Below are 70,988 nucleotides of genomic sequence, written 5' to 3'. Positions count from 1 at the left end.
GGTGAGGCTGGAAACAGACCCTAATACATGAAGATACTACACGAGACATCACACATAACACACAGACTCCCTAATTCCTAACAGAAGATACACGCTGACCTTAACATAAGAGGGGATCGCGAATACACTCCTAACTCGAACATCACACATAGAATTACACATTACACCTTAGAATTACTACACGCTCGGGTTTATGGGTGAACTCACCATACCCGGAACACCACATAGGAGCACACAGCCCTGCATGCTACGACATCATTGTGGATGGTCACAAGATAAAATTGCCCTTTCTGTTTGCAACATAGGACTTTGATTTCGCTAACTTTCATTTACTGCACATTATTGTGAAAAGTGATCGTTATAGTCTGTCGTCGCCCCCACCGGGTCAGCGCACAGCAGGCAGCTGGGGCTGAGAGCTGACCATTCTCTGACCAGAAACTCTAGCATCGAGGAGGAGGCGTCATGAACAAGAGCTAGCGAGACAAAATCCTGTGGCAGCTGGACTTCCAAGCTGCCGCAACCTATGCATCAAAATGACGCTTAGAACCTGTAGTTTTTAGCTGCATGTGTTCATTTCCTCAACCTTAAAAAACCCAATCGTAATATTGAAAAAAAATGACATTAAACCGTGTACTTCAGTCAATACTCATGTGTTGTAACATGGTGTATACATCAGCCGTAGATTTCACGGAAGTTTGACTAAGCGTCCACTAACACCCTATCAAGTAGGTCTGAACTTCTTAATCTGACATTCTGAGTCTCTCTCTTGTCTCTCGTTCAAGGCTTGTGCTTTTATATTTCACAGAGTTTAGTCTGACGGCCTTCTTGTGAGTCCAGTCCCGTGTGCTATGGATTGTGCTTGGCTGTCTGCTGTCAGCTTTCTCCTGTGATGAAAAAGTACAATATCTCTGTAAGGGTGCCACAATACCCTTTTTTTTCTTTTTTACTCTATTTTTTGAGAGCATTTCTTTCTTTCATTTCACATCCTGACCGCCATTCCCTGCTCAGCTAGTTGTGTGGCGAAGGCTTGAATCTGGGAGGGGGGTCTTGAGAAGCACAGCAGCTGAGGAGCCCACAGTGCTGTCCTAGTGAGGAAAGCTGACAGGGAAGGGGGCAAGAGGCAAACAGCAGTGGGGGTCTGGGGGGGGGGGGTGACCCACGATCATCTGACTGGCGATGGAGGGGGGGGGGGGTACTTTACTCTGAGAAGTGCCTCTAGTGTCAGCTCATCCACAATCCTGCCAGACCCACTTGGAGTTTCCTTACAAAGAATGGAGGCAACAGGGAGAGAGAAGTGAAGAGACAGAGCAGTGAGCCAAAGGGGACTTGGGGCCAGCAGTTGACAATACAAAAACTCGGAGGAACAAACTGAGTACGTTTGAGATTCCCATGAGGGAGTCGCAGGGGTTGTGAACGTGGCATTGTGCATTATTTGCGGGGCGTTATCAGGTCCCCCACCCCCCCGCCCCTCCCGTCTGCAGCCCCTAGTGGCCTATCCATCACCCCGCACTGCAGGAGGAAGCAGGCAGCTATCAGTGAGAATCAAAGCAGCAGGCTGGCTGGCAGGGGCCCCACAGAAGTTCTCTAAATTTCCCTTTGATTCCTCCAAGCAGTCATCATTCAGAGATTCACTCGAAGTAGGCCAGAAGCCTCCCATTGTTGAGCGCTGTGCGTCGCGCGGAAGGTAGTTCATGCTCGGACTCAACGGATGTCTGTCTGTGAAGGCAACCACTTGAGTATTCAAGAGGGCTCCTTTGAAAAATGTGTATCTGATCAAACATTGAACCCATGCATTAAAGAGTTTTCAGTGAATTTGTCTGAAGTAAGCAACAAAATCCATACACCATAATCCGACTGAACAACATGCACGGCAAAAGTCTAAAAACATAATTGGTAACCTTACTACACATAGACTTATTTATTATCTAATTAAAAGGTATCCAAAATCCGAATATATTTAAAACTAGTTTGAATACCTCAAGATCAACATCCTTGTTCCCAAGACAATAGAAACCGATAGAAACCAGCAGCCGTGATTCAGTTTAATTGAAATACTGTATACACGTAAAATATCTGCTGTGGGCACAGAGTGCACATCAATTTTGTCAATGCGGAAATGTGAACCTCACCGACTTCAAAGAGAATTTTAGACAGATTTAAAAACATATCTGGAGATTACCACAGATTTGTAAAAAATCATATTCAGATGAAAAACGGCAGATAGAAGTGATAGCTGCATGAAAAGCAGAAATGACGGTCTTGAAAAAAAAAAGAATGAAAAAATATAAACGAGTTTCAGCACTCCCACCTTCTCAGATCAGGCTGACAGCGACGTGGGGCATCAAAGGCACCTGGAGGCTGGGGTCGGAGGTGATAACGACCCTGCCATCCAAAAACTCCATTTTAATTACAAAAATTCATAAGCTGCTTAGCCAGTGTCAGGGAGTTTTCGGGGCATCTTCACGCCTGTTTGAAGTGATAAGATTATTTACCCATTTGTTTAACTTCACTTATTTTCGGGTTTATGACTCAAACTCTGCCGTAGCACACACAGTGAAACTTCCCTTTAAAAAAACCTAATGAAGAACGGGCGAAATGAAGAATTTAATGGAGCCAGTAAACAGTCCCACAGGAAAGCTGCAGGGCGAAAAAAAACTGAACACTTCTTTCCTTGGAAATTAATTTTTTGTCCTTTGGGCCTGCGAAGAAGAGGAGGAAAAAGAATGTTTTAGCATGCAGCCCCATGATAGATTCCTCTGCCCCTCCGCCACTGTAATCTGTGGCTTATCCACCTGCTGGTTCCTTTCCCCATTCTCCTGTGTGAACTAATAAAGCTAACAAGCCGTGATCTAGTGGCCAGGGGCGGATGGGAATGGCGGGACGGTGGAGACTGAGGAGGCAGAGGCCGCAGACGGCATCAGAATCTCAACACGGCAAAGGCTTCTGTCTGCTTCAGAAGAGGAAGGCGGAGAGAGAGAGAGAGAGAGAGAGAGAAAAAAGAACTGGCCTCTCTTTGACCTCAGTAGTTATGTGTAGAAAACACAGTGCATTATGTCCTCAAATTACCCCGGAAGTCACCTTGTGTGAAAGACAGAGAAAGAGAAAGCGAGCTGGAAAGAGAGAGAGAAAAGAAGAAGAATATGTGTGTTTGAGAGAAAAAGAGAGAGCGGGAGAGGGAGGGAGGGAGGGAGAGAAAGAGTAGAAGTAGGAGATGGGGGTTAAAGGAAAACGGATGAGGAAAAACAGGCACCTAGGGCTTGCTCAAGTGCTCCAAACTTTCAAACCAAAAGTCATCATCAGTGAGTAGGCACAGCACAGGAAGAGAGGGGAAAAGTTCATCCTCCCTGCTTGAGCTGTAATTCCACTCGGGCACTGTGGTGGCCACCCATAAATCCTGACCTGACATACAGTATACTCTCCTCCCTTTCAAATCACAAAAAAGCTCTTAGAGATGAACAGAACAAACAAAATTCCAGGACTTTACATTCACTTAGTAACCCCTGCAGCGTCATGGTCATTTCTGTTTAGTTTCAAACGTGAGGTGATCTCTGATTACATCTGATGTCATTACCCGCCCACACACACACACACACACACACACACACACCCACACACACACACAAACACACACACACACACACACACACACTGCCTGGACTCTGCTGCACCATCAGGTTAATGTATGTGCCCCTTCCTGTTTGGGCCAAAATGGATTTGCACTGCATTAGCTGATGAGGCACGTAAATTACATTATGCCTCTCAATGTGATCTAAATGTCAGTCATCTCAGCCGGATGAGTTCCCCCGAAGCCTGCTGAGGTCTTCAGAAATGACACACCTCACTCAGTCTGTTTACGTACGGAAGAGGAGACCCCCAGGTTTGAATCACCCTCTGACAATTACCAAACACTGATTACCCATAGAGGTTGCTAAATTCGGTTAAACAGGAGCTATTTTTCCCCTCATAAAAATGGGCTTTAAGGCAGAACTGTGGGCTCACCACCGAGACATTTTCTGTCTCTCAGTGTGGAGGTCATGCTTGCCTCGGCATTGGTGACGCGGGAGACTTTTAAAGATAGACGTACGTCCTCGACTGTCTCTTTTCAACTCCTGTCCTTGTGGAAGCTAATAAAAACAGGGGAGAAGCCGATCCATTTCAGCACCACAGTGCACACCAACTGCCCCCAAACAAACTTTTCAGTCGTTTTTGTTTTTGTTTTCTTTTTATTCTATCTTTTTTTCTCCTGCTCTCTCCTGTCTATGAGCTACAGTGTGTAATGCTTCTGATCTATTCGCTTGTCTCCCTTCCTGTAACAACATTACAGTTTGTGTTTGCCTCTGTTTTCGTCTCTGACAAGACCTGACAAATTGCCACGTGGTTCTTTTGTTGTCTCTATTTCTGGCCCCTCGTCCCCTCTCAGAAAAAGAAGCACAAATTGGGGAGGAGGGGTGATTTGGCAGTCGCAGTCTACCGTCATGACCACAGGAACTATTTATAACATTGACGCACAAACTGAGTCTCGCAGTCGGCGCCTTTCTAAAGGCACCTCATCCCTTCTGTGGCGTATGTCACCTAACAAAGACACTAATGCAATCAACGTGCACACACGTCAAACAAGAAAATCTGCCTTCTCAAAAAAAGCTAGATTTTCTTTTTGTTGCTCTTTTTTGCTAGGTGCTTCACAGGCTCCAGGGGCTATCTGTGGAACCTACTTCAAAACAACTGGTTTTTCTGTTGCCAGTCCCGGTGGGCAGGGCCTCAGTGAACCTGAGATGAAACTGCTGTCACACATTAAATAATTGGATGACAGTCTCAAACAGGGAGAAGTGTTTCAATTGTGGAATTCCTCCGGATGGGTAACGATAATAAGGTCTCCTCCTGCATCCATAACACTGCCAGAAAAAGAGTGACTTTGTCCAGGGTTTCATTACAGACACACACAAAACATAAGCACACAAGTTTCACACATACACACACACACAAACGCACACGCACATAAGCACACAAGCACCACACATACACACACAAACACACATGCACATGAGCACACAAGCGCCACACGTACACACACAAAAACACACGCACATAGGCACACAAGCGCCACACATCCACACGCAAACACACACACACACATAAGCACACAAGCACCACAGATACACACACAAACACACATACATGGCCAGAATAAGAACAAGCTTGAGCAATTCAATGCACACCCAATAATATGATCCATAAAACAGCATTGTTAAAGTAATGATTCTTCAGATCATTCTTTAAAAGTCCTGGCTATTATAAAATAACACAGAGCACGTTGTTCTCTCCATTGAACTCTCATGCCCAAAAAGAGTCCCCAAGTCCTTTTCTCTCAGTAGTGTACTCCTGGAAGGAGAGCACACCTGAATTTCACATGAAGCAGGTCACAGGACGCCTCAGCCCTCAGCTCTCCCCTCTGCCTCTCTCTATTAATTACTATCCCACGATAGTGCTCCTTCTCAGCAAAACCAAAGCAGCCATTTGGGGAAGCCATGCTAGAATCTGTGCTATACTCTCTCTCTTCTCTCTAGTTCTCTTTCTCCCTCTATTTCTCTCACTGTCTCACCTCTTCTTGTCTCTTCTCTCTCTCTCTCTCTCTGTGCCCAACCTTTCATCATCGCCTTTCATCTGCACCTCGCACTTAAGAATCTCACTTCCAAAAAATTACGGCCTCAACCACACAGACACACTCATTCCATCCCGGGTTCTGTGGAGGATAATTTCGGCGCTGTCACCAAATCAGAGCACAGCCAAATCACCACCTTTTCCCCGCGCAGAGAGAGACACTCTCTGCTTCAGACCTAATCATCGTGCTCCATATTCAAATCCAAAAAAAGGAAGGAATAAAGTGCTAAGAAAGAGCTCTTACAAGTTAAAATTGATTTATAATATCAGTCTGATATCCGACAGTGATTCATTATTTGCTATTTGACGCAATATACCGCACAGAAAATATTCATTCAGGCTTTTGAAATCAATCAGTTGCCATGACATTTCTGTTTTGTCCCTCAGTGTGAAAGACACTATAACCACACACAGCTTCAGGAAGTTTCTTGAGCAAAAACTGATCTGTCTTTAAGTTAATAATAATATTATGAGATCAACAGATCAAAATAGCCCATTTTCACCATTAAAGAAAATGCATGATACGCTCTTGACCAATAGCCAAAGATAATTTGTTCGACTGTTTATCATTTACTGAAGAAAAATGTGTACTACGGACACGGTGGGGTCCTGTAGTAATTGTCTATAGATAAGATGAGGTCTTCTTTCCTCTTTAACTTGTCTAGCAATTCCACTTTAATGGCATTCAGTCATTCATGGTGAGCATTCTAGGACTTCACAGTGACCAAAGCCTTTGTTCCCACTTTTATTCCAGTCTAACTGAAGTAAACAGGTCTAATTCCAATTTTGAGTTTCTTACTTCCTTATGCATAAACATAACAGAAACAAAAATATGCTGGTTAACTGCTTACATTCCCCTAATCACGTTCTCAGGCAAAACATCTATCCATTATGTTGGGCCAAAACAACTGCAACCAAGGTAACCTCACATTTGGAGGCATGGATATAGACTGAAAAACAAGCTCGTCTTTGTCTGCATTGTGCTCCTTAGGTTTTTAAGGACACTTTGTTAGTGTTTTACATAATTGCAACGTTACATTCATACACAAAATCAACAATACCATTTGAAGGGGCTTTAACACTGTAACACCAAACCGTAACACCAACCCGAGGTCTCTGCTCATCTCCTTGTTGTAAACAGTGATGAGTGAGGCAGACTCTGATCTCTCCTTGACATGATTCCCACCACTGGCTTCCTCCACCGGTCCCAGATGCTGGTGCTAAATGATAGGGCCAAACAGTGGCTCGTACTTGGCACAGTATTTACCTCTCCAGTAAGTGTCCCCAGGGTCCAAATGAATGGGTATCCAGGGGCCACCATGATCACTGTAGCATGGCTGAGATTGGGAGAAGTGCCAGTTTCTTTCCCAGCTCTCTTAACTTTTATTTGTCAGTGGATATCAGTATAACAGGGCCGAAGCAGCCACAGCAGTATTTATGGATGGGTGATTTGATTTACAGTTCTTAACAAAATGTTCAGGCCCTGTGTTTTTTTCTTTTTTTTTTCTTCAGGCCTCAGCCAGTCAGTGAAAGTGAGGCAGATAAACTAATTTCACAGTGTAAATGTGAGAAGTTTAGGCTGCACCAGCCCAAACAAAAAGGAGTCCAATAATATTTGCCTCAGCTCGATATTTTACTCTACCTCCACAGTTACTCAATGATATACTGTATTCCAGAGGGCAGTCAGTGTTCCAGTGATATCAGCTCAACTCAACTGGCACCAACTTCAGACTAATTACGGCATCATTGTTCTCTTAATAGAAGCTGAGACTGTGCTCAGCAATAACAGCAGTGAAAGTTGAAAAACTAACTGTTCAAAAGCGAATCCTCTTCAGTGATCCTATCCTCTACTCTCTGCTGATGTGGTGATTTTTTGGGGGGGGATATCCATCCTGTTATACTTCAGTTTTTATCTGCCTTTAGGGCAGACTTTGTCTCTGTGTTATAATTAGCATTGCGGCACACTCTGCCAGCCGGCCAGAGAGGCTGTGGAGAGAGAGATTCCAGTCAATACATCTCATTTGTGCTCGTTATGTGAAAAGTGTTGATCCAGTGACGGTTCTGTCCCCGGTGATCGGCCTTTAATAGTTTCCCATGCAAACAGCAGATCTGAAACATCTGCGCAAAGTTTCCCTGAGCTCCGGGCCGCAGCCAACACAGAACCGGAGCAAAAATGTTGCAGAACGTTTTTCTTTAATTATTATTATTTAATTGGGTTATCAAGCTTGGCAGATAATGTCTACCTCATTAAACAGACCCAGACCAACTGAGCAGACACTAGAGAGGTTCACTATGACCTTTTACCTTCACCTTTGATGAATTAAAAACAGGTCAGTGGAGAAGCTCTGAAGTGCATGTAAACTTGTTTCAGTGACCTTTGACCTTGACCTTTGATGAATAAAAAGAGGTCAGTGGAGAAGCTCTGAAGTGCATGTAAACTAGTCTCAGTGCACTTAGAAGATGATTAGAACTCATACGAGACTAGCTTTCACTCATTTCTTCTCTTTTCCTTTCCACTCTTTTCCGCTCATAACCAAGTCTTATAACTGAAGTCTATTCATAGGGCTGAAGATTGGTGTTCTGTGGTATTATTTATTTATCCTGTGTAGGAAGGATGGATTGGAGGTTCAGACATCATTATTATTATTAGCACCTCATATATTTGTGTGAGGATTAGGATGGCTAAGAAAACAACAGAATATTTGTCTCCTCTCTGTATCACAGCCCAAAGCCCAGTGATGATGTCTGATACAGTGTCACACTGTTACTGGACTAAAGACTAAGACTAAAGACTAAATAGGACACAACTGTACATACCACTTTGCATAAATGTGCAGAAGTATTTGAAAAAAATGAGAAATTGCTGGCATGATGTGCACAAATGGCTAGATGAAATGGAGTTTGACAGTTTTGAGAATTTTAATTCTGATCTGAGAAATGTACCAAAGCGACTGAGAAAAACTGTAGGTTCCCTTATTAAAGCATAAGTACCAAATAATCGTACGCATCTCTCATGTAAGTGTGCACTGTTAGACATTACTACTGATAACCCTACATCTGACCCTAAGCCAAATCACACAGAAACATTTACTACTATGGAGTATATTGTGCTTCGGATATAGTACCTCAAGACGTAATATGAAGTGGGTCCAAGTAAATCGCATAGGGTTGGTGCAACATTTCAGAAGCCAGTTGTATTTCTGTGGAACAAAAAAACCTACACATGCAGTGCCCTGACCTTTCATACTGCCTGTTAGATGCAGGTTGAATGGCACTGGTGACCTTGGACAGGCGGTGAGAGGCTACGTCTCCCCATGTGGTTCTACTGTGGCAGAAACCCTCATTCCACCCCACCCACGGCAACTTTTGTAGAGCACCGCAGAGAATCTCAAGAGCCACTGCATTGTCACCGCAACTCTTCATCCCCTGCCACTGAAAACATGTGAAGTTATTATTTAAAATAAATGGCTATAAACAAGAACTGGGGCTGAGGCAAGAAGGGAGGTTTGAGGTTCAATTCAATTTTATTTATAAAGCGCCAAAACAATAAAATTGTCTCAAGTCGCTTTACAGAGCCCAGGTGCCTGAACTCTGGGGTGTGGTGGGGTGGGCATTTATGTGAAGACAGCACAATGGCAGCTTCGCCTCCCTTCCCTCTGAAGGTTACGGAGCAACAAGATTAAAGGAACGTCAGTCAGTAACCTTAAGTGCCTGGCAGTGAGAGCACTTCTCTCCTCCGCTAGAGAGGAGCCAGAGATTGCAGGTACAAAAGAAGAGGTGGGGAGGGAGGAGTGAGGAGCAGGGCAGAATGAGAAGAGGTGGTGTGGTGGGGTGATGCAGGGGGGTGGAGGGGGGAGGGTGGCGGATTGGGTAAAATAGTAACGTATGATGACAAATGACTGACGGATGAGAGGGAGAAAAATAGAAGGAAGAGAAAGAAAGCGTGAGGGGGTTGAGAGAGAAGGAGAGCGAGAGATATTGAGTGAGTGAGCGAAGGAGAGAGGGAGAAAGAAAGTGAGAAAAAAAAAGAGAGAGATGGCGGTTGTGTGGAGCCTGACACCTCCACAGAAAACAGCTCGGCAGGCTGTCAATCAGTCAGCAGGGCTTGATTGATTTTCTCCTGTTCTCAATCAGGGTTTCAAGTAGCTTCCCACTTTACTCTCCCAGCATGCCCGCCTGCCAAGCTTGGCCCCCCCCCCCCCCCCCCCCCCCCCCGTCCCGCCCTCCCCCGCCGCCTCTCCACGCTAACGCTCCTGGCAGCCAGGCAGGCACTTCGCTCGGCTCCCCTCTGCTCGGCTCCCTTCCGCTCGGCTCCACCACACCAGCGGCAGGTAGCCAGCTTTGATGAATTACTAAACTCTTTAACTTACAGGACGCGGCGGTCGTATCATGATGACGAGAGTGATGTAAAATGCAGAAAGACAGATATGCGAGATCAAGAAAATGAACATGTGAAGTCAAGGTGTGATTATTGTCCCGATTGGCTGGTAACTCATATAAACATAGCTTGTGTAGTGACTACTGCTGGATGACCTGATCAAATGCAGTGATTTTCACATACCGTACTGTACTCTTTCTCCAACTCTATGAGCACACAGACTGTGGCTTAATGGGTGAAGGGGCCACAGATGCGGCTCGGAAAGGTAAAGGTCTGGACCTGTGCAGGAGGTTGGGAAGAGAGGCAGAGTGAGAGGTGGCGAGGAAATGAACATCAGTAACCCCTGAACTCAGTAACCTTTTCATGCGCATCGTAAAGGTTAACAAGTGCCACATGCGCAGTTCAAAAGCAATCCCACCAGTCTTATTTTGGGAGACCTCTGTGGGGTTATGCGTGGACTGTCACAGCATGTGTTTTTGCTCTTTTTCTCTCTCACACACTTACATATCACACACGCACACTACACAGACACAGACACACAGACAGAGACACACACACACACACACACACACACACACTCACACAAAGAAAATGATTCAAGTCCATTCCCATTGCACTTCTCCAACAGTAAAAAAGGTTTCCTTTTCTTTCACTTGACACATGAAGAAAACCGTCTGTATCTCACACATGCAGAGAAGGTGGTAGTTCACGCTGTCCTCCAAAAAAAGAGAGAAAATGAAGGCAAATTATTCTGAGACGGCTTCAGAGAGATCCTCTCAGACGTGCAGACAGGCAGGCAGCAGGACGCGGCAGAAAAGACCTTCCAAAAACCTAGACGGGCGTCAGACCATCAGCTCTCTCTCTCTCTCTCTCTCTCTCCTATCAGGAGCAGAAATAGCCTGGACTACTCAGGGAGAGGTCGTCGCTCCACCCATCCGTGTAACTGACAAAAGGGAGAACCCAGACAGCGTGGTGAAGGAGTGCTCTTAGAGCTGCTCTCGAGGCCCATTGATCTCTTTGCAGATGACGGATGGAGACAGAAAAATATTTAATCTTCCACCAAAGCAGCAGACCCCTCGCCCACAAATGCAAGATGAGATCCAGGACAATCCAAACGCACAGGGAACAAATTAATCTCTCCCAGAGAGAAAACATGAAAAGGCCAGTTGGAAGGATTATGTATAGGCCTCCCTTAGTTTATTTGAGGAGAGAAAAGAGAAGATAACCTTGGCACAACTAAATCATTTTTTAACCATTTAGTCATTACATAAACAATACAATCCAATATGCATCCTTTAGCGGATGATGCATTCAACCAAACCAAACCAAACGTTAAAAAAGCAGCTTTTCAGGAGACAGGACAGGGGAGGTGGGAGAGAGAAAGCACAAGAGAAAGAGAGATGGCAAGAGGGCACCAACAGGAACGCAGGCACACATCCAAAACACAGTCATAAATAACAAAGCCTGATTCTGAGGGAGAGGAGAGAAATAGAGAGGGAGGGAGGGAAAGAGAGAAAGAGAGGGAGGGAGAGGGAGAGGGAGAGGGAGAGAGAGGGTGAGAGTGTCACGATTCTACCTGGGATCTTCACATCCTGGTTCATGTTTTCCCTGTGCCCTTTTCCCTGTCGTCCACTCCATGTTTTGTCGTGACCTTGCACTTCCTGCTTTCAGCGTCACACGTCAGCCTCAGTATTTAAACCCCTGTCTTGAGGTTCATTTGTCGCTGAATTATCCTGCCATGAACATCAAAGTCAGGTCTCCAGTCCTCTTGCATTGTGTGTCTGCTCTGGTTTTTGACTCTGCCTGTTTTGCTGCCTCAACCATGCCTGACTGTTTTGGGTCTCGAGTTTTGGAAAATGTTCACTCTGGATTACTGGGTTACTCAGCCTGCCTGGTCTGTGAGTTTTGCCTTGCAAATGTCCCCTGACATGTCTGCTTTTCATTGGGAGTCTGCTTTTGTATCACCGCTTGGACTGCTCTCTGTGAAACAAACTTTAGACTGTTTTTGACAAATGAGTCTTGTATCGGTCCTATCCCTATTCAATTCAAATCCTATTCATAGCTCCGGTCTACTGTGTGCCTCTTGGTCTTAGTCCTACCTGTGACCTCAGCGGCCATAACCAAGAGGGTGAGGAGGGGAGCAAGAGCTGGTGCGGGGGGCACAGGAATGCCCTCATGCATCCATAAATAATTATGCCTGACACTGAGTGTGTGGGGGGGGAGAGAGAAAGGGAGTAAGAGTTGCTGAGCCACCTCCTCCTAAGGATGGCATCCTACCTGCAACCTCCACCCACCAATCAATCCTCGGGGAAATGCTGAGAACAGGAATCAATCATTCCTCCTCTCTCACTCTCCATCACAGGCACCTCATCCACGGGGGCCTCGAAGACGTCGCTCTCAGGAACATCACGCAGACACAACAGCACACAAAAGCATGGAGATTACATCTGTAATTAAGGCTCCGATGTCCCCGCGATAGCAGATTACAGTAGGTGTGTCTCCTCGTGCAGAAGGGCAAAGTGGGTTTCGCTCGTTTAGGTTTGGGGGAAAGATTGGAGAGGGGAAATGAAAATACAGCCTTTTAATTTCCTGCATGCAACAACAAGAAACACACACACACACACACACACACACACACACACACACACACACACACACACACACACACACACACACACACACACACACACACACACACACACACACACACACACACACACACACACACACACACACACAACCTGGATGCCTGGGAAGGTTCCTCCTTGGGTGATATGAATCATGCCATACCACCACACATAAACACTTGACTGCAAAATGACTTTTTCTATTCTCTCCTCCAAGTTTCTATTACCCCACTCCATCCAAAAATCCTCTGTCCATTCTGTCTGCCATGAACAGCTGTGATTGCCCAACAACCGAGAGAGATTCTTGCTCCCCGCTCTCTTTGTCTGGGCATAGTCTGTTGTGGTCTCTGGTGGACCATGCAGTGAATAGCGTATTCATTAGATGTGGGGCCTCAAGGTAAAACAAAGTGCCAACCAATGCGTCTTTCATTGGATGTGGGCCATGCAATAATTGTGTGGTGTGCTCTCCCTCACATTCTCTATGTGTGTGTGTGTGTGGTGTGTGCTTTCCCTCACATTATCTATGTGTGTGGGAGTGTGTGTGTCTCTCTCTCACACACTCTCTATGTGTGTGTGTGTGTGTGTGTGTGTGTGTGTGTGTGCTCTCCCTCACATTCTGTGTGTGTGTGTGTGTGTGTGTGTGTGTGTCTCTCTGTTGTGTCACGCGCACACAAAGACAAACACAAACCCAAACAAACCGTTCTGTGGTAAGTCACAGGGGTGCATCTCAGGGGACCCTTATTAAAGGAGCAGCGGGCGAGGCATGGCATCCATCTTGTTTGTGTTCTAAAACATTCACTCAGAAAGAGGGGTGGGGGGGATCAGAGAGTACAAAAATGTGTTGATTGCTCGGGGGCTGAGCAGACTGTCTCTAGGGTGACCCCTCCCCTGATTTTTTGTGACAAGCAGAGCCCTTATGAGACACACAGCACACCAACGCATGGCACAGCCTCAGACCCTGCCCAAATGCCAGCAGTAGAGGTTGCACGGGTGCATACTTTTACAAATAGAGGACTCGTTTCCTGATAAGCGTTATTGTTACCAACCTTCTACAGTAGCCCAGGATGGAAGGGTCTGTCATCTAAGTGGGTTCTTATTGTGTTTACATGAAGCAGCTTTTCTTTCTTTTTTGGGTGAATCGAGTGTAATCTGATCATCATTAGTAAGCCAATTATCAATTAAAAAACGAATCAATTAAAAAAATGAAATTAGTCATATTTTCTTGCATCTATTTTTTCCCAAACTTCATTTGTTTAGCTGCGTTTAGTGGCCTAGTGTATTACATGACTCGATGTTAGAGCCATCCTTGAGAAATACGTCTACAGCTCACTATTGTTGCACATTTATTTTATCACAATGACAGTTGGGAAAGAACATTTGCCATTATCTGTTTTATCAAAGAACTTCCAAACAATTGATTGACCTTTTCTGCTGTTGCCATCCCTCTTCTTGTTTACCAAGGGCTCTAACTGGAAACCGAGTATAATGAGAACTCGATATTAATGTAGAAACTAGAGAATTGATGTAACAGCTCGAGTACTTGAATGCTCGAGTACTCTGTGCAACCCCTAGCCAACAGTAGAGTACGCCTCTCGGCAGCTAGGCATGCACGCACACACGCACACACGCACACGCACACACACACACACACACACACACACACACACACACTGCTTCAGATGCAGACTTAGGCTTTCTCAGCTTGATCCTCGTGCTTAGTCTGGGAACCCGCAGGCTTAAATCCACCTCAAGCACAGGGTGTTGAACAGCGACGGGCCTCCAGCTCCTGATTTGAATGTAAACAAGGTTGTGAGGTATTTCACAACGGCTCTACACTTCCAGCTTGCTATGACTCGACTTAAAAGGGGCCAGGGCATTCAGCTAAAGCCAGACTTCATTAAATGTCAAGCTCAATCATTTCAGTTCAGGGCACTTTTTACTAGACAAATATGGCACATCATCACGCCAAAGGGCTCTGCGGTCACAGTGCCAGAAGGTAGTGATGGTTGTATTATAATATGGAGTATAATTGGATTTTCTACATCTGTCAGACCACCGACTCCCTGATCTCGTATTCTATTATTTAACCTGTGTTCAACATGGGAATATAAAAAAGGTGTAAACTGAACAGGTTCACATGTCTTTTCCAGCGAACCACATCCCCCCCCCCCCAGCCTCCACCACTGACGGAGACGTGGCATCTCAAGTTTGAGGGCCTCTGACGTGCTCTGACAGTTCCTGTCATGCATATGCATGTGGCTGCTCTGCGAGCGCCGTGTTGCACACGTCCAGCAGAAACACACACGCCCATCTGTCATGGACGCTCCGTGTCAACACTCGGGCCTAAAAGATTAAAGGGCGGCCGAAGTGAGACCAAGAGAGGCCACACCAGATTGGACCGTTTTCCGGCGGATCTGGCCCGCACAGCAGGTCGGGTCTCTACACCCCCATGACCCCACTCTCCATCCCTCCCCTCCCCTCCGTGAAGCAGGCTGATCCAGCCGTAAATCCTGTCTCATCCAGAGCAAGGAGTGCTGCCAAGGTGGCTGGCTGGACGAGGCGCTGCCTCTCTGGGCTTTGGCAAGGTAACTGCAGGCCCTGAGGGGGGATGAGAAGGAATTTACATAAACAGTGTTTTAGAGATGCTCGGCCCCGTCCCCTCCCTCCGCCCTCTCTCTCTCTCTCTCTCTCTCTCTCTCTCTCTCCCTCTCTCTCATTCTCCCCTCCCCATGATCTCGCTCTCTTCCCCTCTCTCCATCTCTGCAGTATGATGCTTTATTATCATACTCTTTTATTGCCGGATCATTCCGCAGCCCTGTAAATCAGTGCAACCTTAGGGCCGGACAGAGGGATGTAAATGCGATGGGAAGGCAGCAGAAATGATCAAATAACTGCGCGCTCCCGCTAACGGCTGTTCTGTGCCTCCTTAACAAGTCCTGGGGACACGTGCATAAATCCACCACCGTCCGCAGCCCCCCCCCCCCCCCCAACCTCCCACCTTTCCTCCCAATCCTGCCTCCGGCTGGAATTCATCAAGGACTGAGACTAAAGGGTCATTAGTGGAATAATGCATTTTTTGAGAGAAAGAGAGAAAAATGAAGGTAAAATAAATGTTCAGCCATTCAAGCATTGTGTTGTTTACTGCTAATGTTGCCGAGGGCTCTCAACCTTGAATACACCAGTCTCGGCTGTCTCTGAGCCGGTGTTCATAGATACATAGGTATTTACAGGGCTTTAAAGTCACACATCCACAAGTGTCACTCCTATCCATTATTAGACAATGTTCCTGACTGTCCAAACCGTACCCCCGAAGCTCAGCTGGTAGAGCAAGATGCTAAGTTTCTAAGGTTTAGTATTTGGCAGATGTTACAACCAAAGCCACTTAATAATAACACGAAAGTCATGGAGTCAGGAAGCACGCATACAAACAAATTCAAATCAAAATGATATGTCTTTTGATAAAATGCTAAATGACTAAATATGAATTGAAAATAACAACCGCAGTCCACTGTGAAATGAAACACAAAGGGACTTTTTTTTTTTTTAGACTTCCGGCACAACTCAACCCAGCAGCAGTCACTCTGCACCTGTGGTTCCATGTGATATTTCTTTTATATTCGTTCCTTTTTTCCTTTCCGTCCCCTGCACTGATGAGGTAACCAGAGAAAAAGGATTATAGGGAACAACATCTCTAAGGCTGACTGCTCGAAAATCGCAGCAATTTTTCCCTGAAAAGAGTGACGGGTTCTTTGTAACTCTCCATATAAAGTAAGTTGCCATTCTGGGCACATTTCCAGATAAATCCACTCTCACTGCAGGCCTCCGCAGATAAGGTGGGCATAACACTCAAAGTGATAGACCATCTCAGTGAATGATACAAAAAAAAAATATATATATTTGTGTACTGCAAAGTACAGCTGGACATTACAGACAATCCTATATCACACAACATATGTGCAAAACTGCAGGCGGAAAACTGCAAAGATAGTACAGCAAGAAAACAACATGGCTTAAGTGTATAGTCACTTAAAGTAAACACAAACACAAACAAATAAACACACACACACACCAGAGCCACAACAGTGTTCAAACGTTGCAGCTAATCATACAAAACCGGACACAGCCACAGAACAGCCTTTTCTTTCCAACCCAGCGTGTTGTCACACGCTATCTGTGCAAATATATAAAGCAGTCTACACAGGGCCAAAGCTCCTGTAGATTACAAGGGCACTAAAGCACTGCTTCAGGGAGAGTGGCTCAGCAGACAAATCAAGTATGTATGAACACTGCACTGTTTTTGTTATTGACAATTGTGAAGCACATATTTATTTGACATCTCTGCAACACAAAAAACCCTATAGTTAGGAGTGTCCTCCACTCTTCTCCATGCAATCCCTACTCCATTGTCAAGCCACACAGGCTCTCAGTCCTATGCTTGCAGCATACATTCTTCCTCTCTGTATTTCATGCAGTCCCTGTGTAATCCCTGAGCTTTTGTGGTGCGAATGTTTGTATGTTTGTATGTGTGTATGTGTGTGTGTGTGTGTGTTTCTGTGTATTCAGCGACGCTTGAGAACATGCTGGGAGGAGAGGATCTTTTGTCCACTCTCTCTTCCACACAGGAGACATGGGGGACCCGCAGACAGATAACAGCAGCAAAGCAACAGTGCCCCCTTCAGGCAGAGAACACACCTACAGCAGTAATGCACTGAGGTCACAGAGACCGAGTGGGTTTTGCAGTAAGCAACATGTGGATACATTGTGTACTGTACAGTTTGCATTGATTATTTGAATACACCCTTGGCTTGTTCCCTCTTTTCAGTCATGTTTAAACACCAAAAAACTAAATCCATGATAACCGTCTGGGAGACAACGCTCTAAATTATACATGTTACCTCAAACCATCTGACGGAATAATTGAGAACAGCCTCTGGACTTTAAGAGAGCATGTAGGAGAGCGGTGTGGGAACGCTCCAACGCATAGTACATGAGGGATGAGGGGGTGAACCCTGACGGAGAAAACTACAGGTGAAACTCCTCAAGTGTGCTCTACACTGCCCTTTCCACTGCCACATTAAAAAGGTGCCATCCTCAATACTAGTCAAAGATTATTTGATCTGAACAGCCAATCAAATACACCCCTCCCTTGAGTGCCAAGCGACAACATTAGTTGGCTGAAATAGTGTATGGTTCCATCTGAGCCACTTTTTTGAGCACACAGACGCAGACGCAGACGCAGGCGCAGGACACAGGACACAGGACACAGGACAGAGAGCGGACCATGAGGAGAAATTCACTGAGTTTGACTAAATGTATACTGGGTCATACCCAAGGACTGCAGCCCTCGTCAGCTGGTATGGCAGGCGGCGGCAGCACCACCGTGATTCTGCAGTGTGCTCTGCACCAGACTGCAAAAGAGGCCCCGCTGCGTGGCCTGGCTGCCTGGCTGGCTCACCTGCCAACGGGGCTAACTGTTAGCGCCCCACAAACAAACACAACAGCACCTGGCGGTGTGTGTGTGTGTGTGTGTGTGTGTGTGTGTGTGGGAGGGGCGGGGTTGCCCTCCTTATCTTCTCCACCTCATCGTGCTCTCCAGGAGCTGCAGAGTCGTGGTCTAACCCCAATACAGCTGAGAGGCAGTTACCCTGGGAACCCCACCTGGGACAAAGAGACACCTACAGAGGGGGGGTAACCCCTTACACCCCCACAGCCGTACACACACACACACACACACACACACACACACACACACACACACACACACACACACACACACACACACACACACACACACAAATAGACATACACAACTGCTGGGAGCAGTTGAGAGTTGAGACAAGACATTTACAACTGCTCATACGTTGACATACATACATACATACATAACACATACTCTGAGAGCAGATATCCCTACAAAGACTTCTACATCAAACAAAGCACTCAACAAAGGCGTTCCTGCCCTTACTTGCCAATTCTAACCAAGAGCCAAATCTGCTGAGACCACTGGTTTTTAAACATTCTCACTATGAAAAGTCGACTCTTTCTAGTGGGTTTAAGATCTTTGTTTTCAGGGTAGGGGACTAGATCAACCACACGGCCAAGATGATTCTTTAGAATGTGGGAAAGTTTTACACTACAAAGACAAAAGGGGGTTTGAAAAAGGTAAGAAAAGTCCACCTAAGTACTTTGACTGCCACATCGCCCGCCATTTCCTTGGCTCTGCCTTCCCTGAAAAGCTCTGACAAGTCTGTCTGTTGGTGCTGAAAAGATCTCATCCCTTTTTCTGCCTGCTCTTTGCTGCCCACCACCAATTAAATGGGGGGGTGACAGGAGAGGACTTCAGATGGAGGAGCCACTTAGAGTCTGCCATCTTGCCCTCGCCTCAGGAAACCTCTCTGACCAGAAAACTCAAATGATTTGAAACATACCTTTATGCACACACACACACACACACACACACACACACACACACACACACACTAGTACATGCGTTCTCCCTTGAAAAACACTCACACACACACACACACACACACACACACACACTAGTACATGCGTTCTCCCTTGAAAAACACTCACACACATGCATGACACACAGATTCTTTGATAAGAAACACAAACAGGTACCAGGCTGATTCCCACCTGAGCATGGCAGATGCTCCTTTCTAACTGGGGCAGAGAACGGGCCTCACATACACACACACCAACACATAATCATACACACACATACACCACACACACACTTGTAAAGGCTCAAGGGAAACATTTAAAATGTCAAATCCTTCAAAACAACTGACAAAAACGGCAGAATTTTAAGCACAGATGAAGCACGCAGAGAGAGAGCCCGCTGTAATAATTTGCCCTATTTTAGTGAGCCTCGTTTGTTCTCGCCGAATAAAGCACCGGCAAAAAAGCCGGTTGTAACGACACGAAATGAATGACTTCCCAGAGTGTTTGCGCGGCAGGGATGTGGGTTCTGAAGGACCATGCTCAGCCTCCCGCTGTCGTGGACCGGGGGACGGAATGGCAACGGCTGTTCGACCTCTGCACTCTTCTGATTCGCCACTGGTCTTCACCCTCCCCGGCGCCGGAAACGCTCCGATTACAAAGGGAGCGTGCAGCGAGCCGGGTCATTAGTGCCAGTCGGCGAGGATCACCAACTGACTGCCCGCTCCATCTCGGAGTGTGATCTGAGAGTGTAAAAGCACACAGCGAAAATATGCCAGTGGGGCCTCTGCCACTTAAGGGCTGGCCGAGCTTTGGAAATGATTAATAGAAAAACCATCAGGAGAGACAAAGAGACAAAGCCAAAGTGCAGATTTCTCAGTAGAAACATTATGTTTAATCAACACTCGACGTGCACTTGAGTTTGCCGGTTTTTCTCATTGATTTGTGTATCAAGTACCTCCACACTACATCATGGACACGAACGCTCGCGCTCACATACATGCACACACACACATACACAAATACAACCCACACACCCATACAACAAACACACCCACATACACAAACAGGCGCACACACACACACACACAAATCAGTTGGCTGTGGGGTTTTGGCGAAGTGCTGGGTACTTGTGGGTAAGCACCACATGGTCGTAATCAAAGTCCTCATCCAGGTGAAAAGGCTGTACTTCTTCCCAGCCCACCTGCAGGAGAGAGAAAATCTGTTAAAGAGTGTACATGTAAATACATGAGTACACACATACTAGAGCTTTCACCAGTGTAAACTATTTTAGACCAAAGCTCCCTACTGCTGCTATGACCGACACTATTATACAAAATGACACGTTCAGTTAAGTATTTGCGCTCCTTTGGAATCAAACCCGTTGACTATGGTGTTGACCTGGTACGTGTCCATACCTGCTGGTTAGACGTCACTGTGTGTGCTGTGTGCATTTCCGTATCATTGCTGGCAGAGCGTGTCGTGTGTTCTCCCGATGGCAAGTTGGTGGAGTGAGTTGTGTTTCCTGCGGAGGACATCTCCAGCTGCGTGGAGTGGCTGACGGAGGACGTGCATGCAGGCAGGCCCGCCTCCTCCACCTCCCCTGGGAGCAGACCGGACACTGGAGGAGAGAAGAGATCTGAGTGATTGAATCCCCAAACACTGGGCCTCACAGAAAGAGGGAGAAAACACCACCATTCCATTACAAAGACGATCTTCCAATGTCTGAATCTCTTAAACTTAAATGTTTTAAATTTACATGTACATTTATTCACTCAGAAGATGCTTCTATCCAAAGCGACTTTGGGTATAGATATACATTTTCATGATATAGCTTATGAGCGCTTCCTGGGTCTCAAAGCCATGATCTTGGTGTGGTCAGCACCTTCCTCTAGCAGTTGAGCCATCATCATCTTTCATGTTAGCCTCAAGATTTGCTTTAGACATATGTAGACTTAAAAACCTGCAACTGTATCTTCTCCATTCTGCATCTTTATACTGATTAGGCCTCACAGTTTTGTTTGTTTCAAGACTCATTATATACAGGCAACCTCGTAAAAAACTGAGACAGTCAGTACAGGCCGGATGAGAGTGATCTGTGTGAAAATGAACACGGTGATGAACATTAGCACTAAGAATCACCCTCTCTGTCAAACTAACTTAGGAAAACATCGACAAAAGCAACTGGAACTATGACAGTGTGTGTCAGGCCACAAGTGTGTCGGGTTGGGGGGGGGGGTTCCTGGGAGGTGCCGTCTTTCTTCACACCATTAGGAGGTGGCTAGAGGCTCCTCAGCATGACAGGGCTCCTCACTCACACACACACACACACACACACACACACATGACAGACAGCAGAGAAACTAAGAGGCCTTCTGAGAAGTGGGGCGACCTCTGAACGAGCACCTCGGAGTAAATGACATGAAATGAATGTGGTTGGAACACTCTTGTAAAACTGCCCCCCCATCCCTCCACAGAACCTATCCACCTCTCTGCTTACTGGCTCACTACTACCCCCCAAACCCCATCCCCCCACACTCAGCAAGAAGCCTTGGCAGTGAAGAGGGGCGATGCTGATCTTAATTAAACAGCTAATTACTCTGGCAGTGAAAGTCATACTCTGGGTTCTTTGGAGATGCCCAGCGTCTAGGGAAGGGGGGGGTAGGGTGGGTGTGGATGGAAGGGAGAGCGATAGATAGAAAGAGAGAGGGGGGGAAAGATAGAGAGACCGAGAGAGAGAAAGAGAGAGAGAGCGATATGCTGATCCATGATGAGCGTGCCCTCTCGGCAGATCCCAAAAATCCCACCCTGGAGATGGCAGCGCGTGTCTCGTCTCTCTCTACAGCAAGGTCATTAGCTCTGGGCATGGGAAGAGCAGGCCGGGCCGGCCGGGCACCACGCCGCATGCTAATGACTGCCGAGGTCACCCCCGCGGGTTCCCTTAGCGCCTGCGATACGCCTGTCCTAATCACGGCGCATTAGGCTCGGGCAAGCACACGAGGAGCGCCGAGCAGCCGCACGTGACCCCCAGTGACCTCCCCGCAACACCCCCACCGCCCCTCACACACACACACACACACACAGACACAAACTACACACGCACACAACCCCCTACACACACATACGCACATCAAACTCCCTATCCAAAGGTGTGCAGAGAACACACCTGTCAACGATGCTGTGAACAAGGCCATCTAGAGGGGAAGCAAAGGATGGATGGATAGATGGAAGATGGAGGGATGGATAGACATAGAGAAAGAGAGATGGATAGACGGATTGTTTTCTCCTCAGCTCCTGTGCCTTGCCTCTCTCCTGACACCTCAGCTGAAGAATAATTAGGCATGCTAATGGAGGTGAAGTTCAGGGGCCCCAGTCTGCGTTTGTCAGCAGCTTTGACTGGCACCCGAGACGCAACATCAAAGGGGTTGGGCTTTTTTTCACACCGGTTGGCACAAATCAGCCGTTAAAAACCACCACAAGCTCACACACGCACACACATACAGACAGACAGAAACACACACACACACACACACACTGACACCTGCCTCACCCTCTCTCCTTCACCTGTGCTCACTGGCCTGCGGGCGCACACACACGCGCGCACACACACACACACACACACACACACACACACACACACACACACACACACACAGTGTCAACACACATACACGCACAACTCTTCCCCCTTCCACATAAAAAAAAATGAAAAAAACTGTCTAAAAGTTGCTCTACAGAAACCATATGTATAATGGGTGGACTGATGACTGGTCGTTAAGCTGGTTAACCCCCATCGCCCCTAAAAGTGAGTTCCTTATTGCACACAACAGCAGCCAGTGCCAAAGTCTCTGATGAGGGGGCAGCCGCAGCAGCAATTTGCATTCATCGAATCTGCTTAATGAATGGTAATATATTTAAATCAAGTGGAATGACAGTCCTAATTACAGAAATGGCAGGCACATGATATTCACTAAACCCTATTAAATGTAAGGTGAACTCCTTAAATGCCTTACATACGCCCGTGAAGAGAATATTTATTAAAACTTTGCTTTATCTGGGCATTTAAATATTTTACGGTGGGCCGTTTCGGGCGGCCTGCTTTGCAGATTAATTTTCCACAGAAGCTGGTTCTTCTCTGCCTCGGAAATAAACGAGGAGAAATTTGTTTAAGCTCTGTAAAGTTGTATTCTTTTGAATCACTTGAAATGAATGCTCTGTAAACGGCCGTATTTGGCATAAAGGAAGAGTAATGATGAGCACAATTTGGAGAAAAAAGAGAATGAGAGAGAGAAAGAGAGAGAGAGAGAGAGAAAGAGAGAGGGCAGTACCTTGTAAGTCATCTCTGACGTGCTCTTCTCTCAAGGCTGCTTTGTCCAAGCTGTTACTCAGCTGCAGGGAGAGAGAAGAAAGAAAAAATTCTGTATTTTGCACATACTTTTTACTTCTTCCATATGGGAGCAGGTTTATGGAGTGGATAGATATATTCACACAACTCAATCACTGAAACAGAAACACCACCCTACCTCCACGGAGGACTGTGGAGAACGACAATCTGCCTGACCAGTGTGTCCCAAAGCCAAAACATCAGCCTCTAAACCACAGCGCCTCCACAACACTGAGAAACCTAAAAATTAGAACCCTGCCCGTGTTTGACTAATCTGATTGATTGTCCGCTGTTTTTGTTCAGGGCTGGATCCTTAATGCACGGGAGGGCTATCTGCCTGCAAATCTGGTCTATTACCTTATATCTGCCTTGCAGGGACAGTAGATGTTATTAAGATTGAGCGCAGCCAGAGATGAAACATTCACGTGGAGGCTCTTATAGCCAATACGCAGACTACTCTAAATTGAGTTTTTTTTTCTCTCTTTCTTTCTTTCCCTGCTGCTGTCCCCTTGGACTGAAAGGTAAATATGAGACGCTATCTGACAACATCAGCTCCGCTGCACTGTTAGCAGATGTACAGTATCGACAGCCGCCAGGCTTGCTAATCAGAATCGCACGGAAATCGATACTTGGCCGAGCGTGGGGCCTGCTGACGCTCACGAACATGCAAACTCTACGCACACTTAAAACCTGCAGCTCAGATGTAGCTTTAAAACAAATCACTCTCACGAACATCTTAGAACACAAAGATGGGAGGCAAGCTGATAGTGTGAATAAAAGACCGCGGAGAGGAGGAGAGGTGAAAGAGGGAACGGCTGCCCAGCCTGTTCCTCTGCTCTCACTGAAGGAGGGATGGAAGGATTCAGCACTGTTTCTGTACCTCCATCATCCCTAGAAAGTACAATTCTCTGTGCCTCCAGGCATGAAGCACAGAAGAGGTACAGGCATATACATAATAAATACAAGCAGTGCCCACTTCTGACACACACACACCCACCCACACACACACTATACAGAACACGTAGAGTTGAAAGCCAGGTATTTCAGCACGCCTACGGTATATACTGTAATTACCAGACTATTAACCACAGTTAATACATTGATTTAGCAACATTTCTGCACCCCTGCGTTTAATACTCGGGTGGGTCCTACACACGGGAATTTTCTTTTTATTCGCCAGGTAAAGCGTGAAAGGGAGAGAGAGAGCCCATTCAAATACAAAAATCATTAATCTATCAGGTAAAAACAAAATCGCATAGATGATTTTCATTCACACTCAGTCTTCCATAATGATGAAGTAACGGGTGCCGTGTATTCCCACCAGACTGTATTTAACAAGATGCTATGGAGAGCAAAGAGGTGTGAGAGAACCTCCACGAGAAGTGTAAGGGTTATGAACTATCCTAGCTAGCCCTGGCTTAGGGAACCATCAGCTGACCGATAAAAGGCAGTCTTGGGTTCACAACCTCTTGTGGGTGATGTTAAATGGTTTCACATAGACATTAAACAATCCTGAGAGATATAATGAAATAAAGTGCCAAAGGGATCAATTAACGATTCGACTTAATGGTTTAGCATCAATTCCCAAACGCCATAACACTAAATACGCTCAAGAAATGGTTTTCACTGTGAGTGGGAATGGGTTATTTATTTGTGTGTGTGTGTGTGTGTGTGTGTGTGCATGCGGGGAGGGGGTGTAGGTGTAGTATTTTAGCTTGAAATGCCCATCCCTACTTAATACAACTTCTAAATCGCACCACGACTACATGGCATGAGGTAATGTTAAATATACTGCGGTTAATACACAGGAGTTCATATACAGTACGGTTAATAGTCGGGAGAATACGGTACATTCAGGTGTGAAGGCCTTTTTTTCACCCACTGCATTTTCATCTGATGAGCCATACTCTGCAGTACAACAAAAGAAGCTAAGACAAACCATCTGGACGACTAGGGATTGAGCTGGCATATAAGGCTGACTGATGGACTCTGACTGTGGCTCTAAGTATCAGTCAAGTCTACTGAGGCCCTCGGGGTATGAAGGAGGACGATCTAAAAGCCAGTGACCTGAAGGAAGAAGATCTAAAAGCCAGTGACCTCAAGGAGGTGAGGGGGATCCTGCGGCCCTCTCAGATGGGTGACCCCGTCCTCTCCTCGGTTGTCTCTCATGTCCTCTGGGGTGACTGTTATGAGAGTGTGTCTTGGCCCCTCAGACCGCAGGGTTTCTGTAAGACCACCACAATCAGGATGAGTAGCCAGAATAACAGAGGCTAACATTTACAATTACATGTATTTATTTTTCTATTCTATTCTATTTATATGTGTATTTATAGTTGTTCATTTAGCATATGCTAATATCCACAGTTACTAACAACACAGGTGAGGACCTGAGCCCTTTGGTGGTGTTGGCACTATACGGCACTAGGTGAGAACCAGGATGCTGATTGGTGTGCTCTGCAAGAAACTGACCTGGGTTCAGCTGTGTGAAGGAGGCCAGGAACTGAGTGTAAGTCTGTTCAGATGAGCTGCAGATGAGATCCAGAGCAGCGGACACCACCTGCTCGTGCTGATCACCGCCTGTAGGGGGCGCTGAACCTTGCATCCTCTCTGCTAAAGCTGTGACCTAGGAATACAGCGGAGCGGAGAGAGGGGTAGAAACTGGGAAAGATTGATGACACTGATAACTAGCGGGGCCAGAACACCTGACCAGAGATGGACTGAAAGAGAGAGGGAGAGATAGAGTGATAAAGGGGGGGTGGGGGGGGGGGTGGAGTAGAAAGTGAGACAGTGGCCGTCAGTTAAGTTGAAAAATGACTGATGATTAAAAGCAGACAGGACCCCTTTCATAAAACTCTACCACATCATAGCTACATTAGATTTGAGTTAGGGGTGAAGTTATGGTTCTAAGAGTCCAGCGCAATTATGGTGACTGCACACAACATATGGCAGCTCTGACATTAAGGAGCGGCGAACAAGCATGTGTGTAAGGGGGGGGAGGATGGGGGCCTCGTCAGCACATCGGCGCCGTCAAGGGGCCCCATCCGTCACATGGCTCCTCAGGGGCGTTATCAGGCGGCGCTGCTGCTGCTGCATCGAGCGGGACAGAAACAGGTGCTGGGGCCGACTCTAATTACGCGCCTCTATCAATTATGCCGCTCGCCAGGCCCCGCATGGCCTCAGGCCTGCTGCCTGGCACTGTACCTTCCACTCAGCTCCTACACACTGCTACTACCACCACACACACACACCTTCTATTCAGCTCCTACACACCACACACCTTCCATTCAGCCCCTGAGACATGGAGAGAAACAGGCAGACATACACACACACATCTCCCTCCACGTTGTATTGCACCAGCATCGGGTGGAGGGGGGCGGGGGTGGGGGTGGGGTGGGGTGGGTGGGGTGGAGGGGACACTTTCCACCCGGGCTTAGCTTTGCTCCTATGTCGCCACTAGGGATGAGGCCAGCTTTTTTTTCTCGGGCAAACACAGCCGAGAACAGAATATTTAAAGCATCATAAAAACAGCCCTGCAGTGCCACCACACCCCCTCTCCTTCCACAGGTGCAGGCAGGCTGCTGCTGCTGCTGCTGGTGTTTTTCAGAGCGCTGGTGCTGATGCTCCACCCGTGCTGGTGCTGCTCGAGCCTTTGTTTCACTCCGACTCCCTCTCGCTCAGCAGCCCGTTCAAACACAGCATTATGCTAATTAGCTCCAAACAGCTGCTCCTCACTGTCAGCCTCTGTCTGTGTGCACGACAGTATGCGTATTAGTGTGTGTGTGAGTGTGTGTGTGTGAGAGAGTGTGTGTGTGTGTATGTGTGAGAGAGAGAGAGAGAGAGAGAGAGAGAGTCTGGTGTCTGTGTTTTGTGTTGCAAGATGTGTTTTTTCCGTCTCTCCATCTGCCTCTCCAGGGACACAGGGCACAAATGGTTAATAGAAAAAACAAGCAGTATGTGAGATCTGATAACCTGCCGACTCTACCCTCTCCAACTGTGATGCACGTGTGCAGTGTTTCCCCCTCAGACAAGTACCTGCACTCTAATTCTCTCCAACACACTACTGAATAGTGTCCTGAGAGGTAGCCGTGGGATGAGAATAATCATCATCATTATTATCAGCAGCAGCAGCAGCATCATCATCATCATCATAATCACCACCACCATCAAAAAAGAAAAACCTCTAATATGGTTAATAAAAATTGAAGTCTGAATGGAGGCAACAGCAACTGAGGGCCCGTCTCCATCTGGTAGCAACTGAATCTCTAGAGGCGGTTTATGAGGGAAGACGAAAATTATATTGAGAATTCACAATGTGTCCAATCACCGACCTTTGCAGCCTAAGATACGACCTTTGTGATACATTACAAAGATGGACAACAGGGGTATGGGCATTCAATGGAGTCAGAGTGGGGAGAGAATGAACACAGACCAGGGCATCGTGCTGCCTGTACTTCCGAGGTGTGCGTCATGGGAAAGGGTCACAGAGAGAATCAATGACCAGCACAGCCACTGCAGAGAGGAATCATGGGAGAGGCATCCAGCTGGCTAACCACACACAGGTAGAACGGGCACTAAACGTCTGAAAACTCTTCATCTCCATAACAATAGCAATATTATACCAATAGCAGTTGGTCACATCCCTCAAGATCAGTGTACACAGGGCCTCAGTCTGGCCTCAAGACAAGAGATCCATACAGCCACATTACACACAGACCACAGAAATTACACAGCAAAGAGCCTAATAAAATACCGATTCCAAAAGTGACTGTAAGTAGCCTAATGGTAACCAATGACGTGCAGGCCTAATCTGTGCGTGTATATGCCTGTTGTAATACGTTTTACAAAGTAGCCTATTGTCTCTCAGCCAATTATGGTCATCATGGTTATTTCTATAGCTGATGGTTGGCTATTATTAGTAGTAGTAGTATCATTATTAAATGAGTATGTGAACTGGAAAAAGTAGTACAGGGAGTCATTAAACGTTTAAGAAATCTGGCTAGTGCTATACTGAAGAGATTATCTGCTAATACTTTATATTAACATAGTGCACTCGACTGAGAGGCAAAACAAGTCGCAGTTCAGCCACTAAGAATAAGAGGTAAGCTCATCTTAGCTCTTTGCCTCAAGTAGACCTAATTGTCTTTTCCCCAAAGTGTAGTTTTATGTTGTCTGATGTTTAATTTGAACCGCTGCCTAATGACCATGAAAATAAAGATGAAATAAAAGCAACACATTAGCTGTGCATAGGAGTAAAATTATGCCAACTGCTCGAAGGCTAAACGTTTGTTGTTGAGGGGTGAGGGGCTCAGACACCTGCCAGCCAGAAGTCACAGGCAGTTAACCTCAACAACAAGAGAAACTCATGGAATCAGTGAAGCTGCACAAACAAGACCACCAACTCCAACGTTATTATCTAGTCTACAGCATTCTCTTTCTGCAGACTTGCAAGAATCCAACGGCACCTAACGTCCCATTCGTGAGGATCCTTTCTTTGTGCAGGTAAGGAGGTGGGATCTAAATGGCATAACTGGCTAAGGTAACATTACAGTGGGGAGACTGCTGCTGGAGTTGCGGGGTTGCCATAACTGGCTAGGGTATCATTATAGTGAGGAGGCTGCTGCTGAAGTTGCAGGGTTGCCAACTCATGACACACGCTTCTATGTCTTGTCGCATGGGGAGGGAATCAATCGACTTCAATGCATTGCATGCCAAAAAATACATCTGTTTTGGTTAATCTCACCGATTCTCAAGTTGCTTATTTCCCAAGTATAAGTTAGTGCAGTCTTGATAGAAGTCTGGTGAAGTTAGCTTGTCATTGAGTTAGATAAGATAACTAGATCGCTAATTAGCTGGTAAATGAATTTAATAGCGACAACAAAACAGACGTTGCTAAGTACCTTATGGTGTCATGAAAGTTGAGCGGCACCAAAAATTCTATGACAAACATCAGGTTTTTGAGTGTGGTGGGGGCAATCCGGTGCAAATTCGCATCCCGATGCAGGCTGCGATGACTTAACGTAGACAACCACGATTGCACAGTGGTTAAAATTAAACGCGGCTACTTTTTAAAACGGAAGCACATTGTAACGCCACTCTCGAAACGTTTGACTGCATACCAATGCAACGTTTGAAGATAAATTATTAAAAAAAACTTTAACATGACGATTTTCTAAAGCGTTTTAAGTTCTGAATCGTCGTCTGCTTTCAATTTTCCCGCAAACCTAAGCAAAGTTTTGTCGAACGGAATGTTGGGAAATGAGGCTATGAATGATTGAATGCTATGTAAGGAAATGTGCAAAAAAACTACAAATACATAAGACGTAATAGTGCACCGGTTTCAGTCCCACTCGAAAACGAAACCGTCGAATACAGTGGTCCTGATATTTTTTCCTTATTTTAGATGTTTATGGAGTCTTAACTCAGATGTAAAATAATGAATGCTTTGATAAAGCATAACACATACATTTTCCCTTCATGCAATCTTTCTGTCACATCCATTGAGTCATAATTTATTCATCACAATTCAAACTTAAACCATAAACTATGTTTCTCCTGCATGTTTTTGTCCACAGCCCTCCAACTTACCATGACCCTTCAGCCCCTGACTGCAGTTAACTGTGCTGGTCTTCTTCAGCCTGGCTGCTCCTTGCTGCAGCTGGATGGTGACACCCTCCTTTTCGGGCAGAAGGGCTGGCCCAAGCGCTCCTGCCCCACTGGCATCTTTGGGGTGCGAATAAAGGAGAACGAGTTCAAGCTGCGCCCCATCTCTTTCTCCAACAACTCCTGCTACCTACCCCCCTTGCGCTGCCCTGCCGTGGCTCGGCTGGAGCCCCGCGACGGGAACCCGGAGAGCTACCTGATCCACGGCGGCCGCACCCCCAACAACGAGCTGTCGGCGGCTCTGTACGTCGTGAGCGTGGAGAGCCGTGGCTGCAACCGCAAGCTGACCCTGAGCTGCCAGGAGAAGGAGCTGGTGGGCGAGCCTCCCGGCGCCCGCTACGGCCACACGGCCAGCATGGTGCACAGCCGCGGCAAGAGGGCCTGCGTGCTGTTCGGGGGACGCTCCTACCTGCCGCCGGCCCAGAGGACCACTGAGACCTGGAACAGCGTGGTGGACTGCCCCCCGCAGGTGTTCCTTGTCGACCTGGAGTATGGCTGTTGCACAGCTCACTACCTCCCCGAGCTCACCGACGGCTTGTCCTTCCACCTGGCGCTGAGCAGAGGAGACAGCGTTTACCTGCTCGGGGGGCACACCCTGTCATCTGACTCCCGACCCCCCCACTTGTTCCGCCTGCGCGTTGAGCTTCTGTTGGGGAGCCCCAAGCTGTCCTGCGAGGTCCTCGACAATGGCCTGTCCATCACCAGCGCCATATCGACCCGTCTGGGTTCGGGCCACGAGTACATCATTCTGGGCGGGTACCAGGCAGACCAGCAGAAGCAGCTACAGTGCTGCTCTGTGGTTCTGGATGACGTCGGGATCCGCATCGAGCCTCGGGAGGCACCCCCCTGGAGCGGGGAGATCTGCAGCAGCCGGATCTGGTTCGGGGGCAGCCTGGGAAAAGGTGGCGCCCTCGTTGGTGTCCCCACGGAAGGAAACCCAGCCCCCGCCGACGCGTTCTACCTGTACCAGGTGAACTTTGAGCAGGAAAGAGGCAGCGGTGAGGAGAACCTGCAGGGTCACAGCCAGGAGTCCACAGACCTGGAGGACTCCACTCCTCTAGAGGACTCGGAGGAGCTGTACTTCGGCCGTGAGCCACATGAGTTGCAGATGATGGACAGCGAAGGCGACACCTACAACGAGGAGGACGAGGAGGACGAGTCACTGACGGGCTACTGGATCCGCTGCTGTGCGGGCTGCCAGGTGGACGCCAACACCTGGGAGCCTTTCTACTCCACAGAGCTGACGCGGCCCGCCATGATCTTCTGCTCCAGGGGCAACGGCGGACACTGGGTCCATGCCCAGTGCATGGATCTGCCTGAGCTGGAGCTGGTGCGACTCTCCGAGAACAACCACAAGTACTTCTGCCCGGATCACGCCAGCCACAGCCGCCAGGAGATGACGCCACCGCGCCAGGAGTTGCCCCTAAAGCGCTTGCCCATGAAGCCCCTCCACAGGAAAGCCCCCGTCAAGGTCATGACCCCTGCCAAGAAGAGCTTCCTGAGAAGGCTGTTCGACTGATCTCCTGAAGGGCCTCTGATGTGTTCAGCATTTACCTTGTGAGGTTGCTCAATATCAATTGACTGGAGATGTGTGGAATTAATATGTGTTGCTGAATCTTCTTAAATAAAATATGATCTACAGAGTGTTTTGGAAGATCATTTAAACTATTTGCCAGCTGATTTTGTATCGAATGGCCTTTTTTCATTTAATAAAATATTTGTTAATTGAAACCTCATAGCTTTAAAGCTCTTTATTCATTATTCACTATGTTTTGTAGGGATTTCACCCTCTCCCACAGAGGCTCGGTTCACCAAAGTATGCATCATTTAAAAGAATATTCTAGCACGTAATAATACATGATGATGTCATGATACACACAACACAGTATAATGCATTTCAATCATGCAATCATCAAGTTTCTGAATCTTTATTCACTGTTAAATCAGTACATCGATCATCAATAATCAATCAATTATTGTTACTCAATACACTATACTCAGTCAATAAATCACATTAAAACAATTGTACAGATTCTGCAAAATACATTTATAACATCTAAGAATACAAATACACCTGGGAATACAACAACTTGTCCATGATGACCTTGTGGCATCATTTGAGATTTAAACCAGAGATAAAACAACATGTAAATGAATATACAAATAATACTTCATCATCGTTGACACATTAGACTTTGCTGTGCATACAATGTCTCAGACAGTAAACACAAGGTAGAGAGGTGTTAAGCTAAGGCAACTCCGAAGATGAGCCTGTGCAGTTTGGTGCAGTGCCAGTTCTAGTGTCGATATTTGAGACAGCATCAGTGCCACTCAGGAAGTAGCCTTCCCTGCAAAGCTAAGTGCTTCCTCAGGCTTTGTGGGGCAATTGTAGTCTGGGGCCTTCCTTTGCTGTGATTTAGTAGAAGGTCAATGTGTCCTTTTATTCTGAAATGGAGGTAGAATTGTTGCCACTCTTGTGCACTGTGCCGGGGAGTGGAAATATATAAGGGTATTTCAGTCATCCATGCCCTATTGTTTTACCCCAGGAGCCAGATATATAGCTCTAAAGCAATCCTTCTCCCCAGCACTCTCAAAACTGAGACAATTTGAGTTTCCCTAATTCCATTTTGCCTCAGCCCCGAGTGATAAATTAATACAGCTATCATAAACGTGGGCTCCTTTAACACAATTTCCTCCCAGTGACTTACAGCAGTTTCATCTGTTTCCATAAATAATCCTTTTGTATAAATTCATGAATGTGTCATAACCTTGCAATACAATAAACTCTCTCATATTTCATGTGGGGCCAAAGATAAAAGTCTCAAACCCCTCTTCTTAAAAGCTGAGGGAAAAAAGGCAGTCTATTCCCTTCTGACCCAACCTTCACCATAAGGCAATTTATTTTGTATTACAAACACAAATAGAGAGAGCAGTGGACGTCCCTCATTGTAACACAAAGGAAGTTATCTAAACCGTCTGGAACTTCCGAATAAAATATGATGTTTATCATCATCGTTCATTTTTTTTAAAAGCAGTGTGTTCTACTGAAGTATTTAAATGTCTGAAATTAATTGGTCACGTGACGAAAACAGAGCAAAAAATATCACGACAGAAAAAATCATATGAACCCAATTCACAAATTGCCAGTAAAAATCCACAATGGCACTAAAAGTCAACTGACTTAAGGCCCTTTCGTAACTGCTACATCTTTCATTATTACACAGTCTCTCAGAAGTCTGGAGTCTCCAGTAACATATCACTGTCATCCACAATCTCCTCTGGGTTGATGGTGGCCTGTAAGGCCTTGGCCGAGTTCTTATGGGCCTCCATAAACTTCTGCAGATATTTGGAAGTATAGAGCCAGTGGTGCTTCAGCACGTCCTCCAGCTCGAAGCTCTTGGACTGGCGTGCGTGCATCTTGCGGAAGCGTCGGAAGAGCTTGTTACCGGACTCGTTGCCCTCGCTGGCCCAGGCGCCGATTGAGCCATCCCTCTCCACGATCTCCGGCACGTGAGCCAGCGTCTTGTGCAGGTAGTTGGTGATCTTGCCATCGTAGCGGTACTTGAAGGTGGTGGAGAGCAGCTCTGCGAAGCGTTGCGAGTTGAAGCTGTACTGGCACAGCTGGTCGGGGCATTCCCGGGCGGGAAACGTGGAGCGCCACACCGGCTTCATCTGCATGTAGAGCTCCACGAGCTCCCGCAGCGCCTGCCGCCGCTCGTCCGAGCGCACCAGCTCGCACACCACCTCCGCCGCCTCCGCCGTCATCAGCCGCCGGGCGTAGTTGCCATTCATGCGCATCACCGGCTTCAGCTTCATCTTCTTGCGCAGCTGCTTGTCGAGCGTCGCGCGCCACCGACGCCGTTCCTCGCGGCTCGGCGGGTTGTCGCCGCGCGCGTGCATCTCGCCAATCTCGTCCTGGAATATCTTGTAGAACTCGGTGGCGTTGCCGATGTCGCAGTGCAGCGCATCCAGCGTGGGCGTCGTCTCCATGAAGGGCTTGGCAGAGACACCCTTGACGCGGTCGCGCAGCTCGTCCGCCGACTCGGAGAATGGGTTGGAGCGCCACAGCTCGTAGCGCTCCAGGTTCTCCTGGTGGCTGCGCGTGATGCTGTGCAGCACCATGTTGTGCGAGGCCTCGGAGCGGGTGGAGTCGCACAGCGTGCAGATGTAGGTGGAGCCGGACGCCTCCAGCCCCTCCATCTCACGCACCATCTTCTCGTCGTAGCCCGTTCCGCGGAAGTGGAAGCGGAAGGAACGCATCATACCGCCCAACGACAGGATGAGCCGGCTCTCCTTCATGGCGTTGCGCTCGGCCACCACTGGCCCCAAGATGGCCGTCAGCGTCTCGTGGTCCGACTCGTCCACGAGCATCAGGCACAGCGGCTTGCAGGAGAGCTCCGAGTTGGGCTTCATCTCATGGAAGATGAGCACGCCGGCCTCCTCCCCCTCCACCTGCACGGACACCGACATGACGGTGAAGGAGAAGCGCACGGCCTTCTCGGGTACCGGCGGGCCGTTGCCGTGCTTCTCACTCACGTCGCCCATGCCGTCGCAGGACTCCTTGATGGTGACGCTGAACCCGGTCACAGAGCTATCTTCCAGGCCGTGCTCCTTCAGACCCTCCATGATGTCCTCCTCCATGTCCTTCAGCGCCGACACCAGGGCCACGTCGTAGCGGAAGCGGCGGGCGATGGTGTCCGCGGGGATGTCCTCCACCGAGCTGGTCCAGCCCGAGAGCCCGTCCAGGATGCCCAGGTCCCAGCTGCTGGACACGCCCTTCAGGGCCGGCTGCCACTCGAAGGGGTGAAAGCCGGGCAGCAGCTCCTTCTCCGCTGCACGCAGGGTGTGCAGGGGCTGGAAGATCTGGCGCCCACTGGTGGCCTTGACGGTGCGGTACATCTTGTGGTACTGGCTGCAGCTGAGGAAGGTGTTGACCCTGATGGCGAGGCACACAGCGGGATGCAAACCATACCCCCTGCCTGTGGAGATAAAGAGAGACAGGGAAACAAAGACCATGCTGGGTGAGAAAGCAAGACATGGGGGATGAAAGACATCAGAGTGCAGGTGGGTGAGTGTGTGTATATGTATGTGAATGTGAGTATGAATGTCTGTGTGTGTGTGTGTGTGTGTGTGTGTGTGTGTGTGTGTGTGTGTGTGTGTGTGTGTGTGTGTGTGTGTTTGTGTGTGTGTGTGTGTGTGTGTGTGTGTGTGTGTGTGTGTGCGTGTGTGTGTGTGTGTGTATATTTGTGAGTGTTTCTAGGTGTTTGTGTTTGTGTGTGTTTTGTGAGAGTGTGTGTGTGTGTGTGTGTGTGTGTGTGTGTGTGTGTGTGTGTGTGTGTGTATGTGTGTGTATGTGTGTGTATGTGTATGTGTTCCATTTAAATGTATGCATACACACTGCATATCTGTGTAAATTATCCAATGTTCTGGTGATGCCAGCAGCTCGGAGAATGTCCGAAACACAGTGTTACATTTGTAATGATCATTACTGGTATAACAGGATGAGGGGTGAATCGGCAAAGCTGACAGAACTGATCTATTGGCTGATGATGAAAACAGACACCAGCTGGGCCCAATTCCCCAGAGCGCTGGATGCTGACGCCTGTGTCATTTACAGATACAAGAGCGGGCGCTGTTGTTTTCAGCCTAACAGGCTCTTGACAAGGGCTGTTATTGTGAATCAGAGTGACACAGAGGGAGAGAGAAGGTGACAGCACTGTTTAAATTTTATGGCCATCTCTCTCTACTGCTCACAAAAATAAGAAATAAGAAAAAACACATGCACACACGCACCACACTTAATTTCATTTTTATGTAGCATATGCCATGAAAGCTCACAAATTATTTCTTGAAAATGTAATGGTCACAAGTAAATTATGTATGAATGTTTGTGGAGTCCGTGTGCATTATTGAATGCTACGGAAAAATCTGGCAGGAACTCAGTTGGAAATGCGACTTTAAATGAATGATGCGGTTCCACGTGGCTCCAATGTCTCTGTGTGACATTGCCCAAAGGTGGTTCCTAACACTGCCACATGTACAGTTTGCTGCTCGCTTTCTTCTGCTGAATGAATGTATAATTAGGTTTCTCCACTCTGTCTATATTTCTGTCTGCCACACTACTACACATAATAATGTCTTTTATGGACCCATTTTCCCTTGTTTCCAGATGAAGCAGGGCACATCTGCAGCTTTAAATGGCAGAGCTCAGTGTAGCCAGAACAGGCCTTGGACTCTGTAAAGCGCTTTGAGACTATATCTATTGTTAACGGCACTATATAAATCAATACAATTGAACTGAATTGAATTGAAGTTGAAACTGCTTATGAAGATAGGGCATAAATATAAAAATGTCAAGGCGTGTCAAACTGCCTTCAAAGTGCCTGGGAGGACTAGGGTTAAGAGCAAGAAAGCAGCACTGATGCCACAGAAGTGGTACTTTACCTTGCATCGTGGCCTCCAGCTCATCCGCCTGTTTGTGTTCGTTCCCCGCCCTGAGAGCCAGGAGGAAGAGTGTCAGGCAGACGGACTTGGTGTCCCCCCCTTCCTCTTTGTCGGCGAACGCCCGCACATGGTTCTTCAGCTCCTTGAGCCGGTGCTTCTGCGCACGCCTGGTGAGGGAGAGCAGGTGCTGACGTGGGCGGCCGCCCTTGTTCACCGGCAGGTACCTGTCCAGCTCCCTGTCTGTGTGGAGGCCCAGCGGGTCGTCCTTTTCCGGCTGCCTCTGCTGGAGGTGGTCCAGGCAGTGTGCCCTGAAGGAGTCCATCCTGACCCGCTCCCCACAGTCCTCCCTGGGGCACAGCAGGGACAGGGACTGCAGCACCGCCAGGAAGGTCTTGGGTGGACTCTTGAGGTCTGTGGGCTGGAAGGGCAGGGAGCAGGCAGGACACTGGGTGCCCAGTGCCCGGCTGTACTTGAGGATGCAGCCGCGGCAGAAGAGGTGTCTGCAGGGGGACTGGACTGGGTCGCTCAGCAGATGGTCGCACACCTGGCACGTGACGGCGCAAAGGAAGTCGGCAGGGAGGTCGGCGGGCAGCAGCTTGGCACTTAGGTGCTCTTTCTGGCAGAGGGTGATGTTCTTCACCCAAAGGGCTCTCTGTGCACCGGGCTTCACTCTGCTCCTGCTCACGGGTCCCTGCTGCTGCTGGTCCACCAAGGCCCTCAGCATCCTCTTGCCCCCGACGCCAGCAGCGGAGCCCTGGGCCTCCCACTTCCTCCTCTTGGCCAGAGATGGGGCCCTCCGGAGGGCTTTGGCGCGCTTGCGCCCTTTGCGCTGGTAGGCCGAGGGCCTCGTGGGGAAGCAGAGCGGACATCCCGAGGTGTGAGGCCGCCACTCGGGCACCTTGGTTGGGACGAAGGAGCAGAAGCCGCCCCCCCTAATGGCTGCCATCCAGCAGCGGTGGCAGAAGGTCTGGGGGTGCACGGTCTCCATGTCGGCCGTCACGTCCACCTTGAAGACCTTGAGGATGACGTCGGGCCAGCCCTGGGCCTTGCAGCCCATCCTGCGCAGGGAGAGACGGCTGCCCTCATCCAACGCACCCTGGGCCTCGTGCTCAGGCCCCTTGGCTTTGTGCAGTGACATCCCACAAAGGCGGCACAAACTCCTACAGACAGGGAGAGATTGATCGAGCCACTTTAGTGTCTCACAGGCTGTCAACTCCAATATGGCCGGAGACAGACTGACACGGCTCATATTTAATAGACTAGAGAGAGAGAGAGAGAGAGAGAGAGAGAGAGAGAGAGAGAGAAGGGAAAAAATGAGAGTGAGAGCTGTGCTTACTTGAGGCAGCTCATGTGAGTGTCAATCTCCTGCAGCTTCTGGTCCACGCGCTGGCTGTTGGCCTCCACATTCTCCTTGCTCTTGCCCCCGAGGCAGAGCCTCATGAGGCTGCCTGGATGCCCCGGACCTACATCTCCCACTTCCCCCGGGGGCTTCGAGGGAACCACGTTTGGGGAGGGCTCACTGGGCAGGGGCACTTTCTCCATGGACCTGACCCGGAACAACTTGAACTTCCAGTCCGAGAACTTGGAGTACGTGTGCTGCACCTCATCTGGCATGGAGTACCTGGGGATGTCTGCCCGAGACTCCATGATGTCAGCCGGGCCTCAAGTACTGCGCAGCAGAGAGAAAGGGCAAGGCGTAAGAGATTAAGTTTAGCCATTCATAAAATGATGAAAGACTTGCTGGCCACAAAAACAAAATCTAAAGCCTCCATTTTCCCAAAAAGCATTTCAATAGCATTTTAGTGCCAGACCCATGACACAATCGTATAGATTAGTCTAAGTCCTCTGGAATGCCTCATGGAGAGGCCTGAAAATCCCCGCTCAGAATCGAGAAGCTTGAGCTGAACCCACAGGGCAGCATTATGCCTTAAGTGGCATTTAGGTCCTCTGTAAAATGCATGAGACAGGCATTCAGGAATCGATCCACTGCTAAAAACTTCATCTCATCTCTCTCCCTCAGCTCTCCTTCTCTTGGACTAGGACTAACTGCCTCTTTTTTCTCTCTCTCTCCCTCTCTCTCCACTACTTTGTTTTCATGGACACTGCATATTTGCAAAGTAGACACCTCCTTCCCTTTGGGGGCTGTCAATCACACGTATTGGGAAGTTTAAGACTGACATTTAAAGTGCAAGAAAAAAAGAACACAAACACAAAACTTGATTTATACGTATCGATTGAGGGGGATGGAAATGAGCCCAAATCCATGGCGAAGGTTTTTAAAAATTAGGCAATTAGAGATGAGCAAAGTCCAATATAACTGCTGTAGCTGTTGGATTGATGTGACTGTTGAGTTGTTGACTGCTGATTTTTTTCACACAAATCAGTACTAGCTTGGTGGTTAAAAAACACTGTCTTAAAGAATAAATGAGTCTATTGTTGCTGTTTTCACACATTCAACATCCTAATTTAACCCTTAAGCAGGGCAGTTTTGAACATTCTAATAAATCAACAATGTAAGATTCCATGAATAAAAATCCATGTTAAGTTCAACAGACCCAGATATTCTTTAGAACGTATATTCCACAACATTCTAAACACACGGTGACGGTACCTACTGAAGGGTTAAGTAAAGGGTTAATGAAAAGAAAAGTTTAACCACAGTCTCTTAGAGCCACACAACCCCAGAGCACCATCACTGGAAGCATCAGAGAAGAAAACATTGCATGCTTACCATGGCAGGTCCATGTAGGACACATGATGGCATTCTCCCTCTCCTCTATGTGCCTGTGTCTGATCCTCACTCCCACTTGCTTTTCACAGTCTACCAACTCTCTCTCTCTTTATTTTGTCCTACATCTTTCTGCCTGTATCTCTCTCTATCCTTATATCTATCTGCCTTTCTATCTATCTGCCTATCTGCCTATCTATCTATCTATCTATCTATCTATCTATCTATCGCTGCATACTACTATTCTGTTCTTGCCTCCTCTTCATAGGGTCTCCTTTCTCCTCTGTATACCAGAGTCTATATGCCTCTCTGAGTCACTGAGTCACTGAGTGTGTCTGTCAGTCAGTCAGCTGGGCTCACCTTGTTTTTTCAGTCTCAGCTGGCTTGGATCCCTAGGGGGCTTTTCCGCTTGGGGGCCCAGGGGCCTTTAAACCCAGCAAGTGAGCGAGGGAGGGAGTGAGGGTGAGTGCTTTTCTCCTCCTGAGCTCTCGCAGCTTGGATCTTGGCTTGGCTTCTCCTCAAAGGATTGTGTCGCTCCATAGGAGTTAGACAGCCATATTTATACCCCCACATGTGGGGAGTCCTCAACAGACAAGCCCCTGCACCTGAGAGCTAGATGAGAAGGGATGATAAAGCAACCACCACTCCCCCCCCCCCACCACCACCACCACCCCACCCAACCCATCACCACATAACACTACCACCACACACACACACATACACACACACATTAGATTAACTGACACTCACACACTTGTTCACTCTTTCAAACTAAAAGCCCTTTAAACACACAAAGAGTGCATTTTACTCTTGCTTAAGCACACATATTGATTCTTCTTCTTCCTCTTCGGGACTCACACTAACACTCCACTCTACTCCTTCTGATCTGGCACACATTTACATACCCACAGAATAAGTCGCATACGACATACACACAAACATCTGCACACAAACACCAATATCTCATGTTGTTCACCAGCTGGAGTCTACCCTCCCTCCCTATCCCCAGATCGTTCTTCATCACCAGGTGCTGTACGCCATGGAGATCCAATTCCAACACCCAGACACCAAACAACCCAAACAGCTTGTTTACTTGCACAGAGCAAAGTACTCAAAAAATCCCTCCTTGCTTTTGATGGGTCCTGTTGACCAGTTGTATTTGACCTACAAGGAACCGCTTCTATTTATAAAGTGCTTTGGAACTGGTGCACAGGGAGCGAGACTGGGGTCTGTGAGAGATAGATTCCCACCGCATCTACAGACACAGATGTAAATACACACTGCTTCCATTTTACCGTCAGTTTCATGTTGTTTTACAAGTAAATAATTCGATTTGATTCAATTCAATTTTATTTATAGAGTGCCAAAACAATAAAATTGTCTCAAGACACTTTATAGAGCCCAGAGCCTGAGGATAAAATTTTATGGGATAACATTTATTTTTATAACCCAATATGTCACAGTCACCAAATTATATCGCAATTTAACAAACTTTTATTCAATAAACTCTTAACTGTAAATTCATTTACAATTACCTGTCAGCTAACTGTCAACCACTGCTGATCATTATCTGATCTTAATCTCAAGTCTTGGTTCCAGGTGTGATTTCATCTTTATTCCTCACAAAAAATAATAAATCATGAAATTAGTAATTGCTTGTGATGGCCCATCAAAATAAAGTTTGACTGTGGAGTGCAGTAGGGGTGATATGGTAACCCTGTAACCTTACCTGTATTCCCCATTGTCAACAAAGCATCGAGAAATCATGAGTTGTTGACTGCCTATGATGGCCCATCAAAAGTTCAACTGTTAGTGGAACGGAGCTAGGGTGACATGGTTTACTTCTTAACCACTGAATCAACATCAGCTTAGTGGCACTAAGTGCATTTAGTCCAGAACTGGTTCATGCAGTCTACTATGGACCACTGAAGCTACAACATAGGAATGTGCCAGCTTTTACAGGCGGCGTCAAACTACACTAAAAATGAACCCCGACACAAGAGAATAAAAACTCAGTTTTGATTGGCAGCCCACAGACATCAATATGGAGGGCTGTTGATTATTATTGACACTAAGCTTTGGTTCTGGCAGGGTGAGGAAAATTGAATTCACAAGGGCTCCGTCTTTGCTTTTCTTGGAATTGTCTTCTTGTTGCCGCGGTAATTAGAGTGCATTATTTGATATCGTGTCTCTGCAGATAGTCAGCATATTTGCTGAAGATCGCTGGGTTTGGATTCATCCCCGGGATTAATCTCATCGCCTGGTAACGGGACCGCAAGCTGCTGCCGCTGGATTTGTCAGCCAAGTCATTAGATACACAGCAAGAGACTGCGTGCATTCCTTCAAACCTCCCCCAAACACCCACAGACCACGTCCCAGCAACCAGGATTAATAGCAGCCAAAGCTTTTTACAAACGCCTTCTTCGTGTTGATTTTATTTGTTTATTAGTTTCTGGGAGTGGTGGGAGGTAAGACGGCCTCAAAGGCCATTCATACGCTTAGATAAATGTGCCCGTAATGTGCAATGCTAATAATAATACATTAACTGTGAAAATAATAAACAACACTGTAATTTGGAGCAAATTAAAGATGGGGGAGATAAGGGCTGTTTTTTTGGGGGGGGGTGTTTTGTATTTCTGTCCACCACAGCAGGAATGCGAACGGACCGAAGGCAGGATGGCAACTCAGACAATCAGTCAGGCTCACTGTTTGAATTGTTTCTTTTTCAACTCTTCAGACTGTTCACCACATGTTTTGGAGACCTAACCTTGCATTTCACTTGGTGTTTACTGAGGGGGCTAAGCACTTGTTGCATCACCAGGGGGTGGCTGTGTGTGTGTGTGCGCGCGTTTGTGTGTGTGTGTGTGTGTGTGTATGTATGTGTGTGTGGTGGTCTCTATATAATCTATTTAGTTGTCTCCTTGGACACAACCTAAGTAACCTATAAACTACTGACCCCTGAAGATGTGAGGGCTGCTAAGGATGGGAGGCCCACTGGTGATGCCTGCCGTGTGTAATTGCCTCGGGGAAGCACCAGGGCGGATATAGCCTTGTTTGTGTCCACATGTTTAGGTGCGAAAAAGGGCATCATGAAATTCGATTGACCCTGTTGACTCCGAGCTGCACCAGGGTGCCCTCCTCTATAGCAATCACTAAAGTTCTTCACAGAACTTGTTCCCGTTTACTTTTGCCTTTCAACACCTCAAAATGTACACACCACACCACACCACACCACACCACACCACACCACACCACAACACACACAAACACACATATACAAATGCATACAATAAGCACCTACATACCGATAACAACAAACCGATTTTTTACCAAAAAAAAGCCATGTTCACACACAGCATCTACACTGTAAACCTGAACTATCCAGCTCATGTCCACACACAGAGATTTTAGAGATCTGTAGAGATCTTGCGTTTGTCTTCAGTGTGTGTTATGTTTCTCATTCATCAAATAAAACCCCAAACAAGCTTTGGTGTACTTATAGGTATACTCTGTTGGACTCCTTGTCTGCCATCTTTGATAGCGGTAGCGCTAGCAGCAGACTGTGTGCTGTGGCAGCCATGCAGGGGCGCCGAGCTGCAGATGTCTCCCTGACAAACAAGCGCCGACCCCGGGAGACCCTCATCTCTCCGTGGCCGCTGATTGACTTGTTATTGATAAACTGGATGGCAGTTTGATTTATGGGGAAAACGACATGTTCAGACGGCCACCTGGCCTCTGCCTGTATGTTTGTTTCCCTGCTGAATGAGGAGGATGGAGGGACGAGCTGAACAGGGGGCCGTTTTATGTGGACACGTGCAGCAGGGTGTGCTTTAGTTAGTCCACGAGCACAACAGAAGAGCGGAGGATAGAACGTTGGTGCCATACCTTATTACTGCACACAATAATGTAAAGTCATCCCAGTAGGATTAGGTGCAAATATCTTTGTTGGTGCATTTGGGAGACCTTGTATGAAACTGTAGATGCAGATGGCACAGAGCACAGATACGTTTATCTTCAGGTGTACGGATACGCATATGAAGTAGCAACACCTGGCCTTTGTGTGTCTCTCCCGCCCACAAGTATTGGCACACGGACACGGAATTTAACATTGTATCTTGGGTACTATTATATAACTATGGAGAGCAGAGATAAATTAAGAAACAAAAATAAGCATCTTTTCCAGCCAGGTAATGCCATGAAACTCTGACAAAAAAAAAAACCAATTGAGTGGTTATTTCTGTCGGCCATGAGCAATGAGCAACATTCACGGATAATGGAAAACACAGAACAGTCAGCTGCTCCAGAGGTCAAAGGTCAGGCTCTTAATGGGGAGCTGCTGCAGTCTCTTTGGGGTGAGCACCTATTTCTCATCGCAGTCATCAATGACGAGCAACAGTGTGTCCTACTCATGAAGGAATATAACATCATGTCTTGTGTGTTATTAAATACACGAGGAGACCAAAGATAAAGATAGACATAACCGACAGAGATGAAAATCTTTTTTCTCATTCAGGTAATGAAATAGAATAATCTAATAGAGTGGTCCCCTCAGAAAGTCCTGAACAACATGCACGCTATGGAAAACAAAACATCTACTGGCACTAACAAAGCCACGGACATGGTGGGATGTCGGGCTCCGCGCGGGAAGCTGTCGCAGTCTCTTTGAGGTCATCGCTTATTCCTCGTACCGGCCATCAATGAGAAGTGACAGCGCGTCCTGTTCATAAATCTCACACCTGTCAGGGGGAGTGACCGCTCCGGCTCTCTGGCTGCCGGTGCCGCTGGCCTTTAGCTGGCCCGGCTCGCGGGAGATCCGGGCATCACCGGGGGCTTGTTTGGCATTTATAGAGCCACGCCTCTGTTTGTTCAAGACGCAGCTACAGGGGTTATCATCCCACTAAAGGTTTAAGTGGGTCGGCCTTGGTGCTGATCTCGCTTACCATTTTACCGCCATTGCCTGAGAGGAATACACAACGTCCTTTCAGTCTGAATTATGCACCCCTCCCGCGCCCCCGTAAGGTTAAATCAGCCTTGCTCCCCATCATTCTCCTGCTATCTCTCTCCGTTCCGGTCTCTCTATCCCTCATTCTCTCCCTGTCTCTCACCCCACCTACCCTGCTGTCTCCCACTTCAAGTTTATTTTGTGAATTAATATTTTAAACCATCCCCCCCCCCCTCTCTCTCTGTATCATTTGCTCTCTCCTTCCTCACTGTCATAAACACACATATAGTCTTTATCTTTCTCTCTCACTCACTCTCTCTCTTCTCATTCTATCTCCCTATCTTTCAGCCTGTGTTCTCTCTCTCTTTTCTCGTTGTCTGGCTCATACCATTTCTCTCTCTCTCTCTCTCTCTCTCTCTCTCTCTCTCTCTCTTGCTCCCTCGCTCTCTCACTCTCTCCCACCCTCTCTTTCTGATGCAGTCTGGAGCTCTCCTGAGGGCTGGGCTGGATCTCGTGGCCCCATTTGGCCCAACTGTGCCCGTAGCAGACAGCGGTGACAGATGGAGCTCCAGGAGGAGCAGAGAGAGACCCAGTGCTCCTCTCCCCCTTCTCTCTTCCTGTCCCCCCCTCTCCCTCTCTCTCTCTCTCTCTCTCCACCCACCTCCCCTCTCCCTTCTCTCTCCCCTCTCTCTCTCTCTCTCTCCCTCCCCTCCTCTCTCTCTCCCTCTCCCTCTCCCCCCTCTCTCTCTCCGTCTGTCTCTCTCTCTCCATCTACCTCTCCCTTTCTCTCTTCCCTCAGACTCATTACTCTCGCAGCAGCGCCCCCTAATAATCATTAATGTGATTATCAGAATGCAGCACCACTCATTACTCTCCCTCACCTCTCCCTCAACGCTCCCTCTGTCCTTCCATCTCATCTCTCTTTCTGTCTCTCGTTCTCTATTTTTTCTCTCTCTCTCTTCCCACTTTCTCATACTCTCGTCTGTCACTCTCTCTCTCTCTCTTTTCACTCTCTCTTTCTGTCTCTCAATTTCATCTCAAGTTCAATCTCAAGTTTTTCATTCTCTCTCATTCACTCTGTTTGTCTGTCTCTGTCCCCCCATCCCCTCTCTCTCTCTCTCTCTCTGTCCCTCTCTCTCTCTCTCTCTTTCTCTCTCTCTCTCTCTTTCTCTCTCTCTCTCTCTCTCTCTCTCTCTCTCTCCCATAGTGGGCATCTGACAGAAAGGTACAACTCAGCTGGAGAAGGAGCCTGACGCGTTCGTCTGGGGTGGCTTCACTCTCAAAGCCCCGTTTGGCTCCACGCTGCCTGTGGCAGACAGTGGTGGCAGATGGGCCTGCAGAAGGAACAGGGAGAGACAGGATGTTGCTGTGCACATATTTGGGATCTCTCATTGAGCATAACCTGGACTGGGTTAGGCCGCCTTTCGTTAAAATATGCTGTTTTGTTGTCGGGGGAATTTTAGAAAGCGTGCCGACTTGCATAGCCCAGTCTCTATGTAGACGGGCCAGAGTGTCAGCAGGAGCTGAAGTTGCCTCTCCAAACATAAACTCCAAAAAGAAGGGAAGCGCTTCATGAAAAAACACTGTTTGTGTTTAACGAGTCATCAGAGAGAGAGACCCGCTCCAGATGGGGCCGCCTCTCATGGAAGTAAACCCAGCGAAGTGAGAGCAGCCATGCAGATTCAGCAGGGCGATGCGGAGGAAGCGAGGTGGTGGAGGGAGGGATGTCTTTAATCAAAATAACAATGCTCTTTAATTCAGTTTTAATTAAATCAGGTTCTCCCTAAGCTCGGTTCCAGCTTGATGGCTCCTGGAGACTTCTGGCCTCACAACATTCACTCTTCGGATTCTTTTTTAGTGTGTGTCTAATCATCTCTTTTTCAGTATCAGCATCTTTTTTTTTCTTGCTGTGTTTTTACAAGCTAATGCTGGTTTACCCAGATGCCTTACTGACATCAAGCTAGCACTGAGAAAAAAAACACAATTGCCCCCACCTCCATCAACACCTGCTACACCTGGACGTGTACAGATCAGAGCAGAGCTGCATCAGAGACTTTTATTACTTTTCGCAACTTCGCAACAGGGTTGTGTGGAGGCCAGACAAAATGGAAACTTCTGGGCCGTCTTCCATGTCAGCACCCTGAACCAGTGCGTGCCTGTGAGGAAACAAGACAGCTGTGTGGATGAACGTAAATTAGTTTTCAAACTGCCTCAGCGTGGCTCTATTGGTTGTACTTTGGATTGGCTGGAACATTCCGGGCTATCTTTTGAGCGTGGGCACGTTCTCTGTCTTTTTTTTATTTTTTGTATCTCTCCCCGTGTCAGTGTCAAGGCATTGGTCCCAATTCTTTCCCTCTGACTAAAGAAAATGAACTCACTTGTCAGAGTTTGAAAAGAGCAGCACCATTGTCTATCACCCCAGACCCCCCCCCTTCCCCCTTGACAAGGTAAGGCAGACAAAATACGTCGCCACTGTGCATAGATCAGATTATTATTTTTCTGTCCTTTGACTAAAAGGTGCATGATGGGAAATGGCAGGGCAACGGTGGCCTTTTTACAGCGGCGCCAGTGTCACAGCTCAGTGTCATAGCTCAGGCAGAGGACAAAGACACGGTGACAGCCACTGATTCAGGGCTGATTTAAAGTGAATGATCTGTAAATCAATGCCCCCCAGTAATTATATGAGAGCAGGGAGGGGAGGGAGAGAAGACCTGAGAGAGAGAGAGAGAGAGAGAGAGAGAGAGAGACAGAGAGAGAGACAGAGAGAAAGCAAGGGAGAAAAAAGACAGAGCGAGAGACATGGAGACAGCTGGACCGACAGAAAAACAGGGAGACAGAGTGATACAGAGAGGCAGAGATTAAGAGATAAAGAGAAAGCAAAAAAAAAAACAGAGAAAGAGAGAGAAAGCAGAACAGTGTGTGTCACCAGGCAGGGCCCTATTCGGAGAGGCAGCCTACTGGCAGCGCCTGCAGCCTGGGCTAACCTCAGCTTCAGCTGCATTACTCCACTGAGGGGCTTAGAGGAGACAGCACTATAACCTCCAGTGGACACACAACTATCCCCTGTCCTCAGTGAGAGACACATACACACACACACACACACACACACACACTCAATGTCACACACACAAACACACTTGCACCATCAGCGGTGATGGGCAGAGAGAGGACATGCTTTATAGAAGCACAAAGCGTTCTGGGACAAACACACACACACACACACACACACACACACACACACACACACACACACACACACGACTTTGGGTTAACACACACACACACACTCAGGAGGGAAGCTCAGAGGCTACTGGAGCTACCTTTTCTAATGGGAATATGTGCCTGTGTGAAAGCTTTCAATAAATGCATAATGCTCTGATCGGAAAACTAGCATGGAATACTGGCATGGAACTGGCAATGGAGCGCTTGCTTGTGTCTGTATCTGTGTCTGTGTCTGTGTCTGTGTCTGTGTCTGTGCCTGTGCCTGTGTCTGTGCCTGTGCCTGTGCCTGTGCCTGTCTCTCTCTCTCTCTCTCTCTCTCTCTCTCTCTCTCTCTGTCTCTGTCATACTCCTTCCCTCCCTGTTTCTCCAACTCTGTATTTTTACCTCTTACTTACTGTCCTCCCTAGGGGAGCCTATCATTCTAGACAGGCATAGAAATGTATCAATCTCTCTCTCTCTCTCTCTCTCTCTCTCTCTTGTTATCTCTCTTTTTTATTATATCATTCCCTTTTTTTCAGCAAAAGAGGCTAGAATAGATGGCAGGGAGGAGAGCTAAGGCTGTTTATTCTGTAACTTTTTCTGTAGGATTCTGTAACTCTGCTGGAGTACATTTGATTTAGGCAAGCTGCCTCTGGGCTCAGGGCATCAAGACTGCAGATACGTGTTTGTGTGTGTGTGGGGGGGGCGGGCAAGCTATAGAAAAGCTCCCTAAGGTTACAGTGTGTGCGTGTGTGTTTGCCTGCATTTGTCTGTGCTTCTGTGTGTGTGTGTGTGTGGTTGCACCTGTATTTGTTTTTGCCTCTGTGTATCTGTTTATGTAGGTGCATGTGGTTGTGTGTGTATCTGTATGTCTGTGTGTGGCTACGCGTGTGAGGGACCGATGGCGTGAAATACGGAGAAAGCGAGAGAGAGAGAGAGAGATAAAGAGAGACGGGGGCGGGGTGGGATATTCAAGTGAAAGTGTTCAAGCAGGAGCACGCCTTACATGTGGCGTCCACCACCCTGGGTGTCAAGTTACCATTTAATCTCAGGCCCCTACCCTAACACTATTACACATGAAATCCCTTTAGTGGGAGCTTCCTGGGCTGCTGTGACTGGGCAGATAGCAGGACTGAGCTGCAGGGAGGTGAGCTGTCCTGCGTAGACCTGTAGGGGGCCGGAGACGGCACAGGCAGAGCCTCCCCAGCTCTGTGATTAGGAATGCATAACCCAATAATCAGCAAGTACCTGCGCAGAGAGAGAGAGAGAGAGAGAGAGAGAGAAAGAGAGAGAGAGAGAGAGAGAGCTCTGTATACAGTATGTACAAATAATGACTTTTATGACAAATAATGACTTATTTTATTTATTTGAATTTAAGTCAAGAGATACTCTTAAGAAATAAGAAATAGTTTTAGACATGCAAAGAAAACCCATTGATTAAACCAAGGCCAAAAATACATTTATAAAAAGCTGAAGGAGCCAGAGCTACCACAGTCACACCAGATTGATCTAGAGAGTCCAATTAAAAAAATTAAAATAAATCACTGAAAAAAGGGAAAACCTGTGGCATTGATAACATTCAACAGAAATGCCAAAACATGGTACACCACTAGCAAGACAAGACAACTCTTCAATCTTATTATAGAGAGTATTTACCTATGGTGTGGAAGCACAAACATTAAATGCTTTCTCTTTGCAGATGACATGGTGCTAGTTTCACTCTCAAAAGAGGCCCTGTAGGAGAGTCTTCACACATTAGATACATATAGTAAAAACTGGGCACTACTAATTAATACTGACGAAACAAAAACTACGATCTTTCAGAAGAAATCTAGAGCACCTCAGAAAGGAACCAATTTCAAAACTGCAGAAGCTGACATGAAGTAAATATCACATTATAAGTACTTGGGACTTACATCATCAGGAAGGTTCAATCAAGAAAACCTGTCTGACAAGGCATGAAGGACGTATTTCTTAATACAAAAGCTTTACAAATTCAACCCATCAACTACATTTTGGCTTAAGATTCCATCATCAAATCAGCAACATAATTTACATTCCAAAATCTGTACTAAAACAAATTGATAACATTAATCAGGGGTATTAAATACAATTAAATACAAATAGGTCTGTAGGCAAATCTGTACACATAATCTGTTGATTCATTGATTCATTGATTGATTGAGAGAACGGGAGAGAAGGAGAAAGAGATAGAGTCTGGGAGGTGAGAGTGAGAGAAAGTGAATCTGGATTTTAGAAATCCTTCATTACAAACTATCTGTTTTACATTAAAAGGAAGAAAAAGAAAAAAGAAATATAAAAAGAAAGACAAGCAAGGTGCAAAAGCTGGTTCTTTATTGTTCACTGAGCACACAGCCCCTTTATATCACCAAACACTTTCAAAGCCACCAAGATAACTTGTAGATTTATACAAATTTAAATCCATTTGTATTCTTGATCTTAACAGTCAGTGAAAACATCATAATCAGAGTCCTGGTCTATTTTGTTCCTTATCGCAGTTGGACTGCGATATAACAGTATGGTACATGACGTTAGTCATGGGCCCAAATCGAAGCATTTATCCATTCACGTCTGAAAGGCTGCGATTCGTCCGCGCTCCCTCCTGAGCCCGCCCCCTCAGGAGCCTATACATTCAGGAGCGAGGCACGGAAATATCCTCTTTGGAAACTTCGACTCGAAGTACCCAGCTCTGAGTATATCTCATTTCTACGCTATCTGTTTCAAAGATTTAGTGTGCTTTGCTCATTGCGAGTTGGTGAGTTATTCAGGTTTTTTACCCTCACTAGCTCAGGGCGCTACAAGATTCATTGACTCAACTGATTTAAGAAAGTAGAGTCGCTATCCTAGCTAGTTAGCCGGCTAAGTTTCTGACTAGCCTGCTAGCTTTTTGCTAACCAACGTTTCAGTTGTTTGATAGTGTGCTTGTGAAATTAATACTTTCTTCTAATTTCAGAACAATGTCCAGGCAATACCCCGACTGCGGGCACGCAAGGGTAAAGGGCGACCGCCACCGCCGTTGCGTGGCCTGCCTTGGCAGGACCCACGCTGAGGCGGCTCTCTCGGGCGTCGACCCTGCCTGTGGCGTTTGTGCTAGCCTCACGCTAGCAAAGGCTACTAAGCGCCTCGCGCTATGGGAGCGCTTGGACGCTGAGAGGGCAGCGCCGGCTCGAGGGGCCGAGCGCGCCTTCAGCCTCAGGCAGCATTGGTGCTGGCAGCCGCTTTACAGCCGCAGCCGCACATGCAAGCCTCTCCCCGTCGCCGTCGCCTGCCAGCCTGCTGGCCACGGGCCACGAGACCAGCCCACGCCGGAACTGGACTTCGGCCTGGATGACGAGAGTCTGCTGGACTTCTCGGACGAGCAGGGCTCGGACGAGGAGGACATGCAGCTCAGTCTGGATTTTCGGCCGCGGGCAACCTCTCCCCCGGCCACATCAAGGACTCTGGGCCAGCTACTGCATGAGGTTGCGCTGAGGGCAGCCAGCTGCCTCGGGCTCCCTCTCCCTCCCCCTCCCAGCGTGCAGGCCTCGCTGCTGGATGGGGAGTTTTACGCTGGCCCCACCGTGCCAGCTCCCAGCGCCCTCCCCTTCATTGCGGAGGTCCACGGGGAGCTGAGGACCACGTGGGCAACCCCCTACTCGGGCCGTGCCCCAGTGCCGGGGTTTGCCTCATATCTGCACCTCGACCAGGCTAAAGAGAGTGGCTACCTCTCTTTCCCGCCTGTTGAGGATGCAGTAGCGGGCTACCTCTCGCCCGCCTCCCTTACGATGCGCCTCGGCCAGAAGCCCCTCCTGCCCACGCGAGTGGCCAGGCACCAGGCGGCTCTGGCCGAGAAAGCCTACCTGGCGGCAGGGCAGGCTGCCTGTGCGACCAACACGCCGGCGCTCCTGCAGCGCTACCAGGCCAAGCTCCTGACAGCGCTGGCCTCATCGTTGGGGGAGAACCACCAGACGATGGTGGAGCTCCGTCGGGCAACGGACCTCTCCCTCCGACTCACCCGTTGCACCTCCCAGGCCCTGGGGAGGGTCATGGGAGCGTCCGCGGCAACGCAAAGGTCCCTGTGGCTGTCGCTTGCCAAGCTAACAGACAGGGAGAAGGCACCACTCCTCGACGCCCCGATCAGTGTCCAGGGCGTGTTCGGCGAAACAGTCGGAACTATGGCTGCTAAGTTTGAGGAGCAGCAAAAGAGCAGGGAGGCTTTCCAGGCCTGGATGCCTCGCTCCAGCGGGTCGGGCGAACAGTCCTCTTCAGGACACACTACGCCCACCCCGGGCCAGAAACGCAGCGGGTTCCGCTTGCCAGCCCCCCCGGCTAAGATGCCCACCCGGAGAGGTTGGCAAAAGCACCCCTTCCGCCCTGCCGCTCAGCCAGCAGCGCGCCCGAACCAGGGCACAGTCCAAGCCCCACGGCAGCATGCTGCTCGCCGTGGGAAGGGCCAGGGCAGGCCACCGGCCACCTGATCTGAACAGCTGCCAGACACAAAGACAGGGGGGAGCGGTGGAGCCCCCACCGCCTCCACAGAAATCCGCCCGTTGCTCTCATGTAAAATTCATGTCAAGCATGGTAAGCAGGTTCTCACAAGCACCACACTCAAATGTCTCAACCCCTGCCCCAGTAGGCGCAGTGCTTCGGCATGCTTGTGCGACTCCCCCCGCGGTGCACACAGTGCACTCGCACCCCCCATTTTTTTTCAAAACCATGAGGGGGCAACCCCAGATCTCGTCCCCCTCCCTAGGCGGAGCGGGCGCAGATCTAGGCTTAGACTCATTTACTAACCAATTCAACTCAAAGCCCAGCCTGGCAGGCTGCGCAGCGAGTTGGCGCGCATGCGCAGTGTCACCATGGGTGCTGAGAACGATCACAGCGGGGTACGTGCTGCAATTCGCCCGTCCCCCTCCGCCATTCGGCGGAGTGATCCAATCAGTGGTGCAGCAGGGGCAGTCTCATTTTCTACGGAAAGAGATAGACTCCCTGCTCCAAAAAGAAGCGATAAGTGTAGTGCCTCCAGAGGAGGCAGCTTCAGGCTTCTACAGCCGTTATTTCCTGGTCCCCAAAAAGGACGGGAACTATCGGCCAATATTAGATCTACGTGTATTGAACAAAGCACTCATGCCGCTGAAGTTCAGAATGCTGACCCCCCCGCCGGCTAGTGCAGTTCATAAGACCAAACGATTGGTTCATCACGATAGACTTAAAAGATGCGTATTTCCATGTCCCGATCCACCACAGACATCGAAAATTTCTGAGGTTCGCGTTCGGAGGAATAGCATACCAGTTCCACGCACTCCCGTTCGGCCTGGCTTTGGCACCGAGGGTTTTCACAAAGTGCGTGGAAGCAGCCATCACCCCATTACGACTACGCGGACTGCTTTTATTCAATTATTTGGACGATTGGTTAATTTGTGCTCATTCTAGAGCAGCAGCGGTGCAAGACTGCCATCTAGTGGTGGCACACCTGCATCGGCTAGGCTTCGTAATAAACAAGGAAAAAAGCGGTCTGTGCCAAAGCCAGACCACGCATTTCCTAGGCATGGTTCTAGACTCCACCTCCATGGAGGTCAGGCTCTCAAGACCGAATAAATGCCATCAGATCATGCGTGCATCAGTTCCGACTAGGACAGTCAGTCCCGTTGCGGTGCTGCCAACGTCTGTTGGGCATGATGGCATCGTCCGCGATCGCTCTCCCGCTGGGGATGTTGCGCATGCGGCCTTTCCAAATGTGGTATCTGTCTCTGAGACTCAATGCAGTCAAGGACAGATACCGCAGAATAACGGTGTCCTCCAGATGCAGGAGAACCCTGGCAATCTGGAGAACTCCCTGGTTCCTCGCGGCATCAGGCCCTATGGGCATAGTGACGCGGCGCGTGGTGGTAACCACAGACGCCTCCACCAGGGGATGGGGAGCGGTCTGCGAGGGGAGAGGCGTGAACGATCTCTGGTCTGCGACAGAGGCCGCGTCACATATAAATGTGTTAGAGTTGCGAACGGTGGTCCTGGCACTGCGACACTTTCTACCCAGATTAAGTGGTCAGCATGTGTTAGTGAGGACGGACAACACTTCGGCGTTGGTGTATATTAACCGCCAAGGCGGAGTGCGCTCACTGTCACTGCACCACTGGGCGAACAGCTTGCTCCTGTGGGCAGCAGTTCACATCCGTTCCCTCAGGGCAGTCCATATTCCAGGCCACCTCAACTACGGGGCGGACCTGTTATCAAGGGGCGACCCTCAAGCAGCAGATTGGTGTCTACACCCTCAGGTAATAGAGCAGATCTGGCTGCTTTTTTTCAGGGCGCAGGTGGACCTGTTTGCGAGCAGACAGAACACCTGCTGCCCTCTTTGGTTCTCGCTGGGGGGCGACAACCCCCCACTCGGCATAGACGCGCTGGGCCACCAGTGGCCGAACCTGCGCCTATATGCGTTTCCCCCGATTCCGCTCCTCCAGCAGGTGCTGAGCAGGGTAGCGGACGAGGGCAGAGAATTGTTATTGATAGCCCCCAACTGGCCCAACCAGCCGTGGGCAGCGGATCTCATAAATATGTCAGTGCAACAGCAACAGCCCTGGGAGCTGCCTCTGCGGAGAGACCTCCTAACACAGGCGCACAGGACAGTGTGAAAGGTGCAGGCTCCTGGCGTCAGGCTTATCAGACACGGTGGTAGCCACGATACAGAGTGCCCGAGCGGTATCGACACGGGCTCTGTATACGTTGAAGTGGCGCAGTTTCGAACGATGGTGCGCTGCGCGTCAGCACGACCCCGTTAACTGCGCGCTGGGCGTCATACTAGAATTCCTACAGCAGTTGTTTGATGAGGGGAAGGCGGCTTCCACTCTCAAAGTGTACTTGGCAGCCATTGGCAGTTCCCCTGGCAGTCACCCGCTAGCTGAGTGTGTGAGATTGGCTGCCACTGTACTATCACACGGGAATATATACGGTCCCATACTGTTATATCGCAGTCCAACTGCGATAAGGAACGTCTCGGTTACTTACGTAACCTCGGTTCCTTAAGCAGGGACCAGATATAACAAGTTTAGCGTGTACAGTGTTGCCTTGGTTTGATACTTCTACGCTCAGTTTTCTTTCCAAGGATATTTCCGTGCCTCGCTCCTGAATTTATAGGCTCCTGAGAGGGCGGGCTCAGGAGGGAGCGCGGACGAATCACAGCCTTTCAGGCGTGAATGGATAAATGCTTCGATTTGGGCTCATGACTAACGTCATGTACCATACTGTTATATCTGGTCCCTGCTTAAGGAACCGAGGTTACGTAAGTAACCGAGACGTTTTTCTTGCTGATGTAGACTGCCATTTTTGCATTACCTAAAATTAAATTGATCAATTCTCCCTTTAACCTATCTAACAATGTTTTTTAAAACCAAGAATAAATATTTGTTTTAAAAAACATTCATCAAAGGCCTGCGAAAGGCTTTGCAAAAAGCATAATCTCAAACCATGTAGAAAAAGCATGAAATACTGTTTCTCTTTGTGAACAAAAAGGACAGTCCTGTGTGACCTCTGGATTCAAAACAGAAATAAAATTATTCATTGGCACTATTCCACAAAGACCCCGCTGCTGAAAATCCCCCATTTTTTGGTTAATGGCAGCTTGTAAAAAGTTCTCCATTCAGGCTTTACATTGTTTTTCAACATTAACACACTAGGCCAGGGTGTATCGATTCTACAGTTTAACCACTTTTTGTTTCAAACTTTAACACAGTTTCTGTATATATTTTCCCCGCTGACCTCATCCGTGTCCATTATCATTCGCTCAGTAGGGAATAGAAGGGAACCTTCACATTCATCTATTTTAGGAACCAAATGTAACCTTGGACAGGGATCGATTGGGTCTGGACTCACCAAACCATTCCCATAATCCTTCGGCACTTTATGCTCTTCTGGTGATAGAGCAGACCTCAAACCTTGCCAAATTTCTCCATTACACGCATGGATCTCATCCTCAACATTTTTAAGTTCAGCCCCACATATATCCACCATATATCCACCAGAAGCCACTGCATTTTTTTTACTCAGGCAACTCTGTATGATAACTGTGGCGCCAATCATTTCCATTTATTTAAACGTCCTCTTATTTTTTCACCCTCCCAATTCTTCTGAATTACACTATTGTCACCTAAACAAACACCAACATACCGGACTTTTGCCATGTCCCACTACTGCTGCAATGTGGGAATAAAAGCTTTTTCTAGTCTAAAAGCATTCCAGAAACAGGTAAAAACTCCTCCAATAATGCTGCATTGAAATGCCAATAAGGGTGGAAGGGTAGATGATCGGTATACCCGGAAGTAATACTAATTAATGATTGGTTAAGACCAGTCACCTGACTGGAAGAGAGAAATAATCCTTTTCCACAGAAGTAATCTAAATTAATGATTGGTTAATACCAGGACCTTTACTTTTTCATTGAGCGCTTCAAAATAAATGATTTACTGGCAATGGCAAACTTCTTCATTGGCGATACTAATTCACCAACCAAAACCTCATCACTAATGAAGGGTGACACATTCGATAGGGTAACTATTGAAGGTGTTGACAAGGGCAGGACAGGTGTATAGTGGCCATTAATAACAACTCCACTTTCAACCATTTGAAATTTGCCATTTCCACAATCAGAAAGTTACCAGGAGCATTGTTCATTCATGCCACAGATAAAATATTCCCATGACCAAATATCTCCTTAATTGCAAGACTACAGTTCTCAACACTGGCAGCCGATGCTACTTTAACAGCATGACCCCGTGTGAGAAAACTTAAGCCCAAAGCAATATATGATCTGACCCTACTCTACGTACTAGAAATTCAAGCACAAAACTAGAAAATGCACACAAAACAAATAAGGGAAAAAAGGATAGAACAAAGAGCTAAATCGTTCGTGGCACAGTGGCCACACTCCACACTCACTCACAACGCTTCCGGCTCCACTCACTCATTCAGTCCGTGCGCACTGAGAGAGAGTGAGTGAGTGTCTGGGAGTGGATAGGGTGATAGACAGAGAGAGAGAGAGAGAGAGAGAGAGAGAGAGATAGAGAGAGAGAGAGAGTCTGGGAGGGGAGAGTGAGAGAGAGATAGAGAGAGGAGGAAACTTCAGTGGAGGAAACTTCATGTGTCCACAGGCAGGTGAGTGTGGCTGTACACTCACACACAAACACAAACGCAAACACACTCATACACATACACATACATACACTCAGGCAGATGTGTGACACACACACAGACATACACACACACACACACACACACACACACACGCGCGCGCGCGCGGGCACGCTCACAGACACATATGCACACTAAGAAGTAATCTGCATGTAAAATACACACCCACACACATTTTTACACACACACACACACACATTACATAAAGGCGAAGAAGTCCCATCACAATATGAATTATGACAACACCCGCCCCCCTCATTTTTAGATTTTCATCCGTGGGCGTACTCTGTCCATTAAACATCCACCGTGAGGAACTGGAGGGCGGGGGGGGGGGGGACTTGTGTGAGTTCCCCTCATGAGGCTCCGCATTGTCAGCCCAGCTCAACTCAGCCCGCCTGTCCCCCGCTCCCTCTGCTGCCTCTCTCGGTCCTCTCCTCTATCTCCGCTGCCATTGTTGCCCCACGCAGCTGTGCAGCTTCTCCATAGCCATTATGCTGCAATGGGCAGATGGGTGGCAACTTAGCACACGCTGCTCTTCGCGAGCCCACCGCACTCTATATGCAAAGCAGAGGCACGCGGGTGGAAAAAAAAGCGATTATATTTGTAATTTAATTTCCTTGGTCTCAGAGAGGGAGATAAGGGAGAGCAACAGACACACAAGGCCAGCGTGAAGGAAGGTGGAGACGGGGAGGGGGGGCGGACGAGAGGGAACGAGAGCTACAGTTTCATTGTCAGGACAGAGATGTCTGCAGGGAGCTCTGCTCTTTCATAGGAGTACACACACACACACACACACATACACACACACACACCTACATACACACACATACACCCACAGTACGCACAAGGACACAGACATACAGGCAGCCTCACACACACACTTACAGACATACACATATAAATTTACATTCAAACTCACATACACCCACACAGATATGCACCCAGACACATACACACACACACACACAAACACACGCAGAGTTTTCAAATACACACACGTATAAACATTTACATTCAAACACACATACACACATACACACACACACAGGTATGTGCATAGACACAGATATTCAGGCACCGTCATACATAGATATTCAAACACACAGACCCGAACAGACACATACACACAAGCACTTGCAGACACAGACCTAAACACAGATACACACATATCATGGACACATACATCATACCTGTGTGTGTGTGTATGTGTGTATGTGTGTTTGAATGTAAATGTTAATGCGTGTGTGTATTTGAAAACTCTGCGTGTGTTTGTGTGTGTGTGTGTGTCCGTGTGCAAATCTGTGTGGGTGTGTGTGTGTTTGAATGTGAATGTTTATGTGTGTATGTCTGTATGTGTGTGTCCGTGTGCGTATCTGTGTGTGTATGTGTGTGTATGTGTGTGTGTGTGTGTGTGTGTGTGTGTCCACGTGCACAAATGCAGAATACATGGAATACAGAAATGATAGTGACCTTCAGACTTTCTTTCATGGTATGATACAATCAATAGTGTTCGTCTGGACGCCAGTCACACAGAGCACATTTAGGATTCCACAGACGAGTGGACAGGAGACAGACGCAGGACACAGTGACGGGAGGAGGTGGGAGGAGAAAATATTGGAACGAGAGAGAAATACAGAAAGTAATAGACAGAGAGAGAGATAATAGAGAGAGAGAGAGAGAGAGAGAGAGAGAGAGAGAGAGAGATGCTTGGAGATGAAAGAGGCTGTGTAAGTGTAAAAGAACCACAGAAAGAGGTACAGGTTCGGGTTAGAGAGAGGGAGAGAGAGAATGGGGAGAAAAAGGAAGACAAGAGAAAATGAGAGAGTTAGTGCTTACAGAGAGAGAAAGAGAAACAGAGGTGAGAGATGAGAGACAGGTTTAGAGGGTGAAAGAGAGAAAGAGAGGGAGAGACGAGAGAGTGAAAGAGAAAGAGGGAGTTGAGGGAGAGTGAGATGAAATAGGGGAGTGAGAGAGGAGAGGAGATCAAAGAGAGTTAGTGTTTGGATAGAGAGATTGATAAAGGGAACGAGGGAGAGAGAGACATAGAGAAAGACAGGAGAGGCAGGTTTAGAGAGCGAGAGAGGAATGGAGAATGATGATACAGAGTGGGTAGAGTGAGAGAGGATGAGAAAAAGGAAGAGAGAGAGAGAGAGGACGAGTGAGGACAGTGTAATTCCACTCCCCATGTCCGTCTCTCCCCTGAGACTGTGTGACCATGACAGCTGAGGCGCTGATTACCCCCACACCATCCCCACCTACTCACCAGCCTGACAGGAGACCTGCTCAGCAGTAGCACACACACACACACACACACACACACACACACACGGACACACACACACACGGCCACACTCACATAAACCCACACGTGTGTGCATCTACTCATACACACACATGAGCACACACACCCACACTGAAACACACATGTATTTACACACACACACACACATGCACACATGAACACACACACCCACACTGAGACACACATGTATTTACACACACACACACATGTACACATGAGCACACAGACCCACACTGAGACACACATGTACTTACACACAAACACACACACACACATGAACACACACACCCACACTGATGGCATATGAATCTACTCCCACACACAAAAATATATGCATATACATGGACACACTTACATAAACACAAATACATATACATCTATGCACATACTCTCAGAGGCACACACACACACAAGCAAATACATGGACAGACACACGAACACACCAGCACAGAACATTTGCTTAAACATGCATACAAATCCAGAGTAATGGGTTTCCCCAATGACAGAGCTGAATTTCATTTTTATACTGTATGACTACACACATTGTCAGACTGCATCTCATCCTCAAATTCTCTTTGCATCAGCATCAGAGTATGTCATTTTGTGTGTGTGTGTGTGTGTGTGTGTGAGTGTGTGTGTGTATGTGTGTGTGTGTGTGTGTGTGTGTTTGTGTGTGTGTGTGTATGTGTGTTTGTGTGTGTGTGTGTATGTGTAAATGTGTGTGTGTGTGTGTGTGTGTGTGTGTGTGTGTGTGTGTGTGTGTGTGTGTGTGTGTGTATTTGTGTGATAAAGTAGTTTGTGTTTGAGAGTCTAAATATGTCTGAGCCCCAGCCAGGCTGCTTCCTCCCCAGTCTGCCTAAGTCTCCCCATGTGTGAATGGACCGTTTGAGAGGTTATCCCAAAGTCCAGTGAATTTAAATCACCAGAGAATAAAATTGCTGGCGCATTTTGTCCCTTTGTGTCTGTATCCAAGGTTATATATTTGATCATGCTGGAAATGTAGTCATCATCATTTGTGTGCAAAGATGAACAGATGCACACTGGTGAATATACACACACATAAACACACACACAAACACACACACAAACACACACACAAACACACACACACAAACACACGTATGCTCACAAACCCCCCCCCACCCCCCCCCCATGCACTCCGCACATTCCACCTCCCTGATTTCATTATTTGCCAAATGGAGGGAAATAGAAAGAGGGTTTTCTTTTCTTTTTTTTTTCACATGGAACTCAAAATGCAATTTTTTTCCCATCATTGTCACGTTACAACAGCTCCACCAAGTGGTAAAAGTGGAGAAGCACGCGCATCTCTCCCTCATCACACTGAGCACGACGAGCCCAGCAAATCTGATAATGCCTCCCTTGGCAGGCTGCATCTTTATTTATTTATCACCATAAACACACATGCGCGTGCCCGCAGACTTTCTTCCGAGGATCCCAGGCGGCGACATAATTAGCAGGACACGGCTCCTTAATTGGGCTCTAACTGATATGAAGAGTATCGCCGAGGCCCAGGCGGTATTTCACACAGTGGTGGCAGGTTGGGTGGGCGTGTCCGCTGTACCACGCAATCAAAGAGTGGCGCCGATGTCTGCTGCCAGTCGCCTCATCCACAGCCCTAATTATAAACACATATTCTACAAAGGAACAGGCTTTGGACACACAAACTGTTCGATTGGCCATTAAAGGCAGTTAGAGAGTCTCTGTCCCCTGTGTAATGATTCAGAGCTGCTCAGCTTTTCTCTCTCTCTCTTCCTTGCCTCTCTGTGTGTGTGTGTGTTTGTGTCTTTATGTTTGTGTGTGTGTGTTTGTGGGTGTGGGTGTGTTTGTTTGTGTCTGTGTCTGTCTGTGTGTGTGTGTGTGTGTGTGTGTGTGTGTGTGTGTGTTTGTTTGTTTGTGCAAGAGTCTGTGAGAGAGAGTGTGTATGTGTATGCGAGAGTGCGAGAACAAGAGAGAGAGAAAGATGCTGAATAGCACTGAATCCTCCCACAGGAGTCTGGTGTTCTTCTATGACTGATCTGCCACATGCACGGGCCACAGAGGCCAGATGTAGCGCACTGCAGGATGCTGCTAAGGTCTCTTGTAGTCTCTGGTGGTTTGCTTTAGTCGCTGATCTCTGAAGAGAGACTGTCTAGTATTCGTCTGGTACTTTGCCAGCACGACCTTGAAGGACATTCAGCTCTCATTCAAAGAACAATTAAGCACTAGTTGATAGGTTTGAAAGAAGGGGGGGGGGGGGGGGAAACAAATCTCAGTGGATTTAATAACAAACTCATTACCCAACGCTAACAGGGTGGAACAGTCTTTTAATTAGAGCAACACTTGATTAATGCCCAATTACCGGAGCCTGATCAAGTTCGCTCTCCCGCACTCTGGTCGGATAAAAAAATAAACAACTTCCTGAACGCCTCCACAGAGACAGCTGGCACCACGAGCGAAGGTCCGCAGGTCACATGCCAAACAAGTGTCTCTATATCCCTCCCTAGTCTCTGAAGTGTGCCAGTCCTTCGGTGGAGAGCTTAGGAGCAGTTTTCATAATGCGACCACCCACGTCAGTCAAAGTGAAACACAAATATTATATTAAATACCACATCTAACACATTACTGAGACTGAAAGATATAGAGGGAACTGGACAGTGGGTATTTACATGAAGACAAAAAGGTCATTGGCTCTTTATATATCAGTAAACAACAACAGTAAACAACAAATAGATTGCCTTCCAATACAAGTTCTTTATCAAAAATGTTAAAAGGCATTACTGTTCACCATTTATGACATTATTTAAACTTGTAAAAAGACAAAACAGAACAGAAAAGCATTCACTGGTCGTTAGCTGTTTTTTATGATGATATGCCTGAGAGTAGCATCCTTGGCCAGCATACGTAGTGCTTTGTTGGTGACTAGAAACCATGCTACTCCAAGACGGTCAAAAACCAGCAACAGACAAGTGTGTGTTTTCCACAGCCTTATCAGCAAGGTCTTGCTGGTCTCTTAGCATAAATCACTATAACATTAGAATCACTGAGTTAAAACCAACAAAAGACCAACACAGTGGAGCAAACAGCAAAAGGACTTAAACCAGCAACAAGCTTGTCTTTTTTTCAATGAGGCATTCTTTGAAAATGGTGATTAAAAATGTCATCTTTTCTATTACGTTATATGTGATACTGCAGCTGAATCTGTGGAACAGCTTAACCAAAACGCAATGGCAGTAACCAGGTTTTCATAGGAAAATCCAGAATCTGTCATTGCCCCACTGCACAAGGTAATGTTCATACATAGCATAGATTGCACATATCCTCTCTGGCTGTAGTGTGACTGCAAGTGAAAATAGAATACTACTCCTCACAGTCAAGTGTAATAAAAGCTTTAGCAAGCAGATGGTCGTTTAAAGTGTATATTCCACAGCCAGTGAAGCCACATTAATCACAAATAGAGCTCAGGACAGGGTTGTGGATTTAAAAAATATATTTGTAGTAAAAACATTAATGTTTAAAAGTGCCCCCCTCTGTACCTCACACATAACACTGAAGCAGCACCAGAAGCAGCTTAATACACACTTAGCATGAGTATTATCAGACACCAACGTCAGAGGAGGAGGAAGTAGCTCCTCTTCCTCACCTCTGCTCTTCCCTCTCACTCATCCAAGGACATCCCTGCTTCGGTAACCTGTATAGGGAGAAACCCAGTCCTGCACTGCGGGGAAATCCTGCAAAGTCCTGACACGGTAAGCAGGCGTGCTAGCAAGCCGGCTTAAACCCCACAGGGTCTAGCGTCAGTAGCACCCTCGCACTTGTCTCAAGGTGTCGGCAAGTGAGTTTTACACATTGCATGAACACAGCTCTGTACCTCCCGGCCTCTGCCACAGCTCGTGAGTGTGACTACGCACAAGCCATCACACATCCATGCGGAGGGAGTGATGGGGGTTCAGGGACAGTGACGTGAAACCCCGCTGCTTCTGCGGCCGCCTGGCGTTATGGCCCTCGCTGTGTGAGCGCCCCATAAAGATGGTGTTGTAGCCTTCGGTGCTTAAGCCCACAGACGGCATCATGTAAGGAAGGAGGTCCGGTACCATGACTTGCTCCACCAGAAACACGACAGGCTCCACGGCCAATAGGAGGGCCCAGCCAACAGCCCCCAGCCAATAGGAGGAGCCCAGACGGGAGATGTCCTCTTGGATCTCTGCCAGATGCTGGTGAGTAAAGAGTGCCCACGAGAGGATGAAGAAAAAACCTGAGAGAGAGAGAGAGAGAGTGAGGAAATGAGAGACAGAGACAGAGAGGGGGAGGGGGAGGAAAAGAGAAAGAGGAGAGGTAAGAATAATAGGTGTGAGGACAGGAGAGAAAGAGAGGTGAGGGGAAGGGAGGAAAGGAGAGGTAGGCAAGTGGAGAGAAGAGGAAATGAGAAGAGCAAACCAGTCAGTCACTTGTCAGAGGAAGAATCAGCATTGGCATGCCTTTTCCGTACGCTCAGCTCAAGCTCAAGCAGGGCTGGGACAGTGGAGAGAGGCAGGTCTGCTTTGAGAGGCAGTGGCAGGATAACATCCTCTGCCGAGGGGATATTTCTCCATCAGTTTACCCCATCAGGACGTGCCACTAAATGTGTTTAGACAAGTGCAGAGTGACTGGGTCATCTTCACTCGCATTGCTCTCGGTCAGGCTACAAACAGCCTGACACAGATACAGAAACACTCACAAACACACCGCATTCAACATGTACACATTATAACACCACCACCACCCCAACACACACACACACACACACACACACACACACACACACACACATATATATATATATATATACTGAGAGAGAACAAAAAACATACACACAGGCACAAATTATACACAAAAGTACATACAATGAGACACACACAGATGAATACATATGCAAACACACACACACACACATACACACACCTTCCACATGTACATCCATTTCACATATTCAAATGATGCACACAGATATATACACACGGGGATAATCATACAGACATACACACACTCCCTGTGTGCACCGTTTGCTCACCCCATTCTCATACACAAATGTACATTAAATAAACATGCACAAAAATTAGCACGCACAAACACACACACACACCCACGCGCACACACACACACGCAAACACACACACACACACGTATACACACCTGTTGAGGTGAGGGTGATGAGCAGCAGAGTAGTGGGGAAGAGAGCTGTTCCTGCCATCAGAAGAGAGCGCGTGTTGGAGTATGAGTGCACCGTCTCATATCTCCAGCAGAGGGCAAACACGAGGCACAGACACCCCGAGCAGACCGACATCACGAAGGCCAGCACGGCAAACACCTGCTCAGACTCCAGCGCTAAAAACAAATACGCAGAGGGCAGCAGCACAGGAAACACTGATTTAGATTCCCACACTGGAAATATACACACATAGACAGATAAACACACATACACACACATTTCATGACAAACACATTTTTAGACTAATGGATCATGAGCTGAGTGTTCTTGTGAGGTGGGCGAATCAGACTGAAGGTGGAGAAAGGAAGTTGAGTCGCACAAATGGATGCAACAATGCAAACAATGCAGTGGCAACTTCAGTATAGTTCTTTAAGATCTTCTCTTAACATGTTCTGTCTGTGTCATGTGTGTGTGTGTGTGTGTGTGTGTGTGTGTGTGTGTGTGTGTGTGTGTGTGTGTGTGTGTGTAAGTGTGTGTAAGTGTGTGTGTGTGTGTGTGTGTGTGCGTGTGTGTGTATGTGTGTGTGTGTCCTGTGCCATGCTTCACAGGACTCTCAGCAAAATATACATGTGTACCCTTTTAAGAGTGAATTTGAGGAAAAGACTGAACAATGTATCAAACTCCTTATCCTCCAAAATATGACATCCAGTGCAAAAATAATCGCACTGTTAATAATGTCAGTTGATGCTGCATGTCACACACATTGACAGCCAAACACTCTTTACCACAGACCACATAGAGATGGAAAGGGAAAGTAGATATGGCTGCATCCTTTCAGTTGGCAGTAACTGAAATGCAGTAGTAGACTCATCAGGAAGTTTTTACTCAAAGTCCCGCAATGCAACAAGTCAGTGCCTGCCTGCCCTCTGTTTAGCAGCGCATTCCTTCACCAACTACCAGGAACCAGTTCCATGTCTCAGAACAATAGATCCGCTGTAAGAAATGCCTCGCTAAAACAAAAAGCCTCACAGAAACACAAACACCCTAGTTTTATCCCCGTATGACAAACACAATCATCTCAACCTGACCTTTGTACCATTTTACTGCTGGAGCCATAATCGTTTACAGATCGTCTTATATACAGTTATAGAGGGACCAACGCTAATATTTTCTTGAAACAACATACTGGACCCTTATTCAAGCTGTCAGTAGACATCTTCTCATTACATTCATGTCTCACCTTTGACCATGTGCTCTCTTGTCCAGTCGCTGTTGGAGCTGGTGCTGTTGATCATGGTCCAGAGTCCTTGGCTATCTAGCCAGCCAGGAGCCCACACGGCGTAGGACACACACAAACAGCCCAGCAGTCCCACACATGATTCGATCACCTGGAACCGATGTGCCAAGGCTTTCCCTTCCTCTACTTCCATCTCTGAAATGGGTCAGGAGAGGGGGCGAGGGGAATAGAGAAAAGCAGAACAAGAGAAGATTAAAAACAGGAAGAGGAACACCTGGAAAGGGAGTGGACTACTTATGTGGGTGGAGCTTTTAAGTGTGAATTCACCTGTGGCAACAGCCAAGCTTTAGGGTTACATTAAGGAGTGCTTAATCAACATCAATAAAGACTGTATATGAGTAAGCCATTCATTTCAGTAATAATACACAATAAATTATGTTAAATACTAACATGTTTAATTTGTTGATGTCAACTGATGCATTTCACTTGGGCAATGTTTGTTACTGCATCCAACATTATTCTGCATCAACAAACGTTTACCCTCAGAATTAGCAGGCTTTACGAAATGTTAAATGCTGTGTAGTTAATGGTTAATTCGGGTTTATTACAATATTTAGGTGATGTTAGTCAAGAGGTCCTTAATATAAAGAGCTACCGTCATAAGAGCCAATGAAAAGGTAATGGGAGCATCCCTGAATCTTGCGCCGACAGAAACATCAAACCGTACCCGAGCACGTACAAGCACCGACTACAAACATACTAATGAGACCGAGGAGCATAGCAAAGCCCAGTGGAGGGGTGAGGCACTTACCGGGTGTTTTGCTGTCCGGCTCCGAGGATTCCCGTGAGCGCAGCCAGCGCAGCAGCCTCTTGGCTGCATCTTTCAGTTGATGATGCATTGATTAGGTCTCAAAGAGTATAGGCTACACGAATTAGATTAAGAACAAGACGAGCCCGCCGAGAGAGAAGTCAAAGAAGAAACAGTAGTCCTCAGAAGTCTTTCTCATTCACACACTTTCTCTCTCGAAATCAACGTTGGATCTCTGGAGCTGCCTTGGTCTGAACACCGCTGCTTTTAGTAGTTCCTTCTCATGTCACTGTCAAAGACTTCCCTGCCTCTAGAGCGAGGGCCGCCTCCGACGGAAACCCCCCCTTCCGCCCCCCGCTTGAGGTTTGAATTCCCCCTGAATCTCCGGTGACTCACGTAGCTCGTGCCACGCATGGAAAGTGAAAATCGCCTCTGTTGTTGCTCATAGTGAAAGGTGCTCTGCGAGTCAATCTGTTTTGAGATGTCAAGTGAAGTTGAAGAATAAGACGGAGACAAGATCTTCAAGAGACTGGTTCAAAGAGCAATACCTGGGGCTATGTCCGTGGAGACCCAGGTTGATGATACATGATGAAGGTCTACTACTGTATGCATAGGAGACACCTTTATCTAAAGCAAGTGATAAACAATTAAAAAGTCAAAATAAACAAAGTCTTCGACTGTGATATCACTTGATTGGTTTTCTTTAACCTTCCTCCATGTCCTTGCTTTCAAAAATGCCCAGATGTCTGGTTTAAAAAAAACATCCTGTCTATCCCTGACCATATGGGGGATTACTTACAGAAGTCAATGACATTCTTGTTCTTGTTAGTGGCCACTCCCAAACTCCTGTTTATATCCCCAAACAGGCTTCTGGAGCTGTGCTCTTAACCAAACAGGGGCATTGCTGATTTCCCTAAACACTTAAGCTCTTGTACAGACCAGCGTACATTACTACAGATTCTACTGTGGCTTTTTTTTAGGAATACATGATGTGAGCATGTTTCTGTTTGTATATTCAGTCTCGGACTGACTCTGAAGTCGAAAGTATTCACTGCCCTTCAACCACTGTGGTTAGAAATAGAGACGGTATGACCATGCATACACAAATACACTCATACGGTATGAACCACGTAACTGGGAGGTCATAACTAGGTTATAGTAGGCGGCAGTGGGGTTAAAAGAGATTATTATGTTAAATATTTCATAGACAGGGGTCCAATCAATGGATCCATAGAAACATGTGTTAAGTGATTCCTTCTGTAAATAGGATATACACTCATGTCATGTTCGCTATAATATAAATTATGAACTTGTTAGCAGATTACGTGAGAATGCACTTGCACTTCTCCCTGTCCTTCAGGGAGGGTATTCAGAAACTGAGTTTGTGTATGTTTTTATAACATTGTGGAGTCTACACAGCTATAGCATGGCCTTGCTTTTCTATTGCACCAGTAAAGGTCATATTCTGATATTGATTTCACAGTACAGTAGTGACTACCCACCAGAGACCAATATGTGTCGTCATGGCTACGAACCAGTGGTAGGAGGCAAAACCCACCTGCTTACGCTTGGAGTCTCCATTAAGTGGGCAGACCTGAGACCCATCACATCACACCACTCCCCCCCACTATAAAAAGAACAGAAACCCCACTTCCTGTTCCCTGCCCCCACAGAACACAGACTTAATGTGTGAAGCCAGCTAAAACGCTCATATGCTTAATGGATTATGACACAGTGGCTGTGGTTAACAAAAAAGTTTGTTATCAACAACAACAAAAATATCCATGCTGGTACAAATCTGCATTTCAAAATACAAATTGGTTCAAGAACGAAAAAGCAATTTGCTTGCAAATTGAGGTAGCTATGTATAACAGTGCAGTGTCATGATCTCATTAACCAGAAAAGCATTTCTTCAAGCGTCACTGTCTAATGTGTATATTGACTGTTGGGTGTTGGCTGTAGAGTTTAAACAGGAAATTAAAGTGGAGAATATGCATGTAATATGGTAAAATTAGACCCCAGTTAAACAAGTGCTTTGAAGTCAACACTTCCTCAAAAGTCAGAATGTGTCATTTATTCCAGATCCATTACTGAAGCCGTCATATCATTAAAAAAAGCTGATGTCAAAAACACACACACATTGAAAGTGCTAGCAAGCAAATGTCCACACATCTGACATCTGCGTAGAAAACATTCTTTTATAGCTTCCAAAACAACAAACAAGACCTAAGAGAGCCCACAGCTTAAGACATAAAAATGACAGCAATGACTGGCAAGTGGCAAGGAAGAAAATGTAAACAGAGAAGTGGACATTTTAGATGAACTTGAAGAAAAAGAAGCTTTTGACTGAAGGCCAGCATGAGGTTGGCAATTTCCCAATAGCTCTATAACCATTGATGCTGGTTTTAAGTCTTTAAGCTTTCAGATCCTTTACCATCTCTAAAAGGCAGAGATCTGAGCGTTGAGAGTCCCAGCAGTTAGCAGGAGCCGCTTGTCGAGAGGACGCCACTCGTGTTTCTCAGCTTGTTGAGAGGACGCCACTGGTATTTCTCTACTTCCTGGCTCTGTCCAGCAGATCTTTAAACACATCAAACAGCTCCGGGTCTTCCCCGGCAGACAGTACTGGAGTGTTTTTCACCAGCCAATCAGAGGAGCTGATCTGCTGCCGCAGCTCCCCGATGAGACTGTCCAGTTTTAAGCCCGACTGAGTGCTCTGGCAGTCCAGCACCACGAGTTCCTCTGCGTCCAGGCAAACCTCGTCCGTGTCAGCAGCAGTGGCGGCAGAGCTGGACTCTCCTGCGGAGTTCTCCAGGCGAGGCTCCTGGGACCCCGTGGGTCCCACCGCCTCCCTCGTGACACCGTATATGGCTTTGTCTGAGGCCTCCTTCTCCTTCCTCCTTCTTGCACTGGTCACTTCAGCGCTCGATTGTCCCGATTCTCCCGATTCTCCCGTGTCGTGGAGTCTCCCTGACTCCAACTCGTCCAGGGCCTGCCTGATCCGCTGCATGCCTAAAGCAACACATGCACACACGCACACACACACACACACACACACACACACACAAACTTTAGCATCATAAATCACGACATGCCACAGACAACATTCCTTACTTTAAAAGGGAGAGGGAAATAGAGCGGGGAGAGATGGGAAGGGGATTCTGAAAGTCACTGTTCACAGTGCCATGCATTCTTCTCTACTATACTCCCAGTTCTGCAGGGAGAATGTGTCATGTTTCAAAGGAGAAACGTACAAAAGAAGATAAAAAAGTTCACTCATAAGAGTTTCACTTTGGAGGCAGAGACAGAGAGTGAGGCATTGCCTGGGGAGAATATGATTAGGCAAAATGAAAGAGACTGACTAAGAGAGGAGGCCAAAGAGAGTGCCAAACAGTCAAGGAGAGGAAGTCGAGACAGAGTGTACATAGAAGCCAGCCACGGAGAGGCAAGAGGGAGAAGAGTCAAAAGAGGGAGTGAGTGAAAGAGATAGAGAAAGAGATAGAGAAAGAGATAGTGAAAGAGATAGTAACATAGATTGTGAGTGAAAAAGAGAATGAGAAAATAGACCGTGAGAAAGACAGAGACAGACAAAGAGGTGATCGTAAGAGAATTAAAAAATGGAAAGAGAGAGAGAAAAAGAGATTGAGCCGACCGAGATGCAGGCGGCTCTCCTGGTCAGTGAAGACGATGCGGAACCATCCGGGGCTGGAGCAGGAGAAGGCCTGGCCACAGCTCAGCACCACACGGTGCCTCAGGAACCGCCGCCACAGCTCCAGCTCCGCAGGGAACGAGGCCTCAGACAGGAACTAACACACACACACACACACACACACACACACACACACACACACACACACACACACACACACACACACACACACACACACACACACACACACGCAAACAGACACACACATTATGTTAATATTGGACTTCTTCTACACACTGGTGTCCATTCAGTCCATTCGTTATTTTTAACAGAGAGCCTTAGAAGCATCTATTTGTTCCTAAAACACATTCAACCCTTGTACTATAAGGCCATCTTGGACACAGTGCCTTAAACTTCACATCACTCCAGACCTCCCTTGGCTTTCTTTACAAGAACTCTCGGGACTATGGCATAACATTTACCAATAGTGTGAGATGAAAGGCTTGGCACAGGCAGTGTTGTTCATGCTCGTTTCAGCCCCTAAGGAGCGATGTGGTCCACGGTGTGTTGCTCACCTTGCTGAAGTCGGCCCAGATGAAGAAGCCGACGGGCCGGTGGAGGTGGGGCACGTCCATCTTCCTCAGCTCCTCCGCCAGGAAGCTGTGAGCCGCCCGCAGGCGCTTTCTGCAGGTGGGCAGGAACTCCTCACTGATCCAGTCTGACAGGAACAACAGTAGATTTAGCAATATGTGTAGTCTGTCAACACACATCTAGCCACAACCCTGTCATCAACCAGCAACTAGTAGCTTTAGCATCATGGATGGTCTGACACAACAGACCTTACCATAGCATCCCCTCTATAGCAACACCTGTACACATCTACATAAATGTTTTCTCTAAATATAACTAAAATAATAAAGTAGACAATGTAGTTTAATTTAATATGCTATTAATGTATTTAATTATCTTTTTTGTTCATTTATTGCATGCGGACCCCAAAAAAGGCTTGTCACGTCTTTGACCCATTTACATTACATTTACATTTAGCAGACGCTTTTATCCAAAGCGACTTACAAGGATGTATACACATTTTACATTTACACTGATGGCACACTGCACATCAGGAGCAATTAGGGGTTCAGTGTCTTGCTCAAGGACGCT

At 47.4% G+C, this 70,988-nt stretch overlaps 5 protein-coding genes across 9 annotated transcripts in view; 1 reads left to right on the top strand and 4 right to left on the bottom strand.

The window, feature by feature from the left end:
* Positions 1–19,987: 19,987 nt before the first annotated feature.
* LOC116220037 (intraflagellar transport associated protein) lies at positions 19,988–29,730 on the bottom strand. Of its 3 annotated transcripts, none has more exons than XM_031565157.2 (6): positions 29,389–29,730; positions 25,961–26,208; positions 25,589–25,716; positions 23,436–23,496; positions 20,526–20,728; positions 19,988–20,311 (listed from the first exon to the last, which is right to left on the bottom strand). In XM_031565157.2, exons 2-6 carry the CDS (start codon positions 26,091–26,093, stop codon positions 20,201–20,203), a joined length of 636 nt encoding a protein of 211 aa, XP_031421017.1. In that variant the 5' UTR covers positions 26,094–26,208; positions 29,389–29,730; the 3' UTR covers positions 19,988–20,200. The 3 variants fall into 3 exon arrangements, with proteins under 3 accessions (XP_031421017.1, XP_031421016.1, XP_031421018.1); XM_031565156.2 differs by having other exon boundaries at positions 25,961–26,114; XM_031565158.2 differs by lacking the exon at positions 29,389–29,730 and adding an exon at positions 29,232–29,347 and having other exon boundaries at positions 25,961–26,114.
* Positions 28,884–31,789, top strand: rag2 (recombination activating gene 2). The gene is made up of 2 exons (XM_031565155.1): positions 28,884–28,990; positions 30,064–31,789. Exon 2 carries the CDS (start codon positions 30,078–30,080, stop codon positions 31,668–31,670), a length of 1,593 nt encoding a protein of 530 aa, XP_031421015.1. The 5' UTR covers positions 28,884–28,990; positions 30,064–30,077; the 3' UTR covers positions 31,671–31,789.
* Positions 31,790–32,445: 656 nt separating this feature from the next.
* rag1 (recombination activating 1) lies at positions 32,446–38,259 on the bottom strand. The gene is made up of 3 exons (XM_012828119.2): positions 37,932–38,259; positions 36,596–37,755; positions 32,446–35,130 (listed from the first exon to the last, which is right to left on the bottom strand). Exons 1-3 carry the CDS (start codon positions 38,240–38,242, stop codon positions 33,380–33,382), a joined length of 3,222 nt encoding a protein of 1,073 aa, XP_012683573.2. The 5' UTR covers positions 38,243–38,259; the 3' UTR covers positions 32,446–33,379.
* Positions 38,260–61,682: 23,423 nt separating this feature from the next.
* si:ch211-256a21.4 lies at positions 61,683–66,531 on the bottom strand. 2 transcript variants are annotated; one of them, XM_012828097.3, is made up of 4 exons: positions 66,185–66,531; positions 65,377–65,568; positions 64,121–64,312; positions 61,683–63,203 (listed from the first exon to the last, which is right to left on the bottom strand). In XM_012828097.3, exons 1-4 carry the CDS (start codon positions 66,270–66,272, stop codon positions 62,866–62,868), a joined length of 810 nt encoding a protein of 269 aa, XP_012683551.1. In that variant the 5' UTR covers positions 66,273–66,531; the 3' UTR covers positions 61,683–62,865. The 2 variants fall into 2 exon arrangements, with proteins under 2 accessions (XP_012683551.1, XP_031421014.1); XM_031565154.1 differs by lacking the exon at positions 66,185–66,531 and adding an exon at positions 66,029–66,171.
* Positions 66,532–68,232: 1,701 nt separating this feature from the next.
* The window catches only part of accs (1-aminocyclopropane-1-carboxylate synthase homolog (Arabidopsis)(non-functional)), a 12,614-nt gene continuing 9,858 nt past the window's right edge, over positions 68,233–70,988 (bottom strand). For both annotated transcript variants that reach the window (XM_031565153.2, XM_031565152.2), the window contains 3 exons: positions 70,403–70,545; positions 69,831–69,984; positions 68,233–69,190 (listed from right to left, as the gene is read on the bottom strand). In XM_031565153.2, coding sequence (XP_031421013.1) covers positions 68,733–69,190; positions 69,831–69,984; positions 70,403–70,545 — 755 coding nt within the window. In that variant the 3' untranslated portion in view covers positions 68,233–68,732. The remainder of the gene's footprint in view (positions 69,191–69,830; positions 69,985–70,402; positions 70,546–70,988) is intronic.

This window comes from Clupea harengus, chromosome 3 (genome assembly GCF_900700415.2).
Source record: "Clupea harengus chromosome 3, Ch_v2.0.2, whole genome shotgun sequence".
NCBI classification, from domain to species: domain Eukaryota; kingdom Metazoa; phylum Chordata; class Actinopteri; order Clupeiformes; family Clupeidae; genus Clupea; species Clupea harengus.
Note: the sequence above shows the minus strand (reverse complement) of the source record. Positions and strands in the feature narration are given on the sequence as shown.

Bases quoted from the DNA above. Each gene is read 5' to 3' on its own strand.
- LOC116220037 (XM_031565157.2), bottom strand. From the start codon at position 26,093: ATGCAAGGTTCAGCGCCCCCTACAGGCGGTGATCAGCACGAGCAGGTG. The intron at 25,717-25,960 runs GTCAGTTTCTTG...GTGGTCTTACAG, and splicing joins CTTCACACAGCTGAACCCAG to AAACCCTGCGGTCTGAGGGG. The intron at 23,497-25,588 runs GTCACTGGCTTT...CTCTCCCTGCAG, and splicing joins ATCCCCCTCACCTCCTTGAG to CTGAGTAACAGCTTGGACAA.
- rag2 (XM_031565155.1), top strand. From the start codon at position 30,078: ATGACCCTTCAGCCCCTGACTGCAGTTAACTGTGCTGGTCTTCTTCAG.
- rag1 (XM_012828119.2), bottom strand. From the start codon at position 38,242: ATGGAGTCTCGGGCAGACATCCCCAGGTACTCCATGCCAGATGAGGTG. The intron at 37,756-37,931 runs GTAAGCACAGCT...CCCTGTCTGTAG, and splicing joins ACTCACATGAGCTGCCTCAA to GAGTTTGTGCCGCCTTTGTG. The intron at 35,131-36,595 runs GTAAAGTACCAC...TTATCTCCACAG, and splicing joins GCTGGAGGCCACGATGCAAG to GCAGGGGGTATGGTTTGCAT.
- si:ch211-256a21.4 (XM_012828097.3), bottom strand. From the start codon at position 66,272: ATGCATCATCAACTGAAAGATGCAGCCAAGAGGCTGCTGCGCTGGCTG. The intron at 64,313-65,376 runs GTGAGACATGAA...ATTTGTTTTTAG, and splicing joins AAGAGAGCACATGGTCAAAG to CGCTGGAGTCTGAGCAGGTG. The intron at 63,204-64,120 runs GTGTGTATACGT...TCTCTCTCTCAG, and splicing joins CATCACCCTCACCTCAACAG to GTTTTTTCTTCATCCTCTCG.